At 43.5% G+C, this 72,089-nt stretch overlaps 1 protein-coding gene and 3 long non-coding RNA genes across 6 annotated transcripts; 2 read left to right on the plus strand and 2 right to left on the minus strand.

Annotated features, from left to right (window-relative positions):
- Window positions 1-2,262: 2,262 nt before the first annotated feature.
- LOC130369590 (uncharacterized) lies at window positions 2,263-9,553 on the minus strand. Of its 2 annotated transcripts, XR_008892827.1 has the most exons (4): window positions 9,419-9,553; window positions 5,687-5,800; window positions 5,217-5,368; window positions 2,263-2,697 (listed from the first exon to the last, which is right to left on the minus strand). It is a non-coding gene; the product is annotated as an uncharacterized LOC130369590 (long non-coding RNA). The 2 variants fall into 2 exon arrangements; XR_008892824.1 differs by having other exon boundaries at window positions 5,217-5,800.
- Window positions 9,554-9,637: 84 nt separating this feature from the next.
- On the plus strand, window positions 9,638-15,087 carry LOC130369582 (uncharacterized). The gene is made up of 4 exons (XR_008892822.1): window positions 9,638-9,776; window positions 10,748-10,802; window positions 12,136-12,231; window positions 14,921-15,087. It is a non-coding gene; the product is annotated as an uncharacterized LOC130369582 (long non-coding RNA).
- Window positions 15,088-37,607: 22,520 nt separating this feature from the next.
- On the minus strand, window positions 37,608-67,986 carry LOC130369597 (uncharacterized). 2 transcript variants are annotated; one of them, XR_008892832.1, is made up of 3 exons: window positions 67,901-67,986; window positions 65,971-66,244; window positions 37,608-37,972 (listed from the first exon to the last, which is right to left on the minus strand). It is a non-coding gene; the product is annotated as an uncharacterized LOC130369597 (long non-coding RNA). The 2 variants fall into 2 exon arrangements; XR_008892833.1 differs by lacking the exon at window positions 67,901-67,986 and adding an exon at window positions 66,383-66,486.
- A 38-nt stretch (window positions 67,987-68,024) lies between these two features.
- Window positions 68,025-71,338, plus strand: GADD45B (growth arrest and DNA damage inducible beta). Its single transcript, XM_056574994.1, has 4 exons — window positions 68,025-68,200; window positions 69,084-69,185; window positions 69,700-69,916; window positions 70,805-71,338. Exons 1-4 carry the CDS (start codon window positions 68,157-68,159, stop codon window positions 70,916-70,918), a joined length of 477 nt encoding a protein of 158 aa, XP_056430969.1. The 5' UTR covers window positions 68,025-68,156; the 3' UTR covers window positions 70,919-71,338.
- Window positions 71,339-72,089: the final 751 nt, after the last annotated feature.

Below are 72,089 nucleotides of genomic sequence, written 5' to 3' on the forward strand. Positions count from 1 at the left end.
TTATTTGTGTGGAAGGGTGGAAGACCGCGGATTAGCCGTAGGGTCTTATTCCGTCCAAAGCAGGAGGGGCGCTTGGGCCTTCCGGACTGTCGTTTATACTATCTGGCAGCTATGCATGCTAGACTGTTGGATTTGTTGCATAACGCTGAATCGAAACTCTGGGTACGGATGGCCCATGTCTTATACCCTGGTGTGTTGGCTGGACTGCCCTGGACATGGCCCCCACCCCCCTCCTCCTTGTCCTTGCTGACCTTCACCTCCCAACGGACGTTGTCCGTTTTATGTGGCCAGAAGTTAAATGATTCCTTAATAGACCCTGCTGGTCCCATGCTCCCTGTCACTGGCAATCCTGCTTTTCCTCCTGAGCTAACCCCCGGGTGCCTATTGCAGGTTCCGACATTACCCCCTGCTCGTTTCTGCCATATGCTTTCCGCTACTGACCTGTTGCCCATGGCTTCTCTTATGCGGGAAGGATCCCCTAGTGGAAGTTGTCTCTATACCTATGCGCAACTTCACCATTTTTATGCAGCTACCAAACGACGATTGAAGCTGCATAGGGAGCTGACCGCATTTGAGAAACTGTGTCTTCTGCCCCCAGTGCCCTCTCACACGATTAGCTTTCTGTACCGCTTGTTGCTTTCCCGTTACAACATGACTCTCCCGTCTTACTGTGCAGCGTGGGAACAAGAGCTGGGTATATCATTATCTCCAGCCCAGTGGGCTAAGTGGTTTAGGCTCTGTCATAAATCAGTGATGGCCTGTAAGGCCCAAGAGACGAATTATAAAGTGCTCACTCGTTGGTACCGTACACCTGCTCAACTTCGGCATTGGTTTCCAATGGTTCCTGACGCTTGTTGGCGGTGTGGGGAGTCAGTAGGCACTATGACCCACATATGGTGGTCTTGCCCTAGTCTCACATCTTTCTGGTCTACGGTACTCAGAGTGACACGGGAGGTGACAAAGGTGGACATTCCTCATTCACCGGACGCTGTTCTTCTTTCTCATCTACCTATGTCGGCCAACTCGGTCCAGAAGTACCTCCTTAGTCATATGCTCCGTACGGTCATTCCACGTAGGTGGAAGTCCCCTGATACCCCCACTGTTGGGGAGTGGTTAACTGAAATTATGCTTACCCAGAGTATGGAGGAGCTAGTGGCCCTTTCTCCCGCGGAGAATGACCGTTACACGAAAACTTGGTTTGATTGGCTGACATTTCAATCCTCCCCTGGGTATAGGGATCTGTTTGGCCCTCCCCCCGCCCCTTAGCAGCCTGCTAGAGTTTGAACCTCCTCTCCTGGTCCCTCTCATGTTCCCTACCTCTGCCCTTCCTCCATTTGACTGTCTTTTGTGTCCCCTATTCCTATTGTTTCTGGTTGTCTCCCCATGTCCGTTTGTAGTCTTTATTGCTCTTATGCTCTTCTGTTTTTCTTCTCCCCATTCCTTCCCCCCCCCCCCCTTCTTTTCTTATTTTGGGTCTATTTCTCTGCCTCGTCTATCCTGATATCTTGTTTGTCTTTTCTTCTTCTTCCTCATAGTTGGACTCGCCTGTTTTTCTAAACAAGAGTCATTCTCGAATATTGTTATGGTTTTCCCTTATGTGGAACACAGCCTCTCCCACCCTCCTTGTTGGGTGGATCTTGCAATGCCAGTTACTTGCTGAACTGTTTCCATAATTGCCTTAGCATTGTTTTGAGTTCAATGTGTGGACCTTGGAGTCCTATGCAAACCTTAGAGGTAGCCACTACCATTCTATCGACGGATATGCCTACTTGTATGCTTTCTTCCTATGCCATAATCTTTTTATTGTATTTTGTTTTATTGTTTGAAAATAAAAACCTTCAAATGAAAAAAAAAAATAAATGTAGGGAAACCTTAGTAAATACCGTGGAAAATAAATTGTAGGGAATTAAAACCCACAAAGAAACCTACACTCCACTCTTAGTAAATAAGGGCCAGTGTGTCCATTAAGAAGCCAGGCATAGTGTATGAGCGTATCTTGTGCAAATCCATATATGGACAATCACATGACTAAACAATAGCACATGTCTAGGCAGTTACGTGCAGAGCATAGAGGGGGCGCAATCTATCGCCATAGCATCTCAAAAAAAGCAAATTACAAGGGGCTATAAAGTGCAGTGACAAAAATATCATTTAATAGTAATGAAAATAAAAGAATAAATAAAAAAAGTGGGACATAAAGAAGGGAAAATTCAAGAGGATCCCTGCTGTCAGTCACAGTATACAAGCACACCGGGCATACTGAGTGGGCCCACACAGGGTAGCCCAACCGAACTGGGTACCACCAAAGGGGGGGGCACAGGCGGCGACTGGATTTGGGGTCCGACATCTATGTGTCTCTCTCCCCCCAAAAATGGGGGTCCACAGGTATATGGGCCATATGTTGTACAAATATTATTGTCCCACATACATGAGTCAAATACACTGCAAGGATCCCGAATCATGATAAATATAATAAGTTTTTATTTTAAAAAAGGCCCCTTGAGGCTTCTATAATATTATCAAATACAGGTGTCTCCACTTCATTGGCTCAACACATGACCACGGACAAAAGAAAAGGACAAGAAAAAAGGAAAAGTTATACTACACGGCTTTTGAACAATAATAAAAATGTTTTCATAGAAATCTTGGATTCATATTCAGGGGTCGTCCACTTTAGCCACCGTTCCACACTTGTCACTAGAATAGATAAACAATGTACAAATTAGTAAGGATCTCAGTGCACTAACCTAAAACGTGGGGAAATTACAGGAAAAATTTAGGCACAGTACTAAGCGTTATAAATCTGATGTGTCACTGTAAAGTCGACGTTAAGTCCCCTAGGTTTCAGGGATTGAAGTTCATGAATCCATTTGATCTCCCTCTTTTTAGGAATACTGGCACAGTCCCCACATCTCTTGAGGGGGGGGGGGGGGGTGGAAGTGATCCAGTAAAGTAAATTTCAAATCCCTCTCATGATGGTGGGCCTCCACAAAATCTTTTGCCACAGGTAAATCTGTGCGTCGCTTGGGAATACTGTAGCGATGTTGAATCATCCGCTTTTGAAGTCCCATGTGGTCTCCCCTACATAGAGGAGATCACATGGGCATGTCAAAACATAAATGACATAATCCGACATGCACGTCAGATAAAGATTTATCTTATAATTCTTGCCAGATTGTGGATGAACAGAGGATGGGCCTTTGCTCATATAGTCACAGTTGATACATTGTCGGCAGGGGTAGGAGCCCCTACCCGTGACCAAAAGGTATCTCTGTGGCGCTGCTTTTGAAGAAATGTCAGATTTAACCAACTTATCCTTAAGGTTGGATGGTCTACAGTAGGGTAATAGAGGACGCTCACCAAATTCTTGGATATCAGGGTAACAAGTTTTTTAAATGCTCCAAAGTTTATTCAAAACACCACCTATAGTTTTAGAATGAGGGCAAAAGGTTTATACAAAAGGAATCCGTATTTTAGAGTCACGTTTTTTTGATTCTGTAAAAGTTTGGTCCTATCCAGTGACATTACTCGGGACTTTTCCTGGTGAAGAAGAGAGAGGGGGTTTCCTCGTTGTTGAAAATTATAAACCATATGATCAAGTGTAGGGATCAGTTTGTCATCCGATTCCACAATGCGTCTCGCTCGGAGCATTTGACTACCAGGGAGCGAGCGCATAATTGGTTGCGGATGGCAACTCTCAAAATGTAAAATAGAGTTGCAATCTGTTTCTTTTACAAATAGTTCAGTGGTTAAACGGTGGCCTGCAACAGAAACTAAAGTGTCAAAAAATGAAATAGAAGTGGTAGAAGCATGAAGAGTTAATTTGATGAGTGGGTTAACAGATAACAGATTTAAATAATTCTTAATTTAGATAAGAATGAAAAGAATATAACTGTGTCATGTCTCGCCTCCAGTCCAGAAACACATCATCGATGTATCGCCACCACCCCAGCAAATTGCTGAAGTGGTGGGATCCATAGAAGTGTGTCTCTTCCAGCACCGCCATGAACACATTCGCATACGTGCGCGCCAGGTGCTGGATGTCTGGAGGAAGGTGTCATTAACCCCTTAGGAGTTCAGCCTATTTTCACCTTAAGGACTCTTGCATTTTCGCTTTTTCCTCCTTCCCTTCTAAAAATCGCTTTCAATTTTGCACCTACAGACCCATATAAGGGCTTGTTTTTTGTGTCACAATTGTACTTTGCAATGAAATCACTTATTTTATAATATAACCTGCGGAGAAACAAAACAAAATTATTTGTGGGATGAAATAAAAAAAAGCCATTTTGTAACTTTTGGGGGCTCTTGTTTCTACGCAGTGGATAGGGGCAGCGGCAGTGGTTGGACTCAGGACAGGCAAGGGAAGAGAAGCGGACGGCGGCAGCCTCTGGCCCGCAAAAGCCGCTGCAGTTCATTGATTTAAAGTGCCCGCATTATCGGCAAGGTAATTAAATAACGGCCGATAATATCGTCCAAACCAATAATCGGTTGATCCCTACACAATAAGTCTGCCAGGGGGGGGGGGGGGGGGTCCACCAGTGATTTGTGGATCTTCGGGAGCAGATAAAGTAAAGGGGTAACGGGATGAAGTACCAACAGGTAGTTATATAAAGTTTTATCAATCAAAGTATCTTGTAATGCTTGGTCCAGGACGGCCTTGATTCTCGAACATATGACATGAGTAGGGTCTCTGCTTAATTTGAAATATGTAGATGAGTCTGATAATTGATGTTCTGCTTCTGCAATATATTTGGCCCGATCCATGATCACAATGGCTCCGCCCTTGTAAGCGGGCTTCACTACCAGATTGTGATCATGGATCAGGGAGGCCTACGCCTCCCGCTGGTGTCTAGTAAATTTGTGTCTCCTACATGTATTAGCAATTCCTTTAATGTGAGTAATTTATCTATGAACCAGATCGCAATATGTATCAAATGCATTTGACTGTAAAGGAGGATTAAAATTACTTGGCAAATTGAGAGAAAAGTCAGAGAATACAAATCCATCCTGAGGGGCATAAAATGTATAATTCCAACCAAAACATTAGCAGTACATGGATTTAAATGAAACCAGATTTTGAGTTCAAACCTACGAAAAAATTGAATTAAATCAAGTTCCAACTGAAACCAGTCCTTGTCCTGATCAGGACAGTAACTGAGTCCCTTTGACTGATTCTCAACTTGAGTTACTGTCCAAGAGGTAGATGAGATATTTACCGTCTATTCTTTGGTTACTTCTTCTTGAAGCGGAGCTTGGGCTGCGTCAATTTCTTGAGCTTCTGTGCACGGGTCTTGACGGGATCGATGGTGGCATTGGCCTCCTTTGAGGGTTGGTCTCTGCCTGGAGACCGGTGTATCCCTAAAAAAGCCTGAGAGCCACAAGTAGCAGTAGTGGTATTGTTCTCGGTTGCAGAAGATGGTGTATCCCCAGATAGTACCTCCCCACCCTCCCCCCATACTTGCAGGATACTTCTTGTTAAAATTTCTGATCCAGCCGATCTCGAAACGCGTCTAACCACAATACCCACTTTATACAGCAATCTACAAACAGCCGCAGCACTTCACAGCCTCCCGATGCGCGTAGCGCACGAACGGACTACAAGACACGCCGACCTTCCTGGTGTGCATAGTGCATGAAACATTACATCACTACGCCAGCAAGCAGACCTCTCCCTCCCCTGGCTCACCGGCGCTGACGTCTTGCCACTCCAGAAAGCGACCAGGCGTTCGGTTCGGAAGCCGCAGCAGGTAAGTAGCGAGAGCACCGTGGGACGACATCAGGACATGTGAGCAACACTGTCCTGCAACCACCAATCATTGTACATTCTTACAACTACTGCATAAGACTTTCAAATCTCTCTGAGCCACACAGACTACATAATTCACGGCTACATCGATGTGGTCAAAAATGGCATACGATCCCCAAGGTTTCTCAAACCTTGGCGTTGGTGTGCGGGCTCAGGTTTGTCCTTCATATAAGAATATACTGGCTATTGTCTCAATTTTACATTAGTTTTGAGGGTTAGTTAATGTCATTGTTTACATCTACCACAGTAGTGAACCTATATTGTGGTCCACAAATGCAGGAGCTCCACCCCAGCGTAAGTGCACACCTGGGGTTGAGTATCTCTTGCCGTTTTAGACCACATTAATGCAAGCTGTTTAATACATAATTCACGGACCCTACCTGAACTACAGAGTGCTTAATATCACACTCACAACGGCTGCCTAATATCAAGATTGAACAATACAGACTTTCTTTAAGCTTTCTATACAAGTTTTATTTTATTTTATTTGGATTTTATTAATTTTATATATCATATATGGCTTCTTTAACACTACAAAATTACTCCGTTTTAAAGATCCGTACGAAGTTCCGTCTGAAAATCAGCAAAAAACGGCAGATACAAAATCCTATATGGCCGTTAGAAAATCCCATTATAGTCTATGGGAATTTTATTTATCTTCCGTTATTTTGTGACGGAAGATAGTAGCGGGAGAAATAGTGCATGCACTATTTCTTCTGTTTATTCGCCCGTCACAAAATAACGGCCCTTTATTAATAACGGGCTATAACGGGTTAAAATGGCTATTAGAAAAATCCCATAGACTATAATGGGATTTTCTAACGGCCATATAGGATTTTGTAACTGCCGTTTTTAGCTGATTTTCAGACGGAACTTCGTACGGCTCTTTAAAATGGAGTCATTTTGTAGTGTGAAAGAAGCCATAGACATTATACACCAATAAATATATCATTGTTTAATTTATATTGCAACCTACTTCTTTACCAACTGTGTACACAATATACAAGATCCACATATGCTTTCATCCATAAGCACCTAAAAGACCAGATTTGAGGAAAGTGCTTCCCCCCTTTTATTCATACAATTGTTTTTCAAGGTACGAGACCTTACACATTAGTACTCATCTGGCACAATAGAGATTCCAACCTGCTTTTATGGTTAGAACTACCTCCTCTGGTATTGCTTCACTATTTAAAGGAGTAGTCCAGTGGTGAACCCAGTGGTGAACAACAATAAGTTTGAGATCGCGGGGGGTCCGACTGCTGGGGCCCCCCGCGATCTCCTGTACGGAGCCCCGACAGCCCGCGGGAAGGGGGCGTGTTGACCTCCGCACGAAGCGGCGGCCGACACGCCCCCTCAATACAACTCTATGGCAGAGCCGAAGCGCTGCCTTCGGCAATCTCCGGCTCTGCCATAGCAATGTATTGAGGGGGCATGTCGGCCGCCGCTTTGTGTGGAGGTCGACACCTGCTATCTGGCCGGAGAGCCTGGCCGCCTGTACAGAGGGATCGCAGGGGGCCCCAGCGGTCGGACCCCCCGCGATCTCAAACTTATTCCCTATCCTTAGGATAGGGGATAAGTTGTTCACCACTGGGCTACCTCTTTAATATGTACTAGTACATGGGGAGTATGTGCAGAGCATTGCACCTTAATGTCTGTACATTCCTACACTAGCAGAAGCGGGATTGGACAAACATTTTAGCAGGAGCGGGTGGGATTGGACAAATGTTGCAGGAGTGGGCGGGAGCGGGCGGGATTGATCAAAAAATAATTGGGAGCGGGACTGAGAAAACAGTCCAGCGCAGGGCTCTAGTCAAGTCACTTGGGGGGGACATTTATCAATGTTTGCTTATGTATTCCTTTTTTTAGTTATTTTTTTCTTACAATTTTTTTTGCTTATGTGTGACTTACCGTATTTATCGGGGTATACCACACACCGGCCTATAACACACACCCTCATTTTACCAAGGATATTTGGGTAAAAAAAGTTTTTTACCCAAATATCCATGGTAAAATGAGGGTGCGTGTGTGCGCGTGTATACCCCGATACACCCCCAGGAAAGGCAGGGGGAGAGAGGCCGTCGCTGCCCGCTTCTCTCCCCCTGCCTTTCCTGGGCTCTAGAGCCCTGCTGCCGCCGCTTCTCTCCCGCTGGCTATCTGCGCCGCTGCCCGTTCTCTCCCCCTGACTATCGGTGCCGGCAATGGGGAAGCGGCGCCGACAGCCAGGGGGAGAGAAGGGGCAGCAGCACCCATTGCCGGCGCCGTTGCCTCCCCCCATCCCCGGTTGCATAATTACCTGTTGCCGGGGTCGGGTCCGCGCTGCTTCAGGCCTCCGGCGTGCGTCCCCTGCATCGTTGCTATGCACTGCATGGCACGGCGCACTGCCGTCATGCGTCGCGCCGTGCAGCGCATAGCAACGACGCAGGGGACGCACACCGGAGGCCTGAAGCAGCGCGGACCCGACCCCGGCAACAGGTAATTATGCAACCGGGGATGGGGGAAGGCAACGGGGCAACGGGTGCTGTTGCCCCTTCTCTCCCCCTGTCTGTCGGCGCCGCTTCTCTCCCCCTGGCTATCGGCGCCGGCAATGGGGCGTCGGCACCGATAGTCAGGGGGAGAGAACGGGCAGCGGCGCCGATAGCCAGGGGGAGAGAAGGGCCGGCAGCAGGGCTCTAGACCCCAGGACAGGCAGGGGCAGAGAAGCCAGCAGCGACGGCAGGTCTCTGCACCTGCAAAGCCGCTGCAGTTCATTGATTTAAAGCGCCTGCTTTAAATCATTGAACTGCAGCGGCTTATCGGCGTATAACACGCACATAGACTTTAGGCTAAAAATTTTAGCCTAAAAAGTGCATGTTATACGCCGATAAATACGGTATTTATCAACTGCTTTCAGCCTGTTGATAAATTTCTTTCACGTAAGCAATTTTTTTCTTTTTTTTTTTGCTTTGGTAGTGGCTTTTTCTGCTCCCTGTCTGAGCTGGAGAAAATTTAGTAGGTTTTTTCATGCAATACTTTTTTGCAACTGTCGCACTTGATAAATCTCTGATCACTGCAAGTCAAAAATCACGTTTTGCTTTGGTAAGTGAGATTTTTATTTTTTGCTTAGGACACTGAACAAGCAAAAAGTCGCACGTGAGACTTTTTTTAAGCAAAAAAAAAAATCTACTAAATGCTTTGATAAATGTCTCCCTATACTTACAATGCTTTTGGAGGGTTTCCTCATTTGGGTGTGATTTTTCCCAAACGCAGCACGCTCTAGGTGTTGCATATTTTACCCACTGGCATTCATAGTATGTGTTGTTTTTCAAGGCTTTTCTTTCACAATTATGAGAAATCCTTGAATTACATGCTTAACATTACAATCTGTCATAAGAAAAACGTACCGCACAAAGTGGGTGCCAAAACACTATACACTATACTGACCAACGTAATTATTTATAGCCTTGTTACAGAAGTCTAGTGCAGTGTTTCCCAACCAGTGTGCCTCCAGCTGTTGCAGAACTACAACTCCCAGCATGCCCTGTCCGGGCATGCTGGGAGTTGTAGTTCTGCAACAGCTGGAGGCACACTGGTTGGGACACACTGGTCTAGTGCTCTAAGTGACAGCCACACCTGGACTCTATAGGACAGCGCAATGGCGGGAAGCACTTCATTCTAACATTGTGAAGCTGTCAACCACTGAGTGACCGGTTCAGTTTACAGTCGCAACTTTCCACATAAAACGTCACACAACAATCTGACCGCAAAGCCTACGACGCAGTGAGCGTGCGCTTACGTCAAACGTTGGAGGCGGAGCACTAGGGCATCGCGACGTAGAGGGTGCTTCCGGTGACATAAAGGGTGCTTCCGCCGACGTCAGGCGCACCGTTTCTACACCACGCCTTTCTTTCCCCTGCTGGTTAGCACTCACTCAGTGTCACTTGGAGGAGACAAGATGGTTCCCCCGGTGCAGGTGTCCCCGCTCATCAAGGTGAGTGGAAAGGACAGTGCTTGGCAGGAGGAGCAGAGGACGGAACACGTTACCTCATAGCTGCTGTCCTGCATGGGAGGTCACGGAAGGTGACATTGGGGTTGCGGCCTTTTACCAGTATATATGAGGGCACTGTGGAATGGTACATTGCACGTCCTTCAGCTGGAAGGCGGGTGGCTGCGGCTCCATTAGACTGTGTGGAGGGGGTAATGTCTGCACCATTGTCAAGGTCGCAGTGGATCTCGTGTTAGCCTTCACGTGCCCTGACTGCAGGAATCTTGGGTTCCTCTCACTAAGTACATGTAAAAGTATACCACGTGATCTAGATACTCCAGGTGCCATAAAACTGCTCATTCATTCCCAAAGTATTAGCAAAAAAAAAAAAAACACTAGCCTTACACAAACCTGCCTCTTGTGGCATTTAGCCTTAGGTGGGCAGGAGCAGCACTATTAGTATAAGTACAATGAGCAGAATTCTATTGATTGCTTCTGCCTGCGATGGTGTCCGTTTTTGTCCAACGCAGCGGAAAGGGACATGTTTGCTCGCGGCTGCGCAGTAGCACGTGTGACCCATGGGGCAGATTGTGGCACAACATCGGACCTCCACTGATCAAAACATATGACCTGTCAGAAGTGTGTGGATACTGTTACCCTAAAGCAGTGGTCTTCAGCCTGTAGACCTCCAGATGTTGCAAAACTACAACTCTCAGCATGCCCGGACAGCCAACGGCTGTCCGGGCATGCTGGGAGTTGTAGTTTTGCAACATCTGGAGGTCCGCAGGTTGAAGACCACTGCCCTAAAGCTTTGCCCTCTAGTCTTCCTCACATATTGAAATGTGGGAGTTGGACAGGTGGTCAGATAAAGGAGGCTTATATGACTTAGATATATACAACCTGTTGGTTGAAATGCTTGATCTGCCTTTTTCCCCAACCTAAATGAAATCTTATATTCTTTGTTTTTATCTTTTTAGTTCGCCCGATACTCTGCACTGTTGCTTGGTATGGCGTATGGAAGCGCAAGATTCTGTAAGTGTTTACTGTGGCTGAATCTGTAATTCTTTGTCATTTTCTATAATTTTTTAAAAATTTTTCTAGCTTCATGCTAACGAGAAGCTACCAGGATAGTCCCATCTCTGACATGATATATCCACAGTATAAACAATAACTGTCTAACTGGGCTGATCATTCATTCCCGAGGGGGAGGGGCCCAACCGGTATTGCGGTATGGGAAAAATTAATATCGTGCAGGACCAAATTTTGGTATTCGGTATGAACCGGTATACCGCCCAGCTCTTATCAAATCACCCCTAAGATGTGTCTTTCCCAAGCTTGATAACTGTCTTGGTCCTGTAATCCTCCCATACCACTAATAATCTTTTGTTGCCCTCCTCTGCATCCTCTCCAGTTCAGCCGTGTACTTCCTATATACAGGTGCCCAGAATTGAATACAATACTCCATATGTGATCTGATAAATTATATATACAGAGGCAAAACTATGTCCTTGTCACAAGCCTCTCTCGATACATCCCATGACTTTGTTAGCCTTGGCAGCCTCTGCCTGGCACTGATTGCTAAAGTTGAGTTTACGGTCTACCCTACCACTAACCCCAAGTCCTTTTCAGTAGTAGTTTTACCCAGTGCTTTATTATCTAGCGCAAAATTGTACATTTTGTCTTGCAGTTATTGTAGGTGTTAGTGAATCATTTCTCTACACTTTTTATATAAAATATATATATATATATATATATATATATATATATATATATATATATATATATATATATATATTTATTTTTGTGAGTGTTCTGGTAATGTGTAGGAGCACCACATTTATTAAGAGCATTTGATCCATTTTGTGCAAATAAACATTTTCTGAAATTTCTCTCTTCATACACCAAAAAGCTAAGCCAGGGCTGGTGTCGTTTTAGAGCCTTTTCAGTGGCTTTGCGCCTTTTTTTTTTTTTTTTTTTTTTTCCTTTTTTAATAATTTTTTTGCACCTTTTCACAAAAAGGCGCAGTTGATAAAACCTTTCTATATCATGTCTATTGCCAAAATCAGTGGATCACAACTCAAAATCAGCAGAAATGTGTAAACCAAAAGGCACAAGAAAAGGCGCCAATAAACCCTGCTTGCGCATTTTTTGCGCCTTTTTGTAGACACACAAGTCTAAAGACAATGATAAATGTCTGCCTTTGTCTTTGTGGTCCAAGTAAAATAACTTGCATTCATTTATGTGACAATGAAAAGGCAATAGCATAAAGTACTATATAACTGACAACTACTTTTTAGATCCTGTTTGCAATGCCAATAATGAATATTTTTGGTGTATATAAATATAAATTCTCTTATTTATCTAGCATATTTAAAACCAATTGCTGAACAGGACAGAATAATAGAAGCAGAGGAGAAAAAGAAGCAGGAGGAAGCAGCTCGCATTGCAAGAGAATTGGCTGGTGTGTATTAATGTACTTTGTTAAAAAGGATGTCTTAACCCTTCCTGTGACGTATAGTTAGGGATCGACCGATATTATTTTCTTTTTTATAGGGCCGATACTGATAATCTGTGGACTTTAAGGCCGATAGCCGAAAACTTATACCGATATTCCGGTATAAGTTATCGGCTATTTCAGCATGTGTCCCCCCCACCCCGCAATGTCTGCTATAAGCAGCCAGAACTCTCCTCTAATGTTCATGGGCAGTGTAATCGTTCTGATGCCTGACATTACAGGGGTACTCCGGTGGAAAACTTATTTATTTATTTTTTTTAAATCAACTGGTGCCAGAAAGTAGGGATGAGCGAATTTACAGTAAATTCAATTCGTCACGAACTTCTCGGCTCGGCAGTTGATGACTTATCCTGCATAAATGAGTTCAGCTTTCAGGTGTTCCGGTGGGCTGGAAAAGGTGGATAGTCCTGTATCCACCTTTTCCAGCCCACAGGAGCACCTGAAAGCTGAACTCATTTATGCAGGATAAGTCATCAATTGCCAAGAAGTTCGTGAAGAATCGAATTTACTGTAAATTCGCTCATCTCTACCAGAAAGTTAAACAGATTTGTAAGTTACTTCTATTAAAAAAATCTTAATCCTTCCAGTACTTATCAGTTGCTGTATACTACAGAGGAAGTTATTTTCTTTTTGAATTAATTTTTTTTTGTCTGACCACAGTGCTCTCTGCTGACATCTCTGTCCATGTCAGGAACTGTCCAGAGCATGAGAAAATCCCCATAGCAAATATATGCTGCTCTGGACAGTTCTGCAATCAATGTACTCTAAATGTACACCAAATGGGTCATGTTTCAGGATGGAGATATAAATGGGAAGTTCATAACCAATTATACAGTCATGGCCTTAAATGTTGACACCCTTGAAATTCTAGAAAATGAAGTAACACATGTAGAGATGAGCGAACTTACAGTAAATTCGATTCGTCACGAACTTCTTGGCTCGGCAGTTGCTGACTTTATCCTGCATAAATTAGTTCAGCCTTCAGGTGCTCCGGTGGGCTGGAAAAGGTGGATACAGTCCTAGGAGACTCTTTCCTAGGACTGTATCCACCTTTTCCAGCCCACTGGAGCACCTGAAAGCTGAACTAATTTATGCAGGATAAGTCATCAACTGCCGAGCTGAGAAGTTCATGACGAATCGAATTTACTGTAAGTTTGCTCATCTCTAAACACATGTTTTGCAAAACAATCAAATTGGACAAACTCCAAAAATGGTCTGGACAAAATTATTGGCACCCTTTCACAATTGTGGAAAAATAAGATTGTTTCAAGCATGTGATGCTCCTTTAAACTCACCTGGGGCAGGTAACAGGTGTGGGCAATATAAAAATCACACCTGTAAGCATATAAAAAGGAGAGAAGTTCACTTAGTCTTTGCATTGTGTGTGTGTGTGCCACACTAAGCATGGACAACAGAGAGAGAACTGTCTAAGGATTCGAGAACCAAAATTGTGGAAAAATATCAACAATCTCAAGGTTTTAGGTCCGGTCCAAAACCGCATACGGGTCAAAACTGAGCTGACCGGAGTCACTGTTTGACTCCGGTCAGCTTATTAAAGTAAATGGAGTCACGGGCTGATCCGGCTGGGGTACGGGAGTGCCCGGTTTGCCCCTCCCACAGCCGGATCCGGCGCCCGTATGTTAAAAACAAGATGTGAATACAGCCTTACTGCAATCCTTTTCTGTGAGAAATACTTCATTTTTTTTAGAAAAATGTCAGTGGTGCCAACAATTACGGCCATGACTGTATTACTTATAAAAGACTAAGGAAATCCTGAAACATTACCTATTTGGAGTACTCTTAGGAAACACTGCTCTGAACTGTTGGCATTGTGTGGTGAAATAAGTTGACATTTGGCTTGCTAAAATGCTGATTCCTTTCCTTATTCCTTGTCCGTAAGATAACAGGGTACAAGATGTAGTGTGTACTTATTCTGTGGTCCCATACCACAGTTCATATTCTATTGGTTTCATCCAGTCAGAAGAGTAGAGGTCATGTTAGATGACTTATAGCAGGAATAAGTAGATGGCATTACATAGCATAGACAGGAATTGTTGGCCAGGAAGAAGTCAGATGCTTATAGCAGGAATTGTTTCCAGTCAGATGCTTGTAGCAGGAATTTTTTTTATACATCAGGTGGACAGTTCCTTTATAACTAGATACCCTTAAAGGAGTACTCCGGCGCACACTTTTTTCCTTTTATCCCGTCCGGTCTGCAAAATAAAAGAAAACACACTTTCTCTTACCTGCCAACAAGCCCCCGGTGCTCCGGTACAGGTGTTTGGTCCCCGGGCTGTATTCTTCTTACTTCCTGTTAGCCCGGCACGTCACACGGAGCTTCAGCCTATCACTGGCTGAGGCGGGACATCGGTGCGGCCAGTGATAGGCTGAAGCTCCGTGTGACGTGCCGGGCTAACAGGAAGTAAGAAGAATACAGCCCGGGGACCAAACACCTGTACCGGAGCACCGGGGGAGCGTATGCAGGTAAGAGAGTGTGTTTTCTTTTATTTTGCAGCCCGGACCGGATAAAAGGAAAAAAGTGCGCGCCGGAGTACTCCTTTAATTCTTGTTTGAGTAGTGTGTACTAAAATGTTGTGGAAATAATCTAGATCATTATCTTCTAATTTTACTGCAGCCCAAGAAGACACTATTCTGAAGTGAAATTCCCAACAGGAGCTGCCTCAATATACCTTCCAGGGACACTGAAGTCAATTGCTGTTGTTGCATAAACAGTTCTGGAAACTGCTTTTGTAAATGTGCTTAAGATTTCCATGAACCATTCAATAAAAATTCTGTTGTGTATATGGCTGTGCATGGAAGTGTCAGAGACGTCTCTTAACAGGCAGAGCTATGAATTTTATTTTTAACATAAATGCATTACATACATTCATAGAAGCTAAAAGGAAGCTTTTTGGGCTGGTAAATGTTGGTGTGCCTGCTATTTGAGGAATCCATCCAGTTAAAAACAAAACCCTGATGGATGCTTCTGTATGCATATAAAGAGGTACAGTGATCCCTCAACCAACAATGGCCTCAACATACAATGGTCTTTCCTGGTCTGGATTTATGCTGCAGGAGTCCTGTAAAGGCCGGTCTCTGAGCTCCCTGGCTGTTCCAGGCTCCGTGCTGCCGGGGCGTGTGCGTGTGACGTCACATGTGTATGCTCTAGCATTGGCTGGTGACAAAGTCCCTCCCCAAGATTGCGGCACCCGCTGGAACGCCAGGGAAACGTGGTGGGGCGCCAAATTTGAACAAGGCATTAACTGAGTAGCTGGCCCTTGTGGGGGGGGGGGGGGGGGACACTTACTTGTACTGTACTGCTTCTTACTCATGTATCACATGGCGTTTATGTATAGCAGTGGCTTCTTTTGGGGTTGGCACCATACTGCTTTGCACTATGCTGCTTTTTTCCTATATGCTACTTTCTGAAGTAGCATGTAGTCTTGATTCTTATGGGTATTCTGTTTCCCACTTAGACACAAGGAGGCCCCGAAAAAATTTAAAAGAATCCTCTAAAGAAACTTCAAAGGAGTCTAAATCTAAGTCCAGATAATGTGGAATTTGTAACGTTGTACTACCGGATACCAATCCTAAACCCCTTTGTAAAGTTTGCACTGAAAAAATTGTTTTCCAGAAACCGTCCGTCCTTTTATGCATGAGCTTCGTTTACTTATAAATCAACAAGTACAGTCTACCTTAGCTTCTGCACTGCCTAGTTCTTCAGCTCCCGTTACTTCTGAAACACCTGTGGCTGAACCTCCTCCACCAAAAAACTGCTACTGTTTTGGACTCAGACGATTTAAATTCTGGTATTACGTATACTGAAGAGGGTGAAATACAAGACACTCCTCCTAAGAGGGATGATAAAAAAAATATTATTTTTCTTCTGAAGATAAAGATATCTTGCTTGCTGCTGTAAGAAGCGCTACGCATATAGTAGATACACTAGAACCTACGTCTGTTCAGGACAGAATGTTTGCTGGTTTGAAACCTCAAAAAACACTCGAGATTCGGTGCTCTTCTGAATGTCATTTGTGGTGCTGTAGGTTATGATTTTTTGAGATGAGCATCTTGCTGGAGTACACACCAGTAGGTTTTTAAAACCTTTTTAATCTTTGTAGTTTAACCCCTTAACGATGCAGGACGTAAATGTATGTCCTGGTGATGTGGTACTTAACGCACCAGGACGTACATTTACGTCCTGAGCATAACCGTGGGCATCGGAGCGATGCTGGCATCATGCGCGACAGGTCCCGGCTGTGGATTGCAGTCAGGGACCCGCCGGTAATGGCGGACACCCGCGATCCCTCGGATGTCCGCAATTAACCCCCTCAGATGCCGTCGCGGTCACTTAACAGGATGATCGGATCGCCCGCAGTGCTGCCGTGGCGATCCGATCATCCTGCACGGCAGACAGAGGTCCCCTCACCTGCCTCCGCTGTCTTCCGGGAGTTTTCTGATCTGCCTTCCCGCAGAGCAGAAGATGACTAACACTGATCAGTGCTGTGTCCTATACATAGCACTGAACAGCATTAGCAATCGAATGGTTGCTATAAATAGTCCCCTATGGGGACTATAAGAGTGTAAAAATAAAAGTGAAAAACCCCCAATAAAAATGTAAATTGTCCCATTTTCCCTATTTTACCCCCAAAAAGTGTAAATAAAAAATAATTCTTATACATATTTGGTATCGCCGCGTGTGTAAATATCCGAACTATTAAAATAAAATGTAAATGATCCCGTACGGTGAACGGCGGGAACATAAAAAAAAAAAGGCCATAATAGCTGCTTTTTTTTATAACATTTTATTCCCCCAAAAAATGTATAAAAAATGTAAAGTTTTGTATAAGCAAATATGGTATTAATAAAAAGAACAGATCACGGCGCAAAAAATGAGCCCTCATACCACCGCTTATACAGAAAAATTTAAAAGTTATAGGCCTTCAAAATAGGGGGATGTTAAACATTCTAATTTGGTTAAAAAGTTTGCGTTTTTTTTTTTAAGCGCAACAGTAATAGAAAAGTGTATAATCATGGGTATCATTTTAATCGTATTGACCCAGAGAATAAATAACACATGTCATTTTTACCATAAATTGTATGGCGTGAAAACAAAACCTTCCAAAACAAAACCTTTCTTTTTAATTTCCCCACACAAATAGTATTTTTTGGTTGCGCCATACATTTTATGGTAAAGTGAGTGATGGCATTACAAGGGACAACTTGTCATGCAAAAAATCAAGCTCTCATACTAGTCTGTGGATGAAAATATAAAAGAGTTATGATTTTTGAAGGGGAGGAGGAAAAAACGTAAACATAAAATTCCATAAAAAGCTAATATAAAAAAAACACCCGAGTGTTGGGAGGGGGAGCTGCTTCGGGCAAGGAGTCTAGGAGCGGCTGTCGGGAACAACAGCACAGTTTCACGTTATCCACGCAGAGGAACCGGAAGATGCGTGGATAACGCGAAACGGTGCTGTTGTTCCTGACAGCCGCTCCTAGACTCCTTGCCCGGAGCAGCTCCCCCTCCCTACACTCGGGTGTTTTTTTATATTGGCTTTTTATGGAACCTGCAAGTTCTCAATAAAGCGAACACGTCTATCGGCTCGGTGAGTGCGGACAATATTTCTTTCTTTGCACTATATATATATACAAGAGACTGTCTTTCCTACATGTCCAGCACCGCCTATCTAGCCACACACCCGAGACTGCAACATTGTGTCAGCTGCATAGTAGTTCTCTAGCAGTGCCCACCCTATTTTTCTCTCCAGATATGTAAAAATAAATTTCTTAGTCCTTAAGGGGTTAAAAATTCTGAGACTCGGAAATATACAGCTAATTTTATTACTACTTTTTAATAAAACTACAGAGATTAAAAATTTTTAACCCACTGGCATGTACTCCAGCAAGATGCTAATGTCAAAAAATCATTACCTACAGCACCATAAATGACTAGAGACGAGCGAAGTTAGTGATTCGATTCGTCACAAACTTCTCGGCTCTGTGTTTGCTGACTTCAGCCTGCATAAATGAGTTCAGCTTTCAGGTGTTCCGGTGGGCTGGAAGAGGTAGATATAGTCCTAGGAGAGAGTCTCCAGCCCACCGGAGCACCTGAAAGCTGAACTCATTTATGCAGGCTAAAGTCAGCAAACGACGAGCCGAGAGGTTCATGACGAATCGCATTACTGTAACTTCGCTCATCTCTACAAATGACATTCAGACGAGCACCAAACCTCGAGTTTACTGGCTCCAAGTCAGTTATGACAACAGCGTCTGAATACCAACAGCCACAGAAACCATTTGACCAAACCAGAGAGTTATAAATGTAACAGAAAAAATAGCTTATGGGGCACAGAAATTACAAGTATAACCTAGAAGAAAACCGGTCAAACTTTCAAAATCCGTCTTCATTGTCAATCTATGTAGTTTATGTTATCCAATATACATGTCTCCTTTAGTATGTTGGTCGTACTACTCAGTCTCTACACAGTAGAGTCAATAAACACTGCTGTAATATCCTAAATAAATTTCAGCTACATGGAGTCTTTAGACACTGTGCACAAGTTCACCCAGATATTGAACATACCATTAAAATCACTCCCCTAGAAAGGATTCCCACAGATGCTTTGAACAGCTTAAATGCAAAGAGGTATATTGGATATACGGTATGGGATCCCTCGCTCCGGATGGCTTCATGATATAGGGTATATTTGGATATACGGTATGGGATCCCTCGCTCCGGATGGCTTCATGAGCTCTCAGAAGTTATCCTGTAGTGGAATATACAGTTTATTATCCTTAGTTTATATTTTTACCCTCTTCTATAGGATTCCACAACAAGTCTAATATACTAGTATACACCTCACTTATACTATTTGTCCATACCCTCATCATTGTCCCTAATATCAACTATTTTTTCAGCATTTCTTTCTGTGGTATTTTCATTTTATTACCACATCTATTCCACATCATTGTACACATTACTGACCATCTGCATTCTCACTACTCAGTATAAATGTCCACGCCTGGATCCAACTTCATACCTTGCTGCTTTTATTCCAAAACCCAACACACTACACAGCCATTCAGTAATTTTGTATTTGCTCTTCCCCTTCTGCATGCACCATTTTATATGAACTCCTATAAAACACTGCCATCTACTGGTGGAATTTTGAACTGGTTTTGCAGTCCAGCTATCAGCTGTTTCATCAATCATTAGTGGTTTATATATACAAGTGATCCCTCAACTTACAATGGTCTCAACATACAATAGTTTCAACATACAATGGTCTTTTCTGGACCATTGTAAGTTGAAACCAGACTCAACATATAATGCTATGGACAGTCCAGATCTGTGAAACATGTCAATGAACTGACCAATCAGAATGGGCATTTACTGGTAAAACTCCTGTATTACTGAAGCGCATGCACTGACTGGTGTCTGGTAGCGTACCCTACAGTACAGGGAGGTATTACATGTTCTGTACTCATTACCTGTACCAGGGTTACCTGCTCCTTTGGACACCAGGTGAGGGTGACTCCATGTTACTTTTTTAGGACACTGTGTGTACTGTACAGGACCCCGAAGAAGCTCCTGTCCTCTACATTGACCAGTGCTTCCCTAGCAGGGTGCCCCCAGCTGTTGCAAAGCTACAACTCCCAGCATGCCCGGACAGCCTTTGGCTGTCTGGGCATGCTGGGAGTTGTAGTTTTGCAAGAGCTGGAAGCTCCCTGCTTGGGAAACACTGACATAGACAGTGATTTACAGCTCCCAGTAGATAAATGTAAGGACTTGCTTTATCTATATTAGTTATGTATTTATTTTTATTTAATTCTCACTTTTTCCTATTTTTGGATGACATTTAGAACCAATTACCAGGTTTCCATAGAGTTCTGGTCTCAACATACAATGGGTGCAACATACAATGGTCGTCCTAGAACCAATTAATATTGTAACTTGAGGGACCACTGTGTGTGTATATATATATATATATATATACATATATATATATATATATATATATATATATATATGTTTGTCTTTCACATTTTTGGGTTTTTACTGGCAGTCTTGCTTTTGTTTTTATTATTCCATTGCAATTGTCATCTCTTGCTACCTGCACGTTTACCTGTATTGTTTTGCACACAGCTTTTTTCTAGTGATCCGGAAGTGGTCATCATGTCATGTATATAAGTTGCTCATGTCTCATGTACTGTATGCCTGATGAAGATCCCAGTTCGGGATTGAAACGCGTTACAATATAGTAAAATATTAATTACACATCTACTGGGAGAAGCGCCTTCATTCAGAGGAACAACTTTCCACATGCTCGTATCATTTAATAGGAACAAAGAATACAAAGGGAAAGGAGGCCGCTGGAGCTATCGCACAGGAGACTTTATCCTCAACCACAATTCTGAAAACAAAAAACAATGACAATCTTGATGTAGGAGGAAGACTGTCTATGTTCAGTCACCAGTGGTCTCAGATCACAAAAAATCCCTTTATCCTAACTTCTATATCTCAAGAGTACAGAATAGAATTTATCAGCCTTCCTCCTCCAAGATTTAGTTTTACAAATCTCGGAACAGACACCTTAAACGAATCTCTCTTTTCAGGCACAAAGCATCTTTTGTCTCCAGGAGCTGTCATTCAGGTCCCCAGCTTGGAACAAGGTCTGGGTCACTACTGCCAACTGGCACCTTCAGAACAATTATAAATAAATAAAAAATCTAAACAAGTTTATTTCTTCCAAAAGTTTCAAGATGGAGACCCTTAAGACAGCCATCCCTCTGATACAAAAAGACTCCTGGATGTGCACCATCGACATAAAAGATGCCTACTTTCACCTCCCAATTCATCCTTCTCACCAAAAATATCTCAGGTTTGCAATTCAATACAATTACTCTACCCTTCATTTTCAATTTCAGGCCCTTGCTCACCTGGGATTGCTCACCTGGGACAAAAAGGAATTTTAATAATTCCTTACTTGGACGACTTACTGATTATTGCCCGGTCAAAGGAAACGCTTCATCAGCACCTTATTCTGACTTTGCCCTGTCTTCAAAAACTCAGCTGAATCATAAACTGGCAGAAGTCAGACTCAATTCCAGCGAGGAAGAAGACATTTCGGGACATGATCCTAAACTCAGAGAAAGAAGACTTTTCTCCCAGAAGACCAGATTCTCTTCCTCCAGCTGAAAATGAAAGATCTGATACAGAGAAATTCTTGTTCAATAAGAACAGCCATGTCAGTCCTGCAATCAATGACATCCTGTACACCCGCAGTACCTTGGGCTCAAAGCCATTTGAGACCCCTTCAAACCCTAATCTTGAAAGTGTGGGACAGATCCCAACTGTCTCTAGAGAAGAGATTACAGATTCCACATCAGGTAAAAGCCTCATTAACATGGTGGCTGAAGAAAAAGAAGCTCTCTCTTACCATTACGGTGACAACAGATGGAAGTCTTTGGGGTTGGGGTGCATGTTGAACACCTTCATCTTCAAGGTTCGTGGTCCCAGAAAACTCAATGTCACTCCTCTAACTTTTGGGAATTAAAGGCTGTTTTAATGGCATTAAAGCTTCAGAACATCTCTTAAAAGACCATCATGTGCAGGTATATTCGGACAATATAACCACAGTGGCCTTTCTGAACCATCAAGGGGGAACAAGACATTCTCCTCTAAGATATCTCTCCTCAAAAATCTTCATATGGGCAGAAAAAAATGTTCGTTCCCTTACAGCTGTACACCTGAGGGGTGTAGAGAATCAGGAAGCAGACTTCCTAAGCCGGAACCAAGTGGATCCAGGGGAATGGGAATTAAATTCCCACATTTTTCAGTCACTGGTGAGGGTTTGGGGAGATCCAGATATAGATCTTTTTGCCAGCAAGAAAAAGTCCAGAACTACTTCTCTCTCAATCCGAGAGAGAAACCTCTTGCAGTAGATGCTCTTTAACAAGATTTGGATTTCTCTCTTGCTTATGGATTTCCTCCTCTGCCTCTCATTCTGAAAGCGCTCCAAAAGATTAAATTGGAGAAAGTTTGTGTCATCTTCATAGTCCCCTGGTGGCCCAAGAGAGGTTTGTTCAGTCTCCTAAATCTTCTCTCTGTAACAGATCCGATCTGGCTTCCTCAAGTCAAGAATCTTCTGACACAGGGACCTCTATAGGGACAAGGTTGATCCAGAGATTTATTCTGACTGCCATATTTGGAGTTGGGAAGGAATTTTTACCTCTAGTATGAGGTCCCATAGAGCACACGCGCGCCAGAGCTCTAAAATTTAAGGGGCCAGTACGCCCGTAATCATGTCATGCACCTGTCTCCACGCTATAAGTTCCTGCACATCCCCCTCTTCCCTGCTGGATCTTCAGTGCCCCTAGCCTGAGATTAAGCGTTCCATATTGCCTTATCCGTGTATCCAGACCTTCCCGCTACATTATTTGACTTCACGTTTGCCGCCTTCCTTGACCTGCTACGTTTGACTATGCTACTGCCTCATCCTTCGGTGCCTCACCTTGCCCAGCTACCTGTGTGATCGAGCCGTGTCGGGGGTAGCGACCTGGGTGTCGCCTGCCACAGCAAGCCCATCCTGCCTTGCAGCGGGCTCTGGTGAAGACCAGCGGCACCTTAGACTCCGCTCCCCGATACGATCCAAGTCATCAGCCACACAGGTAGAGGATCCACATCCAGCTCCGTAACAATATTGATTTATGTAACCAGGTAAAAACCTAGTAGTTGGCAACATTTTTTATAAAGACTATGGACCTTTTTATTGCATTAATTAAATTAAACCCTGTTTACAAATGGTGTTAATTGAATATTTCAGACATTTTGTCTTTTGCATTTGGTATGGCTTAAAATACAATACCAGTTGCTGAAAGCCAAGTCTGCTTTCCTGAATATTAGGAGAATCTGACATATCTTACTATAAAATGTTGGTTGTAAAGCTGTCTTCCATACAGAATGGCATCTAGCAGATTGTATTCTGTTTAGGCTGCAGAAGACAAGTGGTCCAAAGTTTTTGTGTGATAATATGTAATTAATAAAAAAAATGGATAGCTTTTAAAGCTTACACGTTCAATTTTCATGACTACATGCACGAAAAGTATACATTTAAAATTCTCATCTTCTGACCGCTATAACTTTTTTATTTTTGCGCGAACACGGCAGTATGAGGGCTCATTTTTTGCGCTGAAGTTTTTAGCGATACCATTTTTCTATTGATCGGATTTTATGATTGCTTTTTATTCATTTTTTCATTATATAAAAAGTGACCAAAAATATTTTGAACTTTGGAATTTCTTTGCGCGTACACCATTGACCGTGCAGTTTAATTAATGATATATTTTTATAATTCGGACCTTTCCACACCCGGCAATACCGGTTTATTTTTATTTACACTGTTTTGTTTTTTTTTAAATGGGAAAAGGGGGGTCATTCAAACTTTTATTAGGGAAGGGGTTAAATGATCTTTATTAACTTTTTTTCACTTTTTTTTTAAGTGTATATATTGATCAATGGTTTCTCATAGAAAACCATTGATCGATGATTCTGCCGCTTGACTGTTCATGCATGGATCTCAGGCACTGAGCAGTCATTCGGCGATCAGCGACGCAGTAGGCAGGTTAAGACCCTCCTTGGGTCTGCCAGCTGTTCGGGGCGCCGCAATTTCACCGCGGCGATCCCAAACAGCCCACTGAGCTAACCGGCAGTACTTTACTTTAGACGCGGCGATCAACTTTGAACGCCACGTCTAAAGGGTTAATAGCATGCGGCACCGTGATCAGTGCCGCGCAGTATTAGCCAAGGGTCCCGTGGCCGGGCCCGACCCGCTATGACGCTCCGTGACCCCACATTATAGAAAGGGAGCGGACTCAGAGCGTACAGGTACGCCCTGACTCCTTAAGTGGTTAAATAAAGCTATTAAAGGGGTACTCCAGTGGGAAAAAAATTTTTTTAAATTAACGTGCCAGAAAGTTGTACAGGTTTGTAAATTACTTCTATTTAAAAATCGCAATCCTTCCAGTACTTGTAATGCTCCATAGGAAGTTCTTTTCTTTTTGAATTTCTTTTCTGTCTGACCACAGTACTCTCTGCTGGAGCATACAGCAGATGATAAGTACTAGAAGGATTAAGATTTTTATATAGAAGTAATTTAGAAATCTGTTTAACTTTCTGGCACCAGTTGATTTAAAAAAAATTGTCTTATACCGGAGTACCCCAGAACGCTACGTAAAATTTCAAGCCAAGACAGACCCATGCTTGGTTTAATGTTTGTGCAATTTGCACATGCAGACTTCAACTCTCATTTATTGGTGCCTACCCTTAGGAAAAAACTAATGTCCAATCTTGGACAGAGGTGCCTTGTTAAAACATAGCTTTTACTAGAAATAATTAAAATAGATGAAAAACAACAAATTATATCAGATGGCTGGATAGATGAGTTTTACTTGGGGATGAGTTTATTTGAGGGTGATTTAATCTGCCCATTGATGTATCAATATGCGACTGTATACCTTGTTGATATGATGATGGGCCCCTCCCTCCAAGTTTATCATTTCTTGGTTATTGCTCCAATATCTTTATGCTAGATTCTATATCCCCTGATGAAGTGCGGGGAATAGCAACTTACATTGATTCCCCGCATGGAAACGCGTTGGGAATAGGGACTTAGTAGAGTGTGTTTATGACTAGCGAGCACTGTCTTTAAATAGTCAGTGGAGTATGGTGTACTCTATAAAATCAATACTCCACTGTGATGACAAGTAGGAGCATATTTATCATATACCATCTGTGTGAACACACGGCTATATTAACTGCTACATAACAGATAGTAATTTTGGTTTTCTACCACTTTTGTGCACTATTATTTGTTGTTTTTCATCTATTTTAATTATTTCTAGTAAAAGCTATGTTTTAACAAGGCACCTCTGTCCAAGATTGGACATTCGTTTTTTCCTATTATCTATTGCCGAGAGGTTTAGTGTTTATTAGGGGCACATGTATGGCCTGAGACTTCTTACATACATTTAATTATTGCCTACCCTTAGCTTTGTAGTTCAATAATACAGAACCCTCTTCTATTAATGCATAGTCCAGTTTTGTAGTTTACATGAACAAACTCCATTCAGAGTGGCCACAAGCTCACAGCAGCCAATCATAGCTCAGCTATCATATTCTGGTAAAATAAAAGCTGAGCTGTAATTGGTTGTTATGGACTAAATCAGACAGTTTTGGTTAGAAGCAGATTGATAAATCTGGGCCAGTGTGTTCTGGCAATTTGGTTCACATTAACTGTTCTGTGACAGGGGAAAAGATGATTTAGCCTTTTATCCCTATGAGCAGCATTGAGCACCCATGACCATGTTGCCGGTTCACTAGTTGTCCTTCCATTGGCCACTTTTGGTATTAACTTTTTGTATTGATGGTGTTAACCAATGCATACTGGAAACATCACTAGGGTGCTGATTAGACTTATTATTAGTCACCTGCAACTCACCTTTATTTTTGTGTTGCCACATTTGAAAACCCCATAGTTCTTTCAATATACCATTACGAGAGCTTGAATTTTGCAGGTTACATGTTAAAGGGGAACTCTGGTGGAAAACAATTATTATTTTTTTTTTAATCAACTGGTGCCAGAAAGTTAAACAGACTTGTAAATTACTTCTATTAAAAAAACGTACCCTTCCAGTACTTATTAGCAGCTGTATGCTACAGAGGAAATTCTTTTCTTTTTGAATTTCTTTTTTTGTCTTGTCCACAGTGCTCTCTGCTGATACCTGATGCCCCTATCAGGAACTGTCCAGAACAGGATAAAATCCTCATAGCAAACCTATGCTGTCCTGGATAGTTCCTGACATTGACAGAGGTATCAGCAGAGAGCACTGTGGACAACACAAAAAAGAAATTCAAAAAGAAAAGAATTTCCTCTGTAGCACACAGCTGCTAATAAGTACTGAAAGGATTGAGATTTTAAAATAGAAGTAATTTACAAATCTGTTTACCTTTCTGGCACCAGTTTATTTAAAAATAAAGTTTTTCACTGGAGTTACCCCTTTAACTGGTTTTGGAGGGGTTATGTAAAAAATACAGAGTTATGCTGTTTTCTAATGTTACATTGCAGTATGGTTTAAAACATGGTAGGTTCCTCTAAAATAGGTAGCAGGTAGGTGATCCAAGTAGACAGACAAGCTCCCCACAGGGTCGGTAGGTATCTTCTCCCATTAAGTTGGAAAACCCGTTGATTAGATAGGTAGGTAGTCAGCACCTTTAGGTGGAAAAGTCCCCCATTAGGTATTTAGTTTTCCATTAGGTGTCCCCTGCAACCTATACGAGTAGAGTAGTAGTGAAGGAGCCAATGGCTCTTTGCACCATCACAGTTTTAAACTGCATGTGTGTCCTAAGGACATACAAATGCTATGTGCACAATTCAATGCTGAAAAATGTTTTACTTGAGTCCCAAAATACTGGATGCAAACTAACATGTGGAGCATGTTAGTCCAGGGATTCAGGTCAATTGTCCTGGATCCCCACTGCTAGCAGCTGCTGGGCTGATCCAAATGAAAGAGTCCATCCCTTTGCATACACCCCTTCATGTTACACTTTTAATACTATAACCCTCTATCTCAGTCAACAGAGGTTATTAAATATTGTTATAATGACAAAAAAACTGAAATTCTGAAACAGTATGCTCTGGACAAATGAGGGGAAAAAAGAGTAATGGGCCTTGATACCAACCGAAATTCATAGTGGTGGAAATGTTATGATTAAGGACTGGGCAGCTCACCATAATGTGATAAACTCCACTTAGATTTTTTCATTGTACCAAAGAATCCTCAGGACCTTCTGTCAGAAGATTGAAGCACACCCTAAAACAGACTTTAAAACATGACACTGACACTAAACATAATCCAGGAAATAGATGGAAAAAGGGTCCATAAGGCTCAACAAAAAAGAGTGATGTGAAAGGTTGTATCTGTTAAAGGGAATAGTATCAGGTATTATACCAAGGGCTATAGTTTTTTCACATCTGTCATTTTTAGAAAAAAAAAATTAAGTTTTGCCAATTCATCACTTCAGCTGTCATGACTCCATTTGGATCCAGCAGAAATTTTTGGTTTTCTGGAGTTTGGCTAAAACATTATGCATTGCTGTGACAACACTCAGGCCAATCACATCTGGTCTCAGCCTCCACGCCCTTCTCCGGTGAATATAAATTCCCAGCCAGCTTGTCATTTCTGGTTGTGTTTGAATCTGTTGTACTAGCTCTTATACTGCTCCTAGGTTGACATATTCTGTGTATTCTGACCTTGGCTTGTGACTCTTTTAATCTCTGCTTAGTGATTTGGTACCTTTGCTGCTATGTCTGTTTGGAGCTAGCTTGTTAGACTACTCTCTATCTGTTTGTCTGTTTATCCCCCTGTGTTTTGTATCATGTTCTATGCCTGTTAACCCTTTGTGTCCTGATCAGCTTCACTGACTTGTATACATAGCTCTCTGTTAGATGTTTTGGACATCTAAATCCCTATACTTACTGAGAACAGGGACTGCCATCAAGTTGAGGATCCAATTCTTATGGCAGATACTCAATTAGGCAGAGAAAGTGGCTGTGGGTGAGCTAAAGGCTGCAAATATCCCTGCCTTACGTGACATCATCTTTATATTCTGTTGGAAAGATGATCAAATATTAATGTCCATAAATATCTTAACCCCTTAAGGACGCAGGGCGTATCCATATGTCCCCGTTTCCGAGTCCTTAAGGACTCAGGGCATATGGGTACGCCCTGCGTTCTTCCGGCCCCTGCCGCATGCCGGGCAGGGACCGGGACACCTGCTGATATCGTTCAGCAGACATCCCGGCATATCGCTCAGGGGGGTCCTGAGGCTCCCCCATATCGGCGATCACCGCAAATCGTGCGTCAATTCAGACCTGCGATTTGCGGGTCAATCGGGTCTCTGGTGACCCGGTGACCAGGGTCAATCTGGTCTCTGGTGACCCGGTGACCAGGAAAAACAGGGTGAATGGGGCTGTCAGAGACAGCCCCATTCACCCTTACTCAGCAGGAGTGAGGTGGTACGGGTGCCGCTTTACGATCACGTGATTGATCGGTTGGAATGACCGATCAATCACGGACCTGCTGAGCGGTGATCGGGACGGGGAGATCGGCGCCGGCGGGGGTCTCCTACCTTGCCCTGGTCTGGCGGGGGTCCCTCAGGATCGGTGGCGGTGACAGGAGCAGCAGGATCGGTCCCGGTGGCAGGATACAGCAGGAGGTGAGGCCTGTTCACCTCCTGCTGTCGCTTAGCAACAACCCTCGGCATGCAAAGCCAAAGGGCATGCCGGGAGTTGTAGTTTTGCAACAGTTGGAGTTCCAACTACAACTCCAAATTTTGGGGGGTATTTTTTCCAATAAACCCTTGTAAAAATGTAAAATTTGGGGGAAAACCAGCATTTTAGTGAAAAAAAAAAATACATTCATTTACACATCCGATTTTTTTTATCCAAACTTTTATTTATCAGATTTCAATAAAAACAAAAACAGCACAATAAGGAAAATAAGAACAAGGAACAGCAAGGGTAGGGGAGGCGAGGGGGGGGGGGAGGGGGCGGAGGAATGCAAAAGAAAATAATAAGGATATGGGGAAAGACAATAGGACATAAGGACATAAGGTACACCAAAATACACAACAGTATATTGCACAACAAAGAGTGAGGGATGATAACAGGTATGCACCACAAGTTAAAAAAGGACATTTGGTGAGGCATAGATAAAAATCGTAAGGAAGATCTGTGCAGTTGACGCCGCCTTAAGGCATTACTGTACCCTCAGGGTCTCGGGAGTTCCTCCAATAGTCCCATCTTATAAGGAATTGTAGCTCACGTCCAGTACGATTGGCTATAAGGTTTTCCATGGAGCAAGAGTATTCCACCCTTGCCCTCACTTCAGGAACACCTGGAACCTCCCTGGATTTCCAGAGAGCTGCTATGGAAGTCCGTGCAGCAGAAAAAATATGAAAAAGAATGGTTTGGGAGTCCGCAGGTAAATCCTTCAAGTTGAGTGCAAGTAATGCCATGCCTGGATCTTTCACGGGGGGATGGGGTAAGATTGTGGAGAGAAATGCGTATATGGAATCCCAGAAAGAGGCAATCAAAGGACAGGTCCACCACACATGTAAAAACGAGCCTACTTGATCACCACACCTCCAGCATGTAGGGTTAACAGTATTGTAAATATGGGACAGACGTTCGGGGGTATAATACCACCGGTATAACATTTTACGGGCAGATTCTAGGTGAGTGCTACATTTAGAAAGGTGTAGTGGTATATTATAGATATCATGCCACTGCTCTGCATTAATAGAGATACCCAGATCCCGCTCCCAGGCAGCTTGAAATGAGAATGACTCCGGTGCCAAGGAGGACTGCAACGCTTTATAGGAGATCGATATTCCGCCCTTGGCACCAGAGTGTCGGAGGAAAAAGGCATCATACGGTCTAGGCGTTAACTCAGAAGGCCACTCATGGTATGAAATGAAATGACGTAGCTGCAAAAATTTAAAAAAGTCCCCAGCTGGTATGTCGTACTTGGACCTAATGGACTCAAACGTGCCTAGGGAACCCAGGGGAGAGACATCTCCCAAACATGTAACCCCACTATCGATCCAATTTGAGAAGGAAGTATGCGGGAGGAGAAGAGATAAAACAGAGAACGGAGTAGACTGGAAGGAGACAAGAGATAGCAGCTTAGAGGACAGAGTGAAGAGCCACATATGCAGAGAAGCGGAGACTGTGGGACTAAGGGTGTCCACGGTCTTACGTGTAATCGCCACTGACCACAAGAGGCATCGAAGAGAGGGCACACCCACAATGTCTCTCTCCATAGCCATCCAACGAGCATCTGAATCCCCCCTCCACCACTGCTGCAAGTAGACCAAATGAGCCGCTCTATAATAGTTAAGCAGATCTGGGCATCCCAAGCCCCCCATATGTGTAGGTAGAAATAGTAATCTAGCTGAAACTCTCGCCCTAGACCCCTGCCAGATGAACCTCATTAGAAGGGATTGAAGTCTCTTAATAGAGGAGAGGGGGAACCTGACAGGTAAAGTGCGAAATAGATAAAGGATAGAAGGCAAGAGGAACATCTTGGCCACAGCAATGCGGCCGCACCAGGAGAGAGGAAAGCGAGAGTATGCTTTAGTGTCTCGGGCCAGCTGTGTGGAAAGGGAGGAGAGGTTAGAGGAGACCAAGTCAGAAGGAGAGGGAGTGAGAAAGATACCCAGATAGGTAATACCAGTAGAGGCCCAGTTAAAAGAAAACCGTTGGGAGAGGGACAGAATAGAAGTTGCACTTAGCTGAAGAGGGAGAACAGTCGATTTCGATACATTAAGCTTGTACATGCTAGCAGCACTAAAGTCGGCTATGAGGGACATTACATGGGGTAAAGAAGAGGAAGGGTGAGTCAGTGCGATCAGGACGTCATCGGCGAAGAGACTTATTTTGTGGGTATCAGACCCCACCTCAACACCCGGGATTAAAGGATGGCATCGGACATGTTCGGCAAATGGTTCCATCACAAGGGTGAATAAAACAGGAGAGAGGGGACACCCCTGTCGGGTGCCGTTAGTGATGGTAAACGGGGAGGACAGGGCGCCCGACGTAAAAACCCTCGCGGATGGCGATGAATAGAGGGCCATGAGTGCCGCAATAGCAGGACAGGGGAAGCCAAATTTGGACAGTACAGCTCTCAAATATCCCCAGTGGACCCGGTCGAACGCCTTCTCCGCGTCCAAAGAAAGGAGCAGAGAGGGCGCCCGACCCCGGTGCGCAGCTGCCAAGATGTTCAGTACCCTCCTAGTGCCATCCGAGGCCTGTCGTCCCTTCACAAAGCCGACTTGGTCAGCATGCACCAGAGACGGAAGAATGTTAGCTATGCGCATCGCCCATAATTTGGAGTATAATTTAAGATCCGCATTAAGGAGCGAGATTGGACGAAAATTGGCAGGTTCAGTGGGAGACTTTCCGGGTTTAGGGAGTGTCACTATTGTGGCGTCTAACATTTCTGACGGGATCGATCCCGTAGAAGCTATAAAGTTAAAGACAGTGGTGAGGTGGGGGGCAATAATTGGGCCATGCGTTTTGTAAAGTTCGTTAATCAGTCCATCAGGGCCCGGAGCCTTGGCACCCTTCAACGTCCCGATCGCACCAAGCACTTCCTGAGTAGTGAAGGGGAGAGACAAAGCGGACAGATCAGAATCAGAGAGGGAGGGCAAGGAGATTGAGTCCAGAAAAGAATTGATAGAAGTAGGGGTAGGAAGGCAGTGGGGTTCAGAAGTTTAAAGATTGTACAGCGTAGCGTAATAAGAAGCAAAGGCATCAGAGATGCTCTGAGGGTCAAACACCCTGGTGCCCGTAGGCAATTGTAGATAGGCTATACGGCTTTTTGCCTCTTGTACCTTAACCTGTCTAGCGAGGACCCTGCCTGGTTTGTTGGCACACCAATATGAATTAAGTTTAAGGCGGCGCAGCGCCAAATCATATTTGTATAAATCTAACTTGTGTAGTTTACCAGTCAGGACTGATATACGTGCAGTAAGGTCAGGAGTAGAAGCTAACTTATTTTTCCTATGTAGATCTGCAAGCTCCAATTGTATAGACAATCGCTTCTCCCTTGTCTGACGTCTGTGGTGGGCCGCTTGGCTCAAAAGAGACCCTCTAATTGTGGCTTTGAATGCGCACCACATCGTGGCGGCATTGGACACCGACCCAGTATTAGTAGCAAAAAAAGATGAAACCTCCTCGGCTAGGCGGGGTTTGTATGTGGGGTGAGAAATGACATATGGGCTAGCACGCCACAAGGAGGCACGCGGGGAGGAGAACGTCTCCTGTAGAGTAATTGAGATAGGGGCGTGGTCGGACCAGGATATAGCGTGAATATGCGATTTGGAGATTGAGTTGAGAAGCGGACGACTAATGAGGAAAAAATCTATTCTGGTATAGACCAAATGGGGATGTGAGAAATAAGTAAAGTCCCGGCTACTAGGATGCTGTATCCGCCATATATCAAATAAACCTTCACGGGACAGGGTATTAAAAATGGGAGTGGGTTCAGAATGAGGGACAAGGGAAGTGGAGTCCATTGACGGCCAAAGGGCAGCATTAAAGTCGCCCACCACAATCAGACGAGACGCAGGGTTGGAGCTTGCAATTCTGTTCAATACGTGCCGAACAAAAGCATGTTGTTTTCTATTGGGAGCGTACACGACCACAAGGGTGTGCGGCACTAAATTAAGGGAACAACGGACAATAAGATATCTGCCACCGCTATCCGCCGCCACCTCCACGTCAGAAACAGCAATAGTATTTTTAATGGCCAGGGCTACCCCCCTTTTCTTCTGCGCCGCATGGGCGAAATAAATGTGCGGGAAGCGCTTATTATGCAACCTCACGGAATCCAATTCCGACAGGTGCGTCTCCTGGAGGCACAGTATGTTGGCACCCAGCCTATTCGACTCTGCCCAAAGTAATGAACGTTTAAAGGGCGAGTTCAGACCTCTAACATTGAGGGAAACAATTTGAATGACCATTACAGAGGTGGGGAGGTGGACCGCGGCGGCAGCTGATTAACCGTCAATAGCACAGTGATGCAAACATAGTAACAGTCAGAGAACTCATACATCATTTGCAGTGCAGGTGGACCTAATGGAAAACACATACAGAGATAAATAACAATATGGTAGAACTGGGGAAAAATAAAAAAAGAACAGGTAATAGTAGATAACCATAGTGACCCCTGAAGAGGGCCAACATCGGGGAGGCATGGAGAGAGAAACAAAACCATACCTAGTGAAACATGTGCCTATCCGGCATTCAATATGACATCCTCATAGAAATTAACATAACTTCACTTGGTTTTACGTTTACCATAATGGACCACCGACCAGTCATCTGAGACCTTCTGTAAAGGGAGATTGGGACCGGGAGAGCCCCTCTCGGTCGGCTCAGGGGGAGAAAGATTCCAGGCACGGCAGCACTCAAGAAGCGCCTCTGGGGTGGATACCACATGCTTAGAACCACCATAGGTAACGATGATCTTCGTGGGGAAACCCCATTTGTAGGGTACACCATGATCCCGGAGAAGGGAAGTGCCTGCCGCGTATTCCCGGCGCTTCGCTAAGGTGGCGGCGGACAGATCCGCAAAAACAGCCAGCCTGGAAAATCTATCCGGCAGGTTGATAGGAGCACGGGCAGCCAGCATCAGGCGTTCCTTAACGTGGAAAAAATGCACCCTCATGATAACATCCCTGGGGGAGGTTGCAGGAATCGACTTCGGCTTGGGGAGGCGATGAACCCTGTCCAGGAGTAAGTCCTGTGCTGAGGCAGATGGGAGGAGGGCAGCAAAAAAGTCAGTTACAAAGCCAGTAAGATCTTCAGCTTTAACCTCTTCAGGGATCCCCCTTATACGGAGGTTATTCCTGCGGGAACGATCCTCCATGTCAGCTAGCTTGGCTTTTAGGGCCGTCACCTCATCCTCCAGGGCAGTAACACTGTCCACCACTAAGTTGTGTGCAGAAGTCAGCTCACCCATCTTGTTCTCCACATGAGCAGTTCGGGTCCCGAGCGCCTGGAGTTCTTGGTGAATGCTGTTCACTGCCGAGCGTATCTCGCTGCGTATGGTGGCTGAGAGGTCAGCAGCAACCGCCAACAAGGCCGCCTCCGTCAGGGCTGGAGAGGTACTCCCGGGGGCCAGCCCGCTTCGAGCCCTAGAGTGCGGTGAAGGAGCGGCCGTGGCCAGCGTTGAGGAGGCCGGAGATATCAGTGGAGATAAGGCCGACGGTCCGGAGCCGCTCGACAGCTGAGGAGACTGATCACCCGGTGAAGCAGACCCGCTGGAAGCAGGAGAGTTAGGGTGGCTGCTAGCTTCAAGCGCCCCAGCAGCAGGCAGGCCGCCGGCGCCATCTTGGAGGTCCGCTGCCGGAAAGAACTGAGTGAGTTTTAACGGGCTTTTCTTGCTTTTTTTCGCCCGAGGCATCTCTCATCAGTCTCTGGAACAGATAGCCACGCAGGTGCAAGAGGTGTATGCAGGATGTAGCCGGTTTGTGCCGCTATAGAGCCGGAGACAGACGGAGCTCACTTATCTAGCGTCCTCCGCCATTCGCGTCCAGGCCACGCCCCCTACACATCCGATTTTAACGAAAAGTCATCAAACACCTGTGGGTGTTAAGGCTCAGCGGACCACTTGTTACATTCCTTTGGGGGTGTAGTTTCCAAAATAGTATGCCATGTGGGGGTTTTCTGCTGTTCTGGCACCATAGGGGCTTCCTAAATGTGACATACCCCCAAAATCATTTCAGAAAAACTCACTCTTCAAAATCGCCTTGTTGCTCCTTCCCTTCTGAGCCTTGTAGTGCACCCACAAAGCACTTGACATCCACATATGAGGTATTTACTTACTTGAGAAAAATTGGGTTACAAATTTTGGGGGGCTTTTTCTCCTTTTACCCCTTGTAAAATTTCAAAAACGGTCTACAAGAACATGCGAGTGTAAAAAATTAAGATTTAGAATTTTCTCCTTTACCTTGCTGCTATTCCTGTGAAACACCTAAAGGGTTAACACGCTTTCTGAATGTCATTATGAATACTTTGGGGGGTGCAGTTTTTATAATAGGGTCATTTATGGGGTATATCTAATAAGAAGGCCCCTCAAATCCACTTCAAAACTGAACTGGTCCCTGAAAAATTCGGATTTTGAAAATTTTGTGGAAAATTGCTGCTGAAGTTTGAAGCCCTCTGATGTCTTACAAAAGTAAAAACTTGTCAACTTTATGATGCAAACATTAAGTAGACATATTGGGGGATATTTATCAAAGCTGTCTATGTCCCGCATCAATATAGACCAAACTACAGAGGGATAGGCCGGTCTATTGTGCGCCTAATTTATCAAAAGGCGCACGGCTCTTGATAAATTCTGCGCACGGACTTCAGGATCTATGCTTTAGACTGTATTTAAACCTGCTCCAGCATAGTCTGACATTTCAGCGTACTTTCAGCCGATGCGACTTGTTGCTGAAAAGTCGCTTTTGATAAATTCAGCACCAATGCATTTTTCTGTCTAAAATAGACTAGAATGCATCATGTTCTAAAATCCTCTAAAGCAAAAGTCGCAGGTATTTAGACTGCGACCTTCTGTGCGACAAATTTAGACAGGAAAAACCAGTCTAAATCCTTTGATAAATATCCCCCATTGTATATGGGAATCAAAATATAATTTATTTGCAATATCCATTTTCCTTACAAGCAGAGAGTTTCAAAGTTAGAAAAATGCTAAATTTTTGAAATTTTCATGAAATTTGGGGATTTTTCACCAAGAAAGGATGCAAGTAACGATGAAAATTTAACACTGTGTTAAAGTAGAATATGTCACGAAAAAACAGTCTCGGAATCAGAATAATCTGTAAAAGCATCCCAGAGTTATTAATGCATAAAGTGACAGTGGTCAGAATTGCAAAAAAGGGCTCAGTCCTTAAGGGGTTAAAGAATAAAAATGTTGCCATTGATATTTAAAGTTTTATTAGATATCATAAGTACATCCACTATCACTGGGCTACAAAAATAAATAAAGGATGGGAGTCCATAAAAATTGAGTTTACAAGCATTATATCAGATTAGCTTGTTAAAACGTGATGAAGGGGATGACTAGAAGATGGTCCATGAGGTTCATGTATTGATGCTTCTTTCGGAAGCTTCTGGAGGCTGAGCAATCAGCTTCTCTGTCCTGTGTATGAGGACAACATTCCGAAATTATTTCCGCAGAGTAGTGGGTCCCATCCGTAGGAAGTGATATGTAAGAGAGCACTTGCACTTGTATTGTGCTAAGGGGAAATGAAAGGGCCTTTGGGGATTTAGGGATACTTTGTGAATAATTCTTGAGGCATACAGACCACAAACTACAGTCTTACCTGTCACCAACAGACATCTTGGAGCTCAGGAAACTATCTATGAGGCAGTGCTGAAACTCAGTACCATTTTGTTGACATTATGGAGCTGGTTAATATAGATGACAGTCCAGAATATCAATCCCAATTGCATCTTTAGGAATGGCCAGGACAAAAAAATATACATTTGACTGTAGCATAAATGTTATCCCCTATATCACATACTATCTCAAAATTCCAATGTATTTTGTATAGTTCTATAGGGTATCTTAAGTACTGAAGTGCAAAGTTTGCTAATATTCCAATATGTGGTGTGTCTTTACAATTTCTGTAAGTAGGCGCTGAAGTGCAGTGAACACTCTGAGTGCAGCATTTCTATTCTAATCTCTTGTGAATGGAAATGAACTACAGTGAGAACACATCCTAGATCTCAATGAATGAACTAATCCTGTGAAATACCTTCTTCTTTACATAGTTGAATGTGCTGACAACAAAATAACAAAAATGATCAATGGAAATCAAATTTATCAACCCATGGAGGTCTGGATATGGAGTCACACTCAATATCAAAGTGGAAAACTACACTACAGGCTGATCCAACTTTGATGGAATGTCCTTAAAGCAAGTCAAAATGAGGCTCAGTAGTGTGTGTGGCCTCCACGTGCCCGTATGACCTCCCTACAATGCCTGGGCATGCTCCTGATGAGGTGGCGGATGGTCTCCTGAGGGATGTCCTCCCAGACCTGGACTAAAGCATCCGAGCGAGACATGATGTCCCAGATGTGCTCATCCAGATTCAGGTCTGGGGAACGGACGGCCAGTCCATAGCATCAATGCCTTCCTCTTGCAGGCTGCAGATCCGGATTACGCGATCACCATTGTTGTGTATGGGCTACACAACTATGTCGGGTGAGCAGTGATTTTTTCCCCCTACCCTCCCCCTTACATTGTAGTGATTTTACTCCACAAGGAGCGCCTCCGCCTCTTTTCTTTCCTCTACTGGACACTACTCTGACAGACACAGCAAACCTTCTTGCCACAGCTTGCATTGATGTGCCATCCTGGATGAGCTGCATTACCTGAGCCACTTGTGTGGGTTGTAGACTCCGTCTTGTGCTACCACTAGAGTGAAAGCACCGCTAGCATTCAAAAGTGACCAAAACATCAGCCAGGAAGCATAGGAACTGAGAAGTGGTCTGTGGTCACCACCCGCTGAACCACTCCTTTATTGGGGTGTCTTGCTAATTGCCTATCATTTCCACCTGTTGTCTGTTCCATTTGCACAACAGCACGTGAAATTGATTGTCAATCAGTGTTGCTTCCTGAGTGGACAGTGTGATGTCACAGAAGTGTCATTGACTTGGAGATACATTGTGTTTGAGTGTTTCCTTTATTTTTTTGAGCAGTGTACAAAACCAGACATAAACTTTTTGCTAATCTTACACAACCCCTTTCATGAATAATTTAAAGCACTAAATCTGTATTTTAAAGAGAATTTAAAAAAATCTAATAAAAAATAATTATTTAAAATTGAATGTAGTCCCATCTGTAGAAAGAAAGAAAATCTGCTGTATTTTCAGATCATTTCATTTTCTTCTCACTTTTGACGTCCGCATGTGTGGTTTGGTGCTTGTATGCATAATATTACGTTCACATTCCAATATGTGCTGCTTGGAGAAGACAGGCTGTGGTCCCACGCTCATGCAACAGCCAGGACTGATCACATTAAAGTAAGATCTTTTGCCAGCGCTGTAAGAAAATGTATTAGTTGAGTTGTGAGGAGTGCAATATATTAAAACTAGACTACATACCTTGATGGCTACATAGAAATTTTAAATATGCCCATAGTTCTCTATAACATCACTTTGTGCACTTTTACATTATATACTATTGTAACTGTACTGTTAAAACATGGCAATCTGGCAAGCTTCCAGTAATGCAGTGAACAATAAGAATAATGCATCATTTTGATAGATTGAACCAAAGGCAGACCCAAATACCAAAAAATACAATAGATCCCACTGAAAGCCTTGCCATATGTGTTATGCCTTTATTGAACATACTCTTCCACATTATATCTGCAAAGGGGGCTCTATTTTCCTAACTGATAAAATGATATGTCTGCCAGCATGCAGTCACCATCATGACCGTCATCAGAAATTTTGAAGCTCTTTACTGCCAAACTGTCTGAGCCCCCAGACAGTGCAGGGGAAAGGAACAGAGCCAGCAGCAGAGCCCTTTTTAATGCTTAAAGGGGTTATCCAGGAAAAAACTTTTTTCTATATATCAACTGGCTTCAGAAAGTTAAACAGATTTGTAAATTACTTCTATTAAAAAATCTTATTCCTTTCAGTACTTATGAGCTTCTGAAGTTGAGTTGTTCTTTTCTGTTTAAGTTCTCTCTGATGACACGTGTCTCGGGAACCGCCCAGTTTAGAAGAGGTTTGCTATGGGGATTTGCTTCTAAACTGGGCGGTTCCCGAGACACGTGTCATCAGAGAGCACTTAGACAGAAAAGAACAACTCAACTTCAGAAGCTCATAAGTACTGAAAGGATTAAGATTTTTTTAATAGAAGTAATTTACAAATCTAAAGAAAAAGAATAAGTGCAGCTCACAATTAATACACTGATCCGAGGTTAAATTGAGTAGGCACCTATATATACCCTAGGTGCAAGAGAAAAAAGTTCAATAGAAAAAATGTTTACCCAAAACCTCAAGGAGAGTGTATATAGTATTATAATGAATGGAACAGACCGTGCTTCAATTAACAGTAGTATTTATTAGTATTTATCTCGGCCTCGTGGAGTTGGCGTGTAACGTCACTGAGAGCTCCCCCCATAGGGCCCTGTGAGGGGATCTTCTTAATACTACCACAATTTTTATAATTAATGTGATATTATAATAAATACTACTGTTAATTGAAGCACGGTCTGTTCTATTCATTATAATACTATATACACTCTCCTTGAGGTTTTGGGTAAACATTTTTTCTATTTAATTTACAAATCTGTTTAACTTTCTGGAGCCAGTTGATATTTAAAAACAGTTTTTTCCAGGATAACCACTTTAAATTGGCCCAGGCGCCTAATGGCGGTACCAACCATACTGATGGTGGTCCTGGCCACCAGTAAGGGGGAGATAACTGCATATGGATTTATACAGCTAGATTTGAATGTGAGCAATATTAAATCTGTATTCAGTAAGCTTATATTAGTAGCACAGTAAACAGGGGAAGCAGCTTAGTGCCAGGCACCCATAGCAGCCATTTGCTTGTTTCTGTGATATGGATGACACTGGTTTTCAGAACTATTTTGGAGTAAGAAAACTAGAAGTCTGAGTTCAGGTGCCGGTTACATGAAATTGGCAAATGATAAAACCCAGTCCATGGCCAATCACATGTCATCAGATGCCAATATTTAACGTAGCCTATCTACATAAAACAATAGATTGGCATTTGTATGCCCATATTTTATATAGGCAGACAGCTGTCAATCAAAGGCTTGTGGGCATGGTGTCCGTTCTCCTGCATGTCAGAAAAACAGCAGCACTGAAAGATGTAATGTACAAGATTCTATTAAAGGGTTACTCTGGTGGAAAACTTTTTTTTTTATCAACTGGAATCAACTGGTGCCAGAAAGTAAAACAGATTTGTAAATTACTTCTATTGAAAAATCTTAATCCTTCCAGTACTTATTAGCTGCTGAATACTACAGAGGAAGTTCATTTTTGAACACAGAGCTCTCTGCTGACATCATGACCACTGTGCTCTCTGCTGACACCTTGATTGTTACGGTGATGAAGTTATACACATTTTATTCCATATTCCCAGTTGTTCAAACTAGCCTTTTATGTTCATTGTCACTGTTCAAATGATAAAAAATAATTCTGGGAATGTTGTTTTAAAGAACAATTATTCATGGACTAGCAACGCTTCAACAAAAACTGTAGACATGGCCATCTTCTGTCTTTGGTTAGCTAAAACGATTGTTAGTTGCTTAATTTCAACTGACTTTGATGACTGTAAACTTCATTTTAGCAACCAATGCTAGTCAGCCGCTCCCAAATGAAATAATGATGACAAATCCTGTCTTCTTTGCCCATGGCAAGAATCACAGCTCAGCTTTTATTTCTCAACTTGCTTCGGAAAAATGTTTAAAGTATTGAACAACTATATATAGGAGAGACTCAGGTGAACTAGCGAATGTGCAAAGTAGGGCAACCAAGGTTACAAAATACGTCTAGAGGGAAATCTGACTGCAAAGTGCAAATATTTGAATGAAATGTGCATTTCATGCTTACTAATCCTTGTGTGCCTTCTTTATTTTGCCCTGTTGCCCTTGGTTACAAAAGTCTTAGGGCACACACTGAGACAAACACAAATGCTCATTTCAACTGCATATTGCTCATTAGTCTATACTGTGTATGTAAGCAAGGGGGATTGTGGGAAAGTGTGTTAGAAACAGCATTTGTACTCCTTTACACATACAGTACAGACCAAAAGTTTGGACACACCTTCTCATTCAAAGAGTTTTCTTTATTTTCATGACTATGAAAATTGTAGATTCACACTGAAGGCATCAAAACTATGAATTAACACATGTGGAATTATAGACATAACAAAAAAGTGTGAAACAACTGAAAATATGTCATATTCTAGGCTCTTCAAAGTAGCCACCTTTTGCTTTGATTACTGCTTTGCACACTCTTGGCATTCTCTTGATGAGGTAGTTACCTGAAATGGTCTTCCAACAGTCTTGAAGGAGTTCCCAGAGATGCTTAGCACTTGTTGGCCCTTTTGCCTTCATTGGGTTCAGGTCCGGTGACTGTGGAGGCCAGGTCATCTGGCGCAGCACCCCATCACTCTCCTTCTTTGTCAAATAGCCCTTACACAGCCTGGAGGTGTGTTTGGGGTCATTGTACTGTTGAAAAATAAATGATGGTCCAACTAAACGCAAACCGGATGGAATAGCATGCCGCTGCAAGATGCTGTGGTAGCCATGCTGGTTCAGTTTGCCTTCAATTTTGAATAAATCCCCAACAGTGTCAGCAGCAAAGCACATCCACACCATCACACCTCCTCCTCCATGCTTCACGGTGGGAACCAGGCATGTAGAGTCTATCCATTCACCTTTTCTGCGTCGCACAAAGACATGGTGGTTGGAACCAAAGATCTCAAATTTGGACTCATCAGACCAAAGCACAGATTTCCCCTGGTCTAATGTCCATTCTTTGTGTTCTTTAGCCCAAACAAGTCTCTTCTGCTTGTTGCCTGTCCTTAGCAGTGGTTTCCTAGCAGATATTCTATAATGAAGGCCTGATTCACACAGTCTCCTCTTAACAGTTGTTCTAGAGATGTATCTGCTGCTAGAACTCTGTGTGGCATTGACCTGATCTCTAATCTGAGCTGCTGTCAACCTGCGATTTCTGAGGCTGGTGACTCGGATGAAGTTATCCTCCGCAGCAGAGGTGACTCTTGGTTATCCTTTCCTGGGGCAGTCCGCATGTGAGCCAGTTTCTTTGTAGCTCTTGATGGTTTTTGTGACTGCACTTGGGGACACATTCCACCTAGAATATGACATATTTTCAGTTCTTTCACATTTTTTTGTTATTTATATAATTCCACAAGTGTTAATTCCTAGTTTTGATGCCTTTAGTGTGAATCTACAATTTTCATAGTCATGAAAATAAAGAAAACTCTGAATGAGAAGGTGTTCCAAACTTTTGGTCTGTACTGTATCTATGCAGTACACATCTAATTTTGCTTACTTTGCCTTGTGAGAAAACCCCTTTTACTGTTTACACCTAGGCCTAAAACCATGAAAAGGTTAAATGAAAGAAGGCTTCGCCATTATCATAGATAATTATATAAATCTTAAACCAAATATAGGGGTGTCGCTAAAAAAATATACCCTTTAATAGTTTCTCTTAAAAACCACCAAACTCAGAATACAAGTGGAACCCAGAGATAAGATAGAGTAGGGATATAAATAAATTACCAAAGCGTATATAGACAGTAAATAACTATGTACTCATCTAGCAGTGAGCCCAGGCTAATCCCTTATGGATAGGCGGGATATAGCAGCAAGTCCAGGGCTCAATGCACACAATAGAGAATAGTATTCAGTTCCTCTCATTTATCAATAATATAATGAGCATAATTATATAAATGCCTCCTAATTGATATAATAGCTTGTTCCCAACGCGTTTCTGTCCGTGTGCTAGTGCACATACACAAGGACTTCCTCAGGGTAACCTATTTATATTTCCATAAGAATCAACATAAATATATAGAAAAGGACGGGCAAGTTTGCCCCACACATATCAACCAAGTGAAGCCAGTGAAGTTGTCAGCCCCTGCAAATAAAACAAATAGAAAAAGCCAGAATAAGTATATGACCTACCCTTTCCAGTAGCCATCAATACATAAAGCCCAGAGCATACTCACAGTTCTATGCATGGAGTCCCTAAAATAGCAAGTTATAAAAAAAAGGGAGGGAGCACAATTAGGTCATATATACTAATTCCAAAATGGCACCCTACTGTACACGGTCGGCCAGTGAATGTAATACTTACAATATGCGCCGTCCGTACAAAGTCAGCCTGCAGTGGCAGGGAGGACCGGATAGGGCTCCAGCGTCTACGCGTGGCTAGGTGAAGCCGACGCCTAACAATATCACCTATACTTCCGGGTTTTATGCTCGCGTCAAAGCCGCTCTCCTTCCGGCGTCCAAGGAGGGGGCGCAGCCTCGTCAAACAGAGCGCTCACTTCGCGGCGCTCCTGTCAAGCATCGCGATAACCGGAAGTAGGAAAATTCAATGAAAACTATTACGCCATATTGGTTTAGGGCAAGAAAGAGGGCACTATGTATATATGTAAAGAGAAAAATCCTGCATTAGATCAGAGACCTCCTAATAGTAAGGCTCAACAAAACTATAATAAAGGTCTGCAATGAGTAATTGGCACTATAATTCATATACATTCAGCCACAGAGAGATCGGTAATGAGCATATCCATCAGTGACAGCAGGAGTGGTCAGGAACATCTAGGGAGCGGGATAGGAAACCAGAGAGAAGGTGATGTCTATATAGGTGGTATTGAATAAACCATATTGTATATTTTATTTTACTATATCCTCTGATAATTCGCCAACTGGAGGCTCCAGATGTAAGCCAGGGGAAACCTAGCAAGGGATAATCACTGGAAGGAGAAATAGCCAGGCCCTAGGGGCACTAGTACACCCTGCTCGCACCTATTTTAAGGCCCTCGACCCTAAGCGGCAGTGACGTCCTTATAAGGACGGTACCGAGATATCAGGATACCTCCTATTGTGCCCTGTTAAGCCCTAACTAGTTAGAGGTGGCACTAGAAGTTGGTCCACTAGGACCCTCCCTAACTACCTAAGAACCACCTCCAGCTATCAACTGGAGCATCCAGGGGGCAAGGGGGAACTAAATAAATGAGGAGAAATTTAACTGTTCATTTAACCCATGAGGGGTTACCGTCTGTAACTTAAATATCCATTTACATTCTTGTTGTAACAAAAACCTATTAAAATCACCTCCCCTTGGGGATGGAGTAATTTTCTGCACTCCTACAATCCTAAGGCCTCTGACATCCCCCGCATGATATTCTCTCATGTGCGTGGCCACCGGGGTGTCCCTATTATTCCTCACGTCCCCCAAATGTTCCAACACCCTCCTGCGTAGTTCCCTAAACGTCTTGCCCACGTAGCATTTCTTGCAAGGGCAAATTGCCACATAGACAACAACTTTAGTTGTACAATTGATGACATTTTTTATGTAGTGTATTTTTCCAGTTCTCTCATCTATCAGATGTCTAGTTTTCTCAATATTGGTACATGTACGGCAATGGCAGCATGGAAAACAACCTACCACAGGGGTACGATTGAGCCAAGTTTCTCTATCAGCAGGTGGTAGAAAACTCTGCGTCAAAATATTATTATTATTCATAAATAAGAGGAACTGAATACTATTCTCTCTCTCATTGTGTGCATTGAGCCCTGGACTTGCTGCTATATCCTATCATTAAGGGATTAGCCTGGGCTCACTGCTAGATGAGTATATACTTATTTACTGTCTATATACGCTTTGGTAATTTATTTATATCCCTACTCTATCTTATCTCTGGGTTCCACTTGTATTCTGAGTTTGGTGGTTTTTAAGAGAAACTATTAAAGAGTATATTTTTTTAGCGACACCCCTATATTTGGTTTAAGATTTATAGTTCATTGTCTGTGGGGGCATATCTAGGGTTTGTGCAGACCCTTTACATATGTTAGTGCACATCTGATGTTGTTTGATTCTCTATTGTAGAAACAAAACAACTATGGAACTCTCTGCCTGTGTAATGGTTGATTTCTGATCACTTTGAAGAGGAGCCTGAATTCATTTTGAAAAGATAATATTACAAGTTCTATGGACCCATTTCTAGACATAGGTTGTTGATTCAGGGATTTATTCTAATTGTCAAGTAAGGTAGTTGACTTCCGACTCAGAGGTGTTTTTGCCTTCCTTGTGATCAGCACTGAAGGATTATAGGTTGAACTTGTTGGCCTCATGCTGTGAACAATTGCACATTGATAAGAGTCTATACAGGATCCTCTTGCACATATTCATTGAGAAGTGGCACACACCATTTGCATACAGTATACACCAGGTGCTCTAAATTCAAGAGGTTCTTGAAAGACGTCTTTAAGGACACAGGGAAGATGTATCAAAACCTGTGCAGAGGAAATGTTCAGTAGTTGCCCATAGTAACTAATAAGATCGCTTCCTTCATTTTTAAAAATGCCTCTAAAAAATCAAAGACGCAATCTCAACTGGTTGCTAAGGGAACTGGTCAACTTTTCCTCTGCACATGTTCGATGCGTCATCAGAAAATGTCCTATTGTTTAAATCAAGTTTTTGTGTTAACCATATTTTTAAAGAATTTTTGGTGATCTATATTTTAAAATAGCCCTGAAATCTTGTAGTTTCCATTCTGACCACTAGGCTTAAAACTAATCTGAGCCTTCCTGTTCTGTACAGATCACTTCCCAGCAGTGTCCACCTTATCAGTTTATGGGTTGGTGCCCTGAACCCAACACCTGAGGGTGAGCATATCGCCATATTTTCTCTATATTTGTGTAAAATGTTTCAACACTAGGAAACGTCCCATATGTTCTTTTTCTTGCATGCATGATCTATCAGTATGTAGATAGCATAGATACACACAATAGCTGCTGCTCTCAGTTTCCCCCTTTCTGTAGAATGACTCCTTAAAAGGTCACACAGATTGCACAGTGATGTTTCCCATTCATGTGAATGGGGCAGCTTCAGTCTATTGTTGCCTATGTCAGTGTTCCTGTTGTAAAGCATATCTCTAAATGCTGTTAAAGGGGTACTTCGTCGGAAAACAAATGTTTTCAAATCAACTGATACCAGAAAGTTAAACAGATTTGTAAATTACTTCTATTTTAAAATCTTAAAGGGGTACTCTTCCCCTAGACATCTTATCCCCTATCCCAGCGGCCGGATCTCCTGGCCAGCACCTGAGCGTTCTGAACATTTTTGTTCAGAACGCTGGGTTCGGACAAGCGTGATGTCACGCCATTCCCCCTCCATTTATGTCTATGGGAGGGTGCATGACAGCTGTGGTCTCTTGTCACACCCCGTAGACATGAATGGAGGGGGCATGGCATGATGTCACGACCATGGCCTCCCGAACAAGGCATTCTGAACATAAATGTACAGATGCCAGGGTGCCAGCTTGGAGATCGTGGGGGGTCCCAGCGGCCGGACACCTGAACCCCCCCCACGATCAGATATATCATCCCTTATTCTCTGAATAGGTGATAAGATGTCTAGAGGCGGAGTACCCCTTTAATCTATCCAGCTGCTGAAAACAGAAAAAGTTGTTTAGTTCTTTCCAGTCTGACCACAGTGCTTTCTGCTGACATTTCTGTCTCTGTCCGTGTTAGGAACTGTACGTAGCAAGAGAAGTTTGCTATGGGCATTTGCTTCTACTTTGGACAGTTCCTGATCAGCAGAGAGTACTGTGGTCATACTGGAAAAAAATATACACAACTTTCTCTGGAGTATACAGCAACCTAAATAGAAGTAATTCACAAATCTGTCTCACTTTCTGGAACCAGTTGATTTGAAAACATTTGTTTTCCACTAAAGTACAACTATAAAAACGGTTCAAGCAAGATAGCTGCCCCCATAATAATGTACAAAAATAAATAAATAAATATTACAGAAAATAGAAGCATAAGAAAAAACAACATGTTTCAATATCTGTTTCTTATCTGAAAAATCTATAGCTAGTAAAATAAGTATTAAGCACGTCACAAAATATATTTCTAAACCTTACAAGACATTTTCACAAGATGTTGGTAACAACCCAAGTAATCTATACATACAAAGAAACAAAAAAAATGCTCAGATGTTAAAGGGATACAGATGTTAAAGGGAGTCCTTAAGGGGTTAAATGAATAGAGCGCAGCATGCATTTGTGGACATTGCTCGATTCATTCTAAATGGGGCTTCTGAACATTGTCAAACTCTGAGAAAGAATGGAGCGCTGCTTGCATACACGTGCTGTGCTCCATTCATTCAGGGGACAATTTTTATCTCATGATTAGTGGCCAGACCCACAAGGCTAAGCTTGTTATCGCCTAATTTTGGAATACTGTGTTTCCCAAGCGCAGTACTCAAGTGCCCTCAATTGATCATGTTTTTTTGGATTCCCTTTGTTATTTACAGGTAATACGATTATGGTCAGTGAATCAGGCATCACCACAGTTATATCACCTGTGAAAGACTACGGAAATCCTGAAAACATGACCTGTTGGGGGGACTTGAGGAACGGGCTTGGGAAACATTGAAACAGAGCTTTTTTAATATACAAGTTAGAAAACCCTTTTAAATATCATTTCAAATATCAAATTATAAAATAAATAACAATGCTAAAATATTACATAGAGATAGTAACACAGTAAGATAGTTTGTAAGGTTGAAAAAAGACAAGAGTCCATCGAGTACAACCACGCGTGCCACTGCCACTTTCCCCATGACAGAGGAAAAATTCCTTCCCGACTCCTATATGACGATCAGAATAAATCCTTGGATCAACGTTCTATCCTCATAAATTTTGCATCCATAACATGTAATATTATAATTTTCAAAGGAAATATCCAGCCCCCCCCCCCTTCAACTTGTTTATTGTGTCAGACATTACAACATCATGAACAACATCTTATTATTTAACACAGCATTGTGCATTTTGTTTTTTTACGCCCCACCTGCATAACATCTACAGCTTCACCCTGGTCCAATCTTTGACCCCTTAAAGGGGTACTCCGGTGCTTAGACATCTTATCCCATATCCAAAGGATAGGGGATAAGATGCCTGACCGCGGGAGTCCCGCCGCTGGGGACCCCCGTGATCCTGCACGCGACACCCCGTTTGTAATCAGTCCCCGGAGCGTGTTCGCTTCAGGTCTGATTACGGACGACCACAGGGCGGGCGGCGTGTGACGTCACGTCTGCGCCCCCGTGTGACGTCAGGCTCCGCCCCTCAATGCAAGCCTATGGGAGGGGGCGTGACCGCTATCACGCCCCCTCCCGTATGCATGCATTGAGGGGCGGAGCGTGAAGTCACACGGGGGCGCAGGCGTGACGTCACACGCCACCCGCCCTGTGGTCGTCCGTAATCAGACCCGGAGCGAACATGCTCCTGGGACTGATTACAAACAGGGTGCCGCGTGCAGGATGACGGGGGTCCCCAGCGGTGGGACTGCCGCTGTCAGGCATCTTATCCCCTATCCTTTGGATAGGGGATAAGATGTCTAAGCAGCGGAGAACCCCTTTAAGGACCAAGACAATTTTCACTGTAGGACCAGAGTGTTTTTTGCACATCTGACCACTGTCACTTTAAGCATTGATAACTCTGGGATGCTTTTACTTTTCATTCTGATTCTGAGATATTTTTTTCGTGACATATTCTACTTTATGTTAGTGGTAAAATTTTGTTGATACTTGCATCATTTCTGCGTAAAAAATTCCAAAATTTGTTGAAAAATTTGCAAATGTTGCATTTTTCTAACTTTGAAGCTCTCTGCTTGTAAGGAAAATGGACATCCCAAATAAATTATATATTGATTCACATATACAATATGTCTACTTTATGATTGCATCATAAAGTTGCCATGTTTTTACTTTTGGAAGACATCAGAGGGCTTCAATGTTCAGAATTTTTCATGGACCAGTTTAGGTTTGAAGTGGATTTGAAGGGCTTTCTTATTAGAAATACCCCATAAATGACCCCATTATAAAAACTGCACCCCTCAAAGTATTGAAAATGACATTCAGTAAGTGTGTTAATCCTTTAGGTGTTTCACAGGAATAGCAGCAAAGTGAAGGAGAAAATTCAAAATCTTCATTTTTTACACTCGCATGTTCTTGCAGACACAGTTTTTTAATTTTTACAAGGGGTAAAAGGAGAAAAACCCTCATGTGTATGTCAAGTGTTCGGCGGGTGCAGCAGAGGATTCAGAAGTGAAGGAGCGACAATGGGATTTTGGAAAGTGAGTTTTTCTGAAATGGTTTTTGGGGGGCATGTCACATTTAAGAAGCCTCTATGGTGCCAGGACAGCAAAAAACTATTTTGGGAACTACACCCCTCAAGGAACGTAACAAGGGGTACAGTGAGCCTTAACACCCCACAGGTGTTTGACAACTTTTCGTTAAAGTTGGATGTGTAAATTATTCTTTTTTTTTCCCACTAAAATTTAGGAAGCCCCTATGGTGCCAGGACAGCAAAAAAAAAAAAAAAAAAACACATGGCATACTATTTTGGAAACTACACCCCTCAAAAAACGTAACAAAGGGTACAGTGAGCCTTAACACCCCACAGGTGTTTGACAACTTTTCGTTAAAGTTGGATGTGTAAATTAAAAAAAAATGTCACTAAGATGCTGGTTTCCCCCCAAATGTTACTTTTTTACAAGGGGCAATAGGAGAAAATGCCCCCCAAAATTTGTAATCCCATCTCTTCTGAGTATGTAAATACCCCATGTGTGGACGTCAAGTGCGCTGCGGGCGCACGACAATGCTCAGAAGAGAAAGAGTCACATTTGCATATTTTGCTGAAATGGGGGGGGGGGGGCATGTCGCACATAGGGAGCCCCTATGGTGCCAGTAAAGCAAAAAAAATAAACACTTGGCATACTATTTGGGAAACTACACCCCTCAAGGAACGTAACAAGGGATACAGTGAGTCTTAACACCTCACAGGTGCTTAATAAATGTTCATTAAAGTGAAAAGGAAAAATTTGATTTTGTACACTAAAATGCTGGGGTTACCCCAAATTTTTCATTTTCACAAGTAGTATTAGGAGAAAATGTCACCGTAAATTTGTAAATGCATTTCTTTGGAGTAAGGACATTCCTCATATCTGGGTGTAAACAGCTCTGCGGGTGCACACCAGGTCTCGGAGGAGCAGGAGCGCAGTCAGGGGCCTTGAGCTTCTATATAGCTGCCTATGGAGCCAGAACCGCGGGACCCCCCCTCAAGGAGTGTTACATGGGGTAAATTACTAACAAGGGGTACAGTGGGACATAAAATTATAAAACAGGTTATGTTCCCAAAATAATGACCCAGAGCATAGCCAAAACTAAAACATATGCCCACCTCAAACCCTATGCTCTGAATCATCATTCTGGGAATGTGATGTGTTTGGCCGTCCCTAACCTGTTGCCTGTTGCGCACCCTGCTCAGGTGGAAAGAGAGCGCTGCACATTTGAGGCAACATAAAAAGTCCCCGATGATAGTGACTCAGTGACCCATGACCCATTTTTGGAAAAAATATCCCCAGAAGTCTTATCAGGTTTTTTTTTTATAACATAATTTTTGGGGTTAAAATTTGGAATGTACTCTGGACTTGGTACATTGGGGTCAAATTATGGAATATTAAAATGAAGCTGGAAAATTTTGTACTCCATGAAAGTGTGATATTCCCTGAAGCAATCCTTAATGCAGAGGCCCGGATGATCGGGGCAAGAGTCACATTGAGTGGTGGTGTCCTTCCGTATCCCCCTCTTGTGACACACTCTGCATCTTTTCTGGAATCGTCCCTTATTTCCAGTGTGGGGGACCTCACCTGGAAAGTGTTGGCCTGGGACGATCCTGGCACCTATAACTTCAGTTCCTTGGGAAGTCTGGCCTGCTCTTTCCCGGTCAGCAAAGATCAGGGCCTTTAGGACTTCTTCTTGGAACTGGAGGTATATCCCTGTGTTGCCAGCGTTCTGGGACAGTACAAAAGAGTTGTACATGGCAACCTGTACCAAGTAGACCGCATCTTTTTAGTACCATACCAGTGTTTTCCCCATGGCGATGTATGGCTTGAGGACTTGATCAAAGAGATCAACCAATAAACCGGTTGTAGTCCAGAATACAATTGGGCTTGAGGACCGTTGTTGTGGTACCTCGCACAGGGACAGGTGAGCTGCCGTTACCATAAATTATGGTCAGCATAAGGACATCCCTCTTATCCTTATACCTGACCAGCCACAGGTTTTCATGGGTAAGGGCATGGGAATCACCCTTGGGCATAGGTGTCTGGATCAAATTTAGAGGGAGGCCTCTCTGGTTCTTCCGCACGGTCCCACAAGCGGACGTTGATCTGGTGGCAAGGGATGTGAACAAAGTGATGCTGGTATAAAAGTTGTCCAAGTACACGTGGTAACCCTTATTCAGCAATAGGTGCAAAAGATCCCAAACGATTTTCCCACTAACACTCGGGAACATTCTGGGGGTTCAATACGGGAATCTCGTCCCTCATATACTCTAAACTTGCAAGGGTACCCGGAGGTACTCTCACAAAGTTTGTAGAGCTTCACATTATACTGCGCCCGCTTCGAGGGAATGTACTGGCGGAAGGTGAGTCTCCTCTTAAAACTGATAAGAGACTCATCCCAAAACTTGGCCCCAAAGTGATCTATGACCGGCCTCACTTTGTAAAGCCGGTTATAGGCGGGATCACCTCGGGGGGGACCTGCCACATTATCTGCATAATGAAGGTATTTCCGAATGGCCTTGAACCACCTCTGTGTCATGACCATACTGTAGAGCGGGGTGTGGTAGAGTATGTCCCTCCTCCGGTACTGTCTGACACTGGATTTTTTGACCAGGTCAATATGCAGCACGAGGCACCAAAATGTCCTCATTTCTGCTGCATCAATGGTGTACCATTCATTGGACCTGGGCAAAAGTGAATCTGGGTGGTGGACGATGAGCTGCTGGGCGTACAGATTTGTCTGCTCCACCATTAGAATGACAAATCTGTCACTGAAATAATAACTAAAAGAGTCAATTTCAGTGAATTCAGCATTGTCAATGCCGATTCCTGAGTTGCCAACCAACTAAGGAATCCGTGGCTGATAACCCTCTGGGGGTCTCCAGACAGGTTCACCGGAAGGGGGCTCCAGTAAAATAGTCTGGGGATCGGACTCCTATTACAAGCAGCATGGCCATTCGTACTAGTGCCACTGGGTCACTTTCCTGGGGGGTGCGTCTCCGCCGCCTTCTGGGGGGCTCATCATCAGTACTAGATGATGAGGAGGACGAGGAAGAACACAGAAAAGTAGGTTCTTCCTCGTCCTCACTGGCAGAATCGGAGTCGGAGGCAAGTAAGGCCTCCTCCTCCGAAAATGCCCGGCGGGCCATCGCCTTTTTTCTACGGTGGTGGTGGTGGTGGGGGGGTGGGGGGTGTTGGCTGGGGAGGGTGTGTGTGTGTGGAGGGGGAGTATGTAGTGTGTGCTTGGTGTAACTTTATGTATAACGGTATGTAATTATAAATCACACACCGTTATATGGGAAAATAAAAAAAAAGCTGCGGCCAAAAAAAAGGGTGGCAATTCGCAGCTCCCTGAACCCCAAATAGGGCGCGGACCCTTGAGGACCTATTAGATAGATACAGGAGGTGATTGGGGGTGTATCCTAAACCCCCGATCACCATGTATCTCCCCACGTGACCTGTATGACCCGAATCGCCGCAGATCACTGGTGTAAATTAACCGGCGATCTGCGGCGATCACCGACATGGGGGGGGGGGGTCTGATGATACCCCCTGGGCATTTGCACGGGGTGCCTGCTGATAGATATTTGCCTTTCTCCACAGTGCGCAACATTATCAAGAAGTTTGCAATCCCTGGGCGTGGACATGAGAAAGATTGATGAAAGGTGTCAACGCAGGATAGTCTGGATCGTGGACAAGCAGCCCTGAACAAGTTCCAAAGATATTCAAGCTGTCCTGCAGGTTCAGGGAGCATCAGTGTCAGTGCAAACTATCCGTCGTCATTTAAATGAAATGAAACGCTATGGCAGGAGACCCAGGAGGACCCCACTGCTGACACAGAGACATAAAAAAGCAAGACTACATTTTGCCAAAATGAACTTGAGTAAGCCAAAATCCTTCTGGGAAGACGTCTTGTGGACAGATGAGACCAAGATAGAGCTTTTTGGTAAAGCACATGATTCTACCATTTACGGAAAACGGAATGAGGCCTATGAAAAAGAGAACACATTACCTACAGTGAAATATGGTGGAGGCTCAATGATGTTTTGGGGTTGCTTTGCTGCCTCAGGCACTGGATGCCTTGAATGTGTGCAAGGCATCATGAAATCTGAGGATTACCAATGGATTTTGGGTCGCACTGTACAGCCCAGTGTCAGAAAGCTAGGTTTGCATTCGAGATCTTGGGTCTTCCAGCAGGACAATGACCCCAAACATGCGTCAAAAAGCACCCAGAAATGGATGGCAACAAAGCGCTGGAGAGTTTCAAAGTGGCCAGCAATAGTAAAACATGTGTTACTGCAATCCTTTTCTGTGAGAAATACTTAATTTTCTTGAAAAATTTCAGGGGTGCCAACATTTATGGCCATGACTGTATGTATATATACACACTGCTCAAAAAAATAAAGGGAACACCAGGGGCGGATCCAGAGTCGAGTCTCGGGAGGGGAACTATTAGAGTATTTTGTGTTGGCAGACAGAAAATAAGATGTTGCTTACGGAACTTACAATATTATTAAATGTATCATACAGTCTTAACCTTGTTTAAGACTTTTTGGCCGTGCTCACATGTCAGAATAATAATCAAATATACCAATTGCCACAGAATGGGAAAGTGCTAAAGAAGTTTTTACCATTTAAAACTACAGCTTCCAGTATGACCTAAGTAGTGGTGAGGGGATGCTGGGAGTTGTTGCTTCACCCATCATTACTGCAGAACTTACAAGTGACTCCAGCTCTGATGGGACACACACAGGAGGATACAGAATGATGTCAGTGACTACAGGTGATGTCTTCTCTATAGTCTTTCCTTATCTAATTCAGATGTACATACCACCGGGACTTGTTCCAGCTAAATCTTCTCTCTGCAGAACATGACGCCCAGACGGCTCCTCACTATGATTCTGATCCTCTATATGAAAACAATAATTATTATAAACCTGCCAGACACTGTATTCTTCGAATATAATACTGGCACACACCTTCTGAATATAATTCTGACACACTGTATCCACTGAATAAACAACACACTGTACCCTCTGAATATAATACTGCGACAAACCGTACCCTCTGAATATAATACTATCATACACTGCACCCTCTGAATATAATACTACCACACACTGTGCCCTCTGAATATAATACTACCACACTGTGCCCTCCAAATGTAATACTACCAAACACTGCACTCTCTGAATATAATACTATCATACACTGCACCCTCTGAATATAATACTACCACACACTGTGCCCTCTAAATATAATACTACCACACTGTGCCCTCCAAATGTAATACTACCAAACACTGCACTCTCTGAATATAATTCTACCACACACTGTGCCCTCTGAATATAATACTACCACACTGTGCCCTCTAAATTTAATACTACACCACACTGCACTCTCTGAATATAACTTGCTGTGCAGTGCACCCTCTGAATGAAATACCCAAATGTATTGTTGCCCATAAAAAAAGGTACCACCCCAGAAATTCCTCATAATCTACAATATACTTCTGAAATGCAGAACACTCTGTGCCTTCACATATAATAATAATGCCCCATCTTGTGCCCCTACATATAATAATTATGACCCGTCCTGTTCCCCCCACATAATAATGCTGTGCCCCTAACATATATTGCCCCCTGTGCTGTGCCCTTCACATATAATTCCCCCGTTCTTTGCCCCTCACATATAATGCACCCATCATGCGTCCCTCACATATAATGCCCCCTGTGCTGTGCCCCTCACATATAATGCCCGCCGTGCTGTGCCCCTCACATATAATGTCCCCTGTGCTGTTCCCCTCTCATATAATGCCCCCGTGCTGTGCCCCTCACATATAATGCTCCTGTTATATGCCCCACACATATAATGCCCCCTGTGCTGTGCCCTTCATATATAATGCCCCCGTTCTTTGCCCCTCACATATAATGCCCCGATCATGCGCCCCTCATATATAATGCCCCCATCATGCACCCCTCACATATAATGCCCCCATCATGCACCCCTCACATATAATGCCCTGTGCTGTGCCCTTCACATATAATGCCCCCGTTCTTTGCCCCTCACATATAATGCCCCCATCATGCGCCCCTCACATATAATGCCCCCTGTCCTGTCCTCTCAGGGGGCATTTTATGTGAGGGGCACAGCACAGGGGGCATTATATGTTTGGGGCACATGACAGGAGCATTATATGTGAGGGGCACAGCACAGGGGGCATTATATGTGAGGGGCGCATGATGGCGCATTATATATGAGGGGCACAGGATGGGGGCATTATATATGAGCGGCGCATGATGGGGGCATTATATATGAGGGGCGCATGATGGGGGCATTTTATGTGAGGGGCACAGCACAGGGGGCATTATATGTGTGGGGCACAGCACAGGGGGAATTATATGTGAGGGGCGCATGATGGCGCATTATATATGAGGGGCACAGGATGGGGGCATTATATATGAGGGGCGCATGATGGGGGCATTATATGTGTGGGGCACAGCACAGGGGGCATTATATGTGTGGTGCACAGCACAGGGGGAATTATATCATATAATGCCCCCTGTGCTGTGCCCCATACATATAATGCCCCCTGTTCTGTGCCCCTCACATATAATGCCCCCTGTGCTGTGCCCCACACATATAATACCCCCTGTGTTGTGCTCCACACATATAATACCCCCTGTGCTGTGCCCCCCACACATATAATTTATATGTGAGGGGCACAGCACAGCACAGGGGGCCCCCCTGTCATGTGCTCTTCGCATATAGTGCCCCCAGTGCTTTGCCCTGCAGCCCCTCACATTAAAAATTCCCCTTTCTCCTCCCCCCTCCCCCTCCTCCTGTACGATATAGTGCCCTTAACAGTGGCACATATTCTGTCCCCCAAATCCCCTGGGCCCTGAGCATACTCTTAGTACTTACTGTATGCTGGCCGCGGGGCTGGGATTTCCGGGCGCCGGCGCGATGATGTGACGTCATTGCGCCGGCTTGCAGTGGATCACGACCCCGCAGCTCACATGCTGTGTACTCACAGCGTGTGACAGCCAAGGTTAGTGAATGGTGGAGCGGAAGCTTACAGCTTCGGCTCCACCATTTTAGGGGGCGGGTGGGGCAGCAATCTCGGGGGGGGGGGGGGCAATTGCCCCGTTTCCCCCCCCCTGGATCCGCTACTGGGGAACACTAAGATAACACATCCTAGATCTGAATGAATGAACTAATCGTATGAAATACTTTTGTCTTTACATAGTTGAATATGCTGACAACAAAATCACACAAAAATTATCAATGGAAATCAAATTTATCAACCCATGGAGGTCTGGATATGGAGTCAAACTCAAAATCAAAGTGGAAAACCACACTAGAGGATGATCCAACTTTGATGTAATGTCCTTAAAACAAGTTAAAATGAGACTCAGCAGTGTGTATGGCCTCCACTTGCCCATATCACCTCCCTACAATGCCTGGACATGCTACTGATGAGGTGGTCTCCTGAGGGATGTCCTCCCAGACCTGGACTAAAGCATCTGACAATTCCTGGACAGTCTGTGGTGCAACGTGGCGTTGGATGGAGAGAGACATGATGTCCCAGATGTGCTCAATCGGATTCAGATCTGGGGAACGGGTGGGCCAGTCCATAACATCAACGCCTTCCTCTTGCAGGAACTGCTGACACACTCCAGCCACATGAGGTCTAGCATTGTCTTGCATTAGGTGGAACCCAGGGCCAACCGCACAAGCATATGGTTTCACAAGGGGTCTGAGGATCTCATCTCGGTACCTAATGGCAGTCAGGCTACCTCTGGTAAGCACATAGAGGGCTGTGCGGCCCCACAAAGAAATGTCCCAACCGGTCATGCTGGAGGATGTTGCAGGCAGAAGAACATTCTCTACTGCGTCTCCAGACTCTGTCACGTCTGTAATGTGCTCAGTGTGAATCTGCTTTCATCTGTGAAGAGCACAGGGTGCCAGTGGCGAATTTGCCAATCTTCATGTTCTCTGGCAAATGCTAAACATCCTGCATGGTGTTGGGCTGTAAGCACAACCCCCACCTGTGGACGTCAGGCCCTCATGCCACCCTCATGGAGTCTGTTTCTGACACATTTCTGTTTTAGTGGACACATGCACATTTGTGGCCTGCTGGAGGTCATTTTGCAGGGCTCTGGCAGTGCTCCTCCTTGCACAAAGGCCGAGGTAGCAGTCCTGCTGCTGGGTTGTTGCCCTCCTACGGCCTTCTCCATATCTCCTGATGTATTGGCCTGTCTTCTGGTAGCGCCTCTGTGCTCTGGATACTACGCTAGAAAAAACAAAGCAAGGAGTGCTCCATAGTACAATAATCCTTAATGGGTAAATAGAGTGATACTGGAAGCGCTTACCCGCTAAGTTGTGCAAATTACAGGTACAACACTGGTGTAGGCATGTGAATATCCAACTGCAGCCGATCCCTCCACCATGCAGGTGTAACATAAACTTCAACAACTTCACCGCTCCAACGGGATTCTATTCTGGCGCAAAACAACATCAGAGATAGAAGATGGAAATAATCTTGGCACGGTTTATTCAGAACTACGCGTTTCAACGCCAGGACTGGTGTCTTCTTCAGGTTCATTAAGACAGGTTCATTCAGACATAACAAACCTTCTTGCCACAGCTCGCATTGATGTGCCATCCTGGATGAGCTGCACTACCTGAGCCAATTGTGTGGGTTGTAGACTCTGTCTCATGCTACCACTGGAGTGAAAGCACCGCCAGCATTCAAAAGTGACCGGCCAGGAAGCATAGGAACTGAGAAGTGGTCTGTGGTCACCACCTGCAGAACCACACCTTTATTTGGTGTGTGTTGCTTATTTCCTATAATTTCCACCTGTTGTCTGTCCCATTTGCACAACAGCATGTGAAACTGATTGTCAATCAATGTTGCTTCCTGAGTGGACAGTGTGATTTCACAGAAGTGTAATTGACATGGAGTTACATTGTGTTGTTTAAGTGTTCCCTTAATTTTTTTGAGCAGTATATATATATATATATATATATATATATATGTATGTATATGTATATATATATATATATATATATATATATATATATATTTGTTGGTACCACGTTTACCAAGCGCTAGTCCTGTGGAACACTCCCTGTCATTAGAAAATCTTTAAATATATGGAATAAGGGTCTGTCTAGCATGGTACTTAATTCCTGAAAAACCCTGGAATGGATGCCATCTGGGCCCAGTGATTTGTGTGTCTTAATGTTACTAAGGCAGCACCGCACTTCTTGTTGTATACTGTATATGAAAGTACACATAAACAGTTGTTTTGCTTATAAATATAAAATATTATCTGGCATTCTAGTAAGTAAATAAAAAAAATTATCACAAGATGACTGCAAATGACCACAAGATGACTGTGACTGCAAATTCCCCGAGCACCCCTAACCCCCCCCCAACCCCCAGTCTGGCGATCGCCGCAGATCGCCGGTGAATACACAACGGCGATCGGCGGCGATTCGGGTCATACGGGTCACGCAGGACCCGATGACCCGGAGATACATGGTGATCAGGGGTGCAGGATACACCCCCAATCACCTCTTGTATCTATGGGTAGATGGGGATTTCGTCATCCCCCCAGGAGCGCTGCTATTGGCAGGACAATCGTACGTCCAATAGCAGCCGGCAGGGGAGAGGTTAATGACCTCTTCTCGCAGCTCTGCCAGCTTACAGAGTTCAGTCAGTGGGCAGAGCTGCAAGAAGGAGCCAGGGACTTCCCATCTGCCAAGATCGGAGCCCCTCATGGAAGAAGACATCTGTGTAGTGCAGGGAAAGAATACAATAAAGGTACAGGTAGGAGTGAGAAAAAAAAAAGTAAAAAAAGAGTAAAAAAAACGACCCCTAATAGGTCCTCAAGGGTTCGCTGCAGTTTTTGCGATTTCCCACCTTTTTTTTGGGGGGTGCTGCAACGATAATGTTGTGTGATTTATATTCACACACCATTATATATAAAGTTGCACCAAACACACACTACATACTTCACCGCGCCCCCCCCCCCCCCCAACACACACATACACACCCCTTCCCCAGTATATTCCCTCGAAGCAGGCATGGTATGGCGTGAAACTCTACAAATTTTGTGAGAGTACCTACGGGTGCACTTACAAGTTTAGAGTATATGAGGGACGAGATTCCCGTATTGAACCCCCAGAATGTCCCCCCACTCTGGGTGTTAGCGGGAAAATCGTTTGGGACCTTGTGCACCCATTGCTGGATAAGGGTTACCACGTGTACGTGGACAACTTTTATACCAGCATCCCTCTCTTCACATCCCTTGCCGCCAGATCTACGTCCGCTTGTGCAACTGTGCAGAAGAACCAGAGAGGCCTCCCTCTAAATTTTGTTCAGACACCTATGCCCAAGGGTGAGTCCCGTGCCCTTACCCATGAAAACCTGTTGCTGGTCAGGTATAAGGATAAGAGGGATGTCCTTATGTTGACCACAATTCATGGTAACGGCAGCTCACCTGTCATTCTGTGAGGTACCACAACAACGGTCCTCAAGCCCGATTGTATTCTGGGCTACAATCAGTATATGGGGGGAGTTGATCTCTCTGATCAAATCCTGAAGCCATATAACGCCATGCGGAAAACACAGGTATGGTACAAAAACGTTGCGGTCTACATGGTTCAGGTTGCCATGTACAATTCTTTCGTATTGTCCCAGTACGCTGGCAACACAGGGACATTCCTCCAGTTCCAAGAAGAAGTCCTAAAGGCCCTGATCTTTGGCGACCGGGAAAGAGCAGGCCGGACTTCCCAAGGAACTGAAGTAATAGGTGCCAGGATCGTCGCAGGCCAGTACTTCCAGGTGAAGTCCCCCACACTGGAAAGAAGGGTCGATCCCAGAAAAGATGCAGAGTGTGTTACAGGGGGGGGGATACAGTAGGACACCACCACTCAATGTGACACCAGCCCCAATCATTCGGGCCTCTGCATTAAGGATTGCTTCAGGGAGTATCACACTTCCATGGAGTACTACATTTTCCCTCTTTATTTACATTTTCCATAATTTGACCCCTATATAGCAAGTCCAGAGTAATTTTAACCTCAGGGGTCACTGAGTCACTATCATCAGGGACTTTTTATGTTGCCTCAAATGCGCATCGCTCTCTTTCAACCTGAGCGGGGTGCGCATTTGAGGCAACAGGTTAGGGACGGCCACACACATCACATTCCCAGAATAATGATTCAGAGCATTGGGTTTGGGGTGAGGATATTTTTTAGTTTTGGCTATGCTCTGGGTCATCATTCTGGGAACATAACCTGTTTTATAATTTTATGTCCCACTGTACCCCTTGTTAGTAACTTACCCCATGTAACGCTCCTTGAGGGGGGGTCCCACTGTTCTGGCTCCATAGGCAGCTATGTAGAAGCTCGAGGCCCCTGACTGCGCTCCTGCTCTTCCGAGACCAGTGTGCACCCACAGAGCTTTTTACGCCCAGATATGAGGTATGTCCTTACTTCAAAGAAATGTATTTACAAATTTATGGTGACATTTGTACCCCTTGGGAAAATGAAAAATTTGGGATAACCCCAGCATTTTAGTGTACAAAATCAAATTTTTCATTTTCACATCCCACCTTAATAAACATTTATTAAACACCTGTGGGGTGTTAAGGCTCCTTGAGGGGTGTCGTTTACAAAATAGTATGCCATGTGTTTTTTTTTGCTGTTCTGGCACCATAGGGGCCTCCTAAATGCGACATGCCCCCCCCCCCCCCCATTTCAGCTACATTTTCAAATGTGACTCCTTTTCTTCTGAGCATTGTAGTGCACCAGTAGAGCACTTAGCGTTCACACATGAGGTATTTCCATACTCAGAAGAGGTGGGGTTACACATTTTGGGGGGCATGTTCTCCTATTACCTCTTGTAAAAATGTAAAATTTGGGGAAAACCATCATTTTTGTGAAAAAAAATTTTTATTCACACATCCAACTTTAACGAAAAGTGGTCAAACACCTGTGGGGTGTTAAGGCTCACTGTACCCCTTGTTACGTGCCTTGAGGGTGTAGTTTCCAAAATAGTATGCCATATGTTTTTTTTTGCTGTCCTGGCACCATAGGGGCTTCCTAAATGCGACATGCGCCCCAAAAAACATTTCAGCAAAATTTGCTTTCCAAAAGCCAAATGTGACTCCTTCTCTTCTGAGCATTGTAGTGCACCAGCAGAGCACTTGGCGTCCACACATGGGGTATTTCCATACTCAGAAGGGATGGGGTTACGAATTTTGGGGGGCATGTTCTCCTATTACCCCTTGTAAAAAAGTAAAATTTGGGGGGAAACCAGCATTTTATTGGAAAAAAAACTAATTCATTTACATATCCAACTTTAATGAAAAGTTGTCAAACACCTGTGGGGTGTTAAGGATCACTGTACCCCTTGTTAAATTCCTTGAGGGGTGTAGTTTCCAAAATGGTAGGCCATGTGTTTTTTATTTTTTTGCTGCCCCCCAAAAACCATTTCAGAAAAACTCACTCTCCAAAATCCCATTGTTGCTCCTTCCCTTCTGAGCCCTCTACTGCGCCCGCCGAACACTTGACATACACATATGAGGTATTTCCTAAATTTTGAGAGGATTTTTCTCCTTTTACCCCTTGTAAAAATTCAAAAACTTGGTCTACAAGAACATGCGAGTGTAAAAAATTAAGATTTTGAATATTCTCCTTCACTTTGCTGCTATTCCTGTGAAACACTTAAAGGGTTAACACACTTACTGAATGTCATTTTGAATACTTTGAGGGGTGCAGTTTTTATAATGGGGCCATTTATGGGGGAATCCGATTTTGAACATTTTGTGAAAAATTTAAAAATAGCTGCTGAACTTTGAAGCCCTCTGATATCTTCCAAAAGTAAAAACATCTCAACTTTATGATGCAAACATAAAGTAGACATATTGTATATGTGAAACAATATATAATTTATTTGGAATGTTTATTTTCCTTTCAAGCAGAGAGCTTCAAAGTTAGAAAAATGCAAAATTTTCTATTTTTTCATAAAATTTTGGGATTTTTCACCAAGAAATTATGCAAGTATCGACAAAATGTTACCAATAACATAAGGTAGCATATGTCACGAAAAAACAATCTCGGAATCATAATGAAAAGTAAAAGCATCCCAGAGTTATTAATGCTTAAAGTGACAGTGGTCAGATGTGCAAAAAACGCTCTGGTCCTTAAGGCCAAAATGGGCCTGGTCCTTAAGGGGTTAAAGGAGAAGTCCCATGCCTAGAAGCACAGAAAAATGTATTCCCTTTCTGCAGGATAGGGGATACGTTTTTAGATTGCGGGGGGTCCAACCGCTGGGGCCCCACGCTATCTCCTGTACGGAGCCCGGCTCTCTCCCAGAGCAGCGTGTTACAACCCCCACCCAAAACGGGGGCTGCCACGCCCCCTCCATATATAATAGAGCCGTTCAGCTATTTCTGGTTCTCCCATTGAGATATATGGAGGGGGCATGGTGGTGGCCCCTGCTTCAGGCGGATGTTGTGATGCTCCGTCCTGGGGGAGAGCCAGGGCTCCGTATAGGAGATCCCAGGGGCCACAGCAGTAGGACCCCCTGGATTCTAAAACTTATCCCCAATCCTGTGGATAGTGGATACGTTTTTCTGTACTTCTAGGCATGGGACTTCTTTATTTAGGTACAATCACATCTGCAATACATTCATTTGACCACCAGATGGCATAGACAAGAAAGCATCTATAGCAATAAAGCCCAAATATAGTAAGCAAATACAGTACATTTCATTGGCACAACTTCAGGAATTCATTTTTTGTTTTCAGGGACAGTTACAAAACTGTTGAAAGAATACATGACATTGAGTCACTGACTACTGAATGTACAGTGTACGGACAAACAACTTGGCATGTGGCTCTAGACTTCCTGCTCAGTGTCATGTATGTGTAGGTTAATAAATAAGTAATGACAATATTACATGATTGTAGAAGACCTAATGACACAAAGAATAATGCCTAAGTCAATAAATATGTATATAACTATTGAGTAGGTATCCAATGTAGCAAAATGTGGGGGTAGCAAACTTAGAGAACCCATTTAAAGAGAAAATATGGCATCAATAGTGTCTTCATATTGTCTCGACAAGCATGTTATAGAGGGGGTGGTCCTCAGCTGGGCATTCTGCTTTGATAGCTATAACAGAAAGCAGCTAACAAACAGTCCTGGCCCAACCATGTATTATACGGATGGGCATTTACTGGATTGACCACACATAATACTTCTTACTTCTTATTGCAAGGAAATAAAACGCCTTCCCCCTGGCCTTCCACCTGTTCACTTAAATGGATTTTCCTTCCATTAAGACTTATCTCTATCCACAAGATAGGGGAAAAATGTTTGATCACAGCGTTCTGACCACTATCTTGTATATAAGGGACAAGTCAGCAGCCAGACCTGTAGCAATCTGCTTATCACTGTAAGCTACACTGCTCAAAAAAAAATAAAGGGAACACTAAGATAACACATCCTAGATCTGAATACTTTCGTCTTTACATAGTTGAATGTTCTGATGGCAAAATCACACAAAAATGATCAATGGAAATCAAATTTATCAACCCATGGAGGTCTGGATATGGAGTCACACTCAAAATCAAAGTGGAAAACCACATTACAGGCTGATCCAACTTTGATGTAATGTCCTTAATACAAGTCAAAATGAGGCTCAGTAGTGTGTGTGGCCTCCACATGCCCATATGACCTCCCTACAACGCCTGGGCATGCTCTTGATGAGGTGGCGGATGGTCTCCTGAGGGATGTCCTCTCAGACCTGGACTAAAGCATACGCCAACTCCTGGACAGTCTGCGGTGCAACGTGGCGTTGCTGGATGGAGCGAGAGATGATGTCCCAGATGTGCTCAAACGGATTCCGGTCTGGGGAACGGGCGGGCCAGACCATAGCATCAATGCCTTCCTCTTGCAGGAACTGCTGACACACTCCAGCAAAATGAGGTCTAGCATTGTCTTGCATTAGGAGGAACCCAGGGCCAACCGCACCAGCATATGGTCTCACAAGGGGTCTGAGGATCTTATCTCGGTACCTAATGGCAGTCAGGCTACCTCTGGCAAGCACGTGGAGGGCTGTGCGGCCCCCCAAAGAAATGCCATCCAGTAAGCGCTGTGGCCTTTTCATTGTTTACCAGGCACTGTCAATCAGCTGATAGATGGTGATACCTGGCATCGGACCCCCCAATATGATATTGATGCCCTAACTAATATTAAAGCTGGGAGTTAGTGAGTTTGGGCAGTGATCTACTGAGCTCAGCTTATAAATATTGTATGGTTATAGGGACAGCAGCTACATATGTTATATTAGAAGATATCTTGAAAGGGGGTAACTCCTTGATGCTTCGTGGAGCTACTTCAGTAATACTATAAAGAAACTATATACAGAAGACATTTCGAAATGAAATGTATGTTGTACTTGTAGTTTGCTAACAGTGTATGACATGAAGACCATGAAATACCATATTAATGACTTGCTAATTATGCAATTCTCTACAATAGTGGAGCATCATTTCACCTAGAGAGTGTACAAAGTGTGCTGTATGTGTGCCTGCTTATATAATTGCTAATAAGGTTGTCCACATAATCTATGGCTCTGACCACGCAGTGAGTAACTACTACAATCCCAGTCATTTCAGTGCATCTAATTAGTGCAGTGTGTAACCTTTTGTCCCAAAAGTGGAAAACACAATGTAATGAATCTGAATAGAGGAACAGAAGAATGTACAGCCAGCCCATTTAGCACATTGGTCATCCATTTACAAAACACACAATAAGACAAAACACAGGTTAGGTAACACCTTCAAGCTCACCTTTATATTCATCTTCAGGTCATTATCATGTATCATGGAGAATACACATCCCCATTTCACTGACTGCAGACATGTTTAGACGCTGTAGATACAATAAGACCCTGTAGAAATGTCCTTAGGGCTTGATTATAGGTGGTAATTGTGGTGAGATACAGACCCACATCCCCATCTACTGATCTGCTACTAAGGAGACTACCAATCGCTGCTTTTGTGATATGCACCCCCCCCCCCCCCCCCATCAAAATCAATGGTGTGAAATGTAGCAGGCAAAGAAATATAAGGTTCAGCATCCAATACTTGTACAAGTATAGAAAAGTTTTAGTCTTTAAAGGGGTACTCCGGCGCTTAGACATCTTATCCCCTATCAAAAGGATAGGGAATAAGATGCCTGAATACGGGGGTCCTGCCGCTGGGGACCCCCGTGATCTTGCGCACAGAACTCCAGTTAAAATCAGTCCCCGGAGCGTGTTCACTCTGGGTCTGATTACCGGAGGTGACACTAGGATGCAATATAGAAAAAAAGAAGACATTGAAGCTCTAGGCATTGTTCTGTTGGGAAAACTCTGCTCTGGCCTTCATGTGGATATTACCACCTACCTGAGCACTATTGCAAAACAATTACCCCCTTTCATGGCAGTGGTATTCCATAATGGCAGTGGCTTCATTCAAATGCCTCAGCCATGTGGCACAAATTGTTCAGGAATGGTTTGAGGAACATGACAAAGCAGTTTAGATGCTGACCTAGGATCCATATTGCCCAGATCTTAATCTGATCAAGCATCTGTGTGATGTGCTGAGAAAACATGTCTACGAAGGAACTACATCACTTCTTAGAGAACCTTAGAGATCTGCTGTCTAGGTGCCAGAAACCACATTGACACCTTCAGAGGCACCTTGAGCACAGAAGGACACCTTCACAATATTAGGTGGTTTTAACATTAAATACCGTATATACTCGAGTATAAGCCGACCCGAATATAAGCCGAGGCCCCTAATCTCACCCCAAAAACCCAGGAAAAGTTATTGATTCGACTATAAACCTAGGGTAAGAAATACATCATCCCCCCTGTCATCATCCAGACCCCCGTCATCATCCCCCCCTTCATCATCACCGCCTGTCAATCCCTTCAATCAGTGGACCTCCAGATGTTGCAAAACTACAACTCCCAGCCATCGGCTGTCCGGGCAAGCTGGGAGTTGTAGTTTTGAAACATCTGGAGGTCCGCAGGTTGAAGACCACTGCCGGGCCTTCGTCATCATCCAAACCCCCTTTTTGTTTTCTACTCACCTCTCCTCGGAGGGAAGGAAAGGTGAGCTGGTCCGGGTCATCTATGCTGCAGGGACCATCTGGTGGGGATGGTTAGTAGTTCTGGGCTGTCCATCTTCACTGGGAGGCCCTCTTCTCCGCTCTGAGCCGGCCCCGGACTAGTGACATTGCCTTGACGACGAGGCACAGGGACATTCATGCACAGGGATGACGAAGGCCGCAGTGGCCGATGGCTGACCGGGCATGCTGGGAATTGTAGTTTTGCAACATCTGGAGATCCGCAGGTTGAAGACCACTGAGAAGGGATTGACAGGTGGAGAGTTCACTCGAGTGTCAGCCGAGGGGAGCGTTTTCAGCACAAAAAATCATGCTGAAAAACTCGGCTTATACTCGAGTATATATGGTAAATTATCTCAAGATTACAATTCATCACCTATATCTGATCGGTGGGGATCTGACTGCTGGGATCATGAGAATCATGGGGATCTCTTCTCCCTCCCGTGTAAATGGAGCACTGGTTGACCATGTGTATTGCTACTCTATAGGGGAAATTTATCAAAACCTGTGCAAAGGAAAAGTTGTCAGTTGCCTATAGCAACCAATCAGATTGCTTCTTTCATTTTGCAGAGGCCTTGTTAAAAATGAAATAAGCAATCTGATTGGTTGCTATTGACAACTAGGTAACTTTTCCTCTGCACAGGTTTTGATAAATCTCCCCCTATGTCCTTGCTATGGGACTGCTGAAGATAGCAGAATGCTATACTCAGACCCCAACCAATTACAGAATCCTCATCTAGGAGATAAGATGTTATCTTCAGACAAGCCCTTTAAGGCTGATGGATGTACGATGTTGCAGTTAATATAGGTCTAATACAACCACCCTGAGTGATAAGCATATATGTTACAAAAAAATATAAAACAAATATTTATGTGTTTCTATTGTAGGTGTTCAAGGGGCGGGAAAATAATTAGGATTTTGGCCAATAGTAACATGAAAACAATACTACTTTTTGGCATATACCACGCCAGAGGACCAATACACACTTGTGCTTTTACAATACATGAAAAGCTCCATTCTAATGTATTGTGTAATGTAAACATCTCCCTAGCAGTGTCTCTGTCTATTCTAACTCCTTTGTCTGATAAGAAGAGGGTAACAGTCTGGTACTGAGGTCTGTGTGTGACAGGAGGAATAGGAAAGCTTTATTATATTCTTCTCATTCATTCATATTAATCTTGTTTTCTATAGGAACTTTTTTAGGTTATTTCCACACACAAAGATTTGTGTGTGTTGTGTGTGTGTTGTGTTGCATGTGTGTTGTGTGTTGCGTGTGTGTTGTGTGTGTTGCATGTGTGTTGTGTGTGTGTTGCATGTGTGTTGTGTGTGTGTTGGTGTGAGTTGCATGTGTTGTGTGTGTGTGTTGCGTGTGTGTGTGTTGTATGTGTGTTGTGTGTGTTGCCGTGTGTGTGTTTTGTGTGTTGCGTGTGTGTGTTGTATGTGTGGTGTGTGTGTTTTTTGTTTGTTGTGTGTGTGTTTTGTGTATTGTGTGTGTTGGGAAACCCTCTGACATATATCTATGACAGATGTCACTTTAGTTTAATTTTTTAGGGATTGGGTGCCACAATGTAAAACCATATACTGTGTGTTATACATTTACATCCAGTAAACCTCACATATCCCACCCCATTGGAGGTCTGTGGATAACCTTTCCATGCTAGGGACTGTACCGGTGTGAATTCAGCCTTATGCTGCATCTGCCCTGTGGTGGGTTTATCTGTAGTGGGGGTCTGTGAATGACCTGGCTGACTGGTGAGGCACTCCTGTATTGTAGCCCCTCCATACTGGTCCCTATCCTTCATGCTCTATATGTGTGATACACCTATTAATACTCCTTATGTAACATAACAGAGGGCATATGGTACAGGGCAGTCGCTCCATACAAATCCTCACCGTGTACATTCTTCAGCAGTGAACGGCGTGTGGGCGCTCTGTCATTGCCGGGAAGAGCCAATGGCTGTGTCTGGCCCCGCCCCCCCGCCAACAGCACATATAAGGAGCGGAGGCTGCTGTGAGGACCAGACAAACTCGGGATTCCTCTGAGAGGGAAGTACTATTGGATTGGGTTTTGTCCGGGATTATTATCACTACTACTACCACCAGGCATTCGGGATTATTCCTCACCACGACAAAGGGGGATTCTTACACTATGACATTGGAGGATAACGATATCTGTGACAACCACAACGACACGTAAGTCTGCTCTCCGCCTTACCTTTACATTGTGGCTATATACCTGTACGGCATCAGGGTCACGTGCTACTTCCTTATCTGTAGTTACATGTAGCACCTGTTCTATGTATGCATACACTGAGGCATAACATACGTTGTTTTTATTTATTTATTTTTCTTCACATCTTTTATATTACAAGTAACATTTTGGGTTATGCATTGCATAAATAAGCCTGATTACTTATATTTTTACATATGTGTTTATACTCAGAGGAGGTGCTATGGTTCATGCATCCAGAAGTGCTAGATCGCATATATACCAGTGTTTCCCAACCAGGGTGCCTCCAGGTGTTGCAAAACTACAACTCCCAGCATGCCTGGACAGCCAAAGGCTGTCCAGGCATGCTGGGAGTTGTAGTTTTGTAACATCTGGAGGCACCCTGGTTGGGAAACACTGGTATATGCATTATAACTAGAAGTGTAACTACAACACTTAGGGCCCTATAGCACGACCCCCAACACTCAGACCCCCCCCTCCTCCCCCAAATAAATATAACGGTCATATATCAAAGAACCTTTTTATAGTAGCAGAAATACACTAACGTGTTCTTTCCTACATCTATCAGACCTTGTGCAGACAAAGTGGAACAATTGCCCATAGCAACCAATCAGATTGCAGCTCTCGTTTTTTTTTTCAGAGGTCTTAAAAAAAAAAATGTTATCTTCCCCCCCCCCCCCCCTCCCCCCCCAATGTTCTTGCACCTGAGTGGCCCCATATGCCCATAACTTAATCTGTTTTTACCTATAGCACCTTCTAATACACATATATTGTTTATGATGCATATTTGTTTACTATATCTATATATTTATGTTTACTATATCTACATTGTGTCTCTATATCCAGGATGCATCCCGTGGCCACAGCTCTAGAGGATGTCCTTGTTGCTGCCCACAGACGAAATTCACTGACTATTGGTGTCTATGAATCAGCAAAACAGATGGACAGGTAGGTCTCCAGTGGTTGTACTACATTCCGTATGGTTCATGATGCTGACTGTATTCTTAGGTTACACCTAATGGACCTTGAAGGTGTCATGTGCTGGCCTAAGGGCTAATTCACGTGTAGTTATTTTTAATGAGTGATCAACAGTTGGTGATCTCCTTGTAGCTTCTGCAGGCACCCATGTTGCTATAGCTATCATTTAAAAATAATTTTGCTCATTTACATGAGATGTTCGAAGACAGGAGAAAAACTGAAATAATTGAACATGTTAAATTTACATTTAGGCCTGGATGCTATGCTATCTATTTATGTGGGCCAGCCAGTCATGCTCCCCTATGGTCCAGGCCCAGAATCCGCAATGGGTCTTGTGTAATTGAGAAGGGTTAACTAGTACAATCTACCAGATCATACAACTAGTTAGTTAAAATATCAGTGCCATTCTGCTATGACCACAACCTGTAATGGTAAATTCTGAGTTTTATTGGCCACTCAAGTTCTGATTTTTCTTCATTCACAGAGATCCTGACAGCGTGGTACTATGTCTCCTAGCAGCAGATCCTGAACATGAAGATGATGTTGCATTAAGCATACACTTTACACTGATTCAAGCCTTTTGCTGTGACAATGACATCAATATTTTAAGAGTATCTGGTCTCCCACGTCTGTCCGAAATGATTCACAGTCAAATTGAACCAAGCTCCGAGCCCATGGATCTGCACTGCATTCTAGTATCGGTGAGTTTACTTGCTACTTCCATGTCTTTCACACCAAAATAATATTTCTGTTGGAAGAGTTCGTTTTTTATTTTTATTTTTATTTTTTTTTATGCTGTATTTACACACTTACCGGGTCCAGGTTTTATTTTTTGTATTGCCCTCCACAGTGGGTTAGTCTGAATTTCCAGTATTTGCCCTGCAGAAGCCAGAAATGTTTTTTATATATTGTTATAGGCCCAGATTTATCAAACTTTGTGAGAGGAAAAAGTGGAGCAATTTTCCCACGACAACTAATCGCAACTCAACTAATGAGCTCTGTGAAAGTGAAAAGTCACTACATTTTTTTCTCTCTCACAGTTTGATAAATCTGGGCAGTTTTAGTTGTTGTTGTTGTTGTTGTTGTTGTTGGGCTTACAACATATGCAGTCACAAGGTACCGTACTCCACAGTGAGAGATGTCCTAACAGCCCCAGTTATTGCCTCAAAATGCCCTAAAGGGCTATAAGGAATGAAATGACTATAAAATATACCATATTAAAATACACTCAAGATTATAGAATGAATTTAACCTTTGTAAGGACTGGATTACATTGGCAATTGGCTGTATTCAGGCAGCTCCGTTGCAGAGTCTGGGCTAGCGACAAACGATGGACTTGGACTGTACGGTGCACAAATGACACCAATGGGACCTGACTGGTCCCATTGACTTTGAATGAGGTTTGCTTGGTTTCCATCACCAGTTGAGTGGAGAAAATTATTATATTTTTTTCTCTTAAGCCCTGTATTTTGAATGGACTTGACGAACAGATCTTATGTACTTAGCCTAAGTGAATTATCTCTAACAAGTGTAGATGCCTGCATGTTTGTATTTTACCATAGCTAATTGTCACTATTTCTTTAATCCAGAATCCCCACAACAATCCATGGAAGTGCTCCAGTCTGGACGAGGTCTTCAATTATTGTGCTGAATGTAAATCCAGGAACCAGTGGATACCCTTTATGTCACTGATGGACAGGTGATGCCACTGATATGCCAGCCATTTTGGGAACTCTTAGCAGCGCAAACAGAACTGACAGTCTGTGTGGAGTATTTACCTGTGCCATTCTCAGTGTTATGGAGTCTTGGATATTGGTAAAACACCTGACCATAGCTGAAAATATTGTGCTCTGAACAAGTAACTTTTTTGTATTGTGATGCATGCAGCTGGATCTGCAAGGCAATTTTGTAGACTCTCTGGACCAAGAAAGATTACATTTTTTTTATATTTTGGTTTTTAGCCTCCTGAACGGCTCGTGACTTTTGTTTGCCAGTAGTGGTGCCTTGATCTTGGAAACATTGCCCAGGATCTCATCATGTTACCTTGGAATGCTGTTCACCTTTTTGCTCAGGCCTTATACCTGAGTGAAGAAAAACTTTTGGAAAATTATATATATATATATATATATATATATATATATATATATATATATATATATATATATATATATATATATATTAACCCTTCCAGTTCCAGCATAAAACAAAACCCAAATTTTAGACAATGTCAATGCAAAAAATGGATGTTATGTCTTCTTGTCAAGTTTCTAATAAATCTTTTTGCAAGTATAAATCTTATCTGTCAATTTTATATTTGTTTGCATCTCTACTCGTAGACCAGTAAATCAACTTTTTGTCACATTCTGTTTTATAAAACTGCAAGGTGTATCGGACAATATAAAAAAATACAACAGAGGGTGATCTAAACACAAAATTAAGGCATCGGTGCGGTCTGGGTGTTTGTCTGACCTGTACAGTTTCAATGCAACAAGATCAGACTGGACCAGTAAAATATTACATTCTAGTGGCCTGGGGTATAATGGCTCGATAATCTTAGTCTTACTGCTGATTCTAGGTGGCATATGCAATACAGTTGTGGTAAGTAGAAAAGTATCCTAGGCCCCCCCCCCCCCCCCCCCCCCCAGTGAGCAGCATTTCATTTTCTAAGTATTGAGTTAATCGATATTGTTAGGAGGGAATTTCCTCTATTGTTTCTCCCTTATTATAACATGCACCCACAGTTTGATGTGTTACAAGAAACATATGACTGGTTATGCCTTCACAAAATGCCAATAGCTGCATGTGATCAATAGTGTTAATGATAATGACAGGGTTATTTCAGTTCCTGAATTAGATGTTCAAGAACAATACAAG

Source organism: Hyla sarda, chromosome 1, assembly GCF_029499605.1.
Source record: "Hyla sarda isolate aHylSar1 chromosome 1, aHylSar1.hap1, whole genome shotgun sequence".
NCBI classification, from domain to species: Eukaryota; Metazoa; Chordata; class Amphibia; order Anura; family Hylidae; genus Hyla; species Hyla sarda.

Excerpts from the sequence above, each read along its gene's own strand:
- GADD45B (XM_056574994.1), top strand. The coding sequence starts at position 68,157 with ATGACATTGGAGGATAACGATATCTGTGACAACCACAACGACAC. Across the intron at positions 68,201-69,083 it reads TGTGACAACCACAACGACAC|GATGCATCCCGTGGCCACAG; the intron begins GTAAGTCTGCTC and ends CTCTATATCCAG. Across the intron at positions 69,186-69,699 it reads TCAGCAAAACAGATGGACAG|AGATCCTGACAGCGTGGTAC; the intron begins GTAGGTCTCCAG and ends CTTCATTCACAG.